Source organism: Arvicola amphibius, chromosome 3 (genome assembly GCF_903992535.2).
Source record: "Arvicola amphibius chromosome 3, mArvAmp1.2, whole genome shotgun sequence".
NCBI classification, from domain to species: Eukaryota; Metazoa; Chordata; class Mammalia; order Rodentia; family Cricetidae; genus Arvicola; species Arvicola amphibius.
Window position 1 is genome coordinate 133,865,173 of NC_052049.1, and position 69,227 is coordinate 133,934,399.

Genomic DNA, 69,227 nt, shown 5'->3' on the forward strand with positions numbered 1-69,227 from the left:
CTTACAGAGGCCAAAAGTTAGAATCCAAACCCCACATCACACATTCATGCAACACACATTAAAAAATAAAAGCACCAGCCTTGGGGACATTGCTCAGTATTTCACTTTGAATGGGGTGTTTGCTGGGGATGGTTAAGGATATTCTTCACTAGGCTAGGAAGTTGCTTTTTAGTTCTGAGCTGCTATGACTTATGGAGTTTTGTTTTGTGTGGGTTTTGTCTTTGTTTGGGGGTTTGTTTTTATTGCTCTAAGTAAGAAGACCAAAGCCTCATGCAGAGCAGGCAAATATCCTCCCACTGAATTGTATCCCCAGCTCCATGTTTCTTAAAAATAATAGAGAGGGGGTTAGAGTTGTAGCTCAGAGGTGGAGTGCTTGTCTAACAAAGCAAAGCTCTGGGTTTGGGCCTCCACTCCATAAAAAAAAATAGCAGGGAGATGGCTCAGTGGTAAGAACGCTTCCTGCTTTAAGGGGACCAGAGTTCAGTTCCTAGCTCCCATGTCAGGAACTTTATGGTCAAACCACTTATAACTCCAGGTCCGGGGCATCCTGAGTCTACATAGATGTGCAGTTATATAATTTTCCACTTTATTTTGTTTTTTTTTTAATTTTTGTTACATTTATTTATTTATTTATTTAGTGTGTGTGTGTGTGTGTGTGTGTGTGTGTGTATGCAGCGCAGTGCATGTGTGGAGGTCAGAGGGCAACTTGCAGGAGAATGCACAGGTTTGGATTACCAAACCAGGAAAGTAATTGAAAAACAAATCTTGTAATATTTTAGTAAGTTTATAGTTTTGTATTGTGCTCTATTCATAGCTATTTTGGTGTGCATGCAGCCTGTGGGCGCAGCTGGGACATGCCTGGTAATGCATGCCATGGACGTGAAACAGTCAGTACGGATGCTCTGGGTTTTCCTTTCTTCCCCATACAGCACTGGCCACTTCTTCTTTCCCTTCCAGCTGTGGGGCCTCCACGCAGAAGAGCGTAGCCTGAGCCTGGTTCTGAGGACTCTATGCCCTCTCGCTACCACCAGGCCACTTGCTCAGTTCTTCTGAGACAGCTTCACCGTCTCTGGCAGAATGAATGTCCTTGATGGTGTCCCCTTTAAGGTACCCAACGGCCTTGTGGTGGACACAGAGCCCCACCCTGCTCCAGAGATCAGTGTCCAGTACTGTAGAGAGCTCCTGCTGGGCTCGATGGTAAGTGAGTCTGTGTCTAGCAGTCCTTGGATCTGACGCCTGAGGCTGAGCCCCTGGGGCCTGCCTCATGATTGTACAGGGAAGCTTGGCTTTCCAATAGGTCTAGGGAGTCTGAAAATAAGTCAGTAGGCTCCATGGAAAAGGCTGGTGTCTGGGTGGTGAAGTTGTTTCCTAGGTCACCTGAGAGCCTGCCTGTGTGAGCAGCCTCTGTGAATTGCTTGTCACTGCCAGTGTGCTCCACCTCATCCCCTCTTCCCTCTCAGCTGTTAGAATCACTCGTGGTGAGAAGACTCCATTTCCAGAATCTTCTGTTAAAAAGTATAGGTAATGCCAGGCGTGGTGGCACATGCCTTTAATTCCAGCACTCGGGAGGCAGAGGCAGGTGGATCTCTGTGAGTTCAAGACCAGCCTGGTCTATAGAGATAATTTCAGGACAGCCAGGGCTACACAGAGAAACCCTGTCTCACAAAAAGAAAGAAAGCAGCACTCTGTGTGCACATTAGGGGGGAATAGTTGTCCACAGCCCAGCACACTGGCTGGGGCCTGAAAGGACCTCCAGCCTCTCCCGCTGTCCTGCAGTGGTGGTGCATGCAACCTTGGGGTAAAAGTGAATTAACTTTCTACATAATCAAATTTACTTAATGACTTTAGGGGAGAGATATGCAGCATTTGCATTTATACTGAAATATGAGGCTGTAGCTGTAGCTTGGGGTAGAGGAAATGCCTATATCATAGCATACATGTATCATAAGGTAGACACAAATCCATATAACTTAAAATTTAAAATTGCCAAGAACCTTGAAGCTGATCTGGGGCTCCCATGTATGGTAGCACTTACTATATAATCCAAGCACTTTAGAGGCTGAGGCATGAAGATCCTGCAGAGTGAGACCTGTAGAAACAACAACAAAAAGGATCTGATTCAGCTTTACTTAGTTTGCACATGAGAAATCCAAGGTGCAGAGAACAAAGATGATTTATTCAGTAACTGCCCGAGGCAAGACTGACATCTAGTCCTGCTCTCCAGATCATTCTGTGGTAGCTAAGCGTAGGACCTAACACATGAGAGATAGTGTAAAAAACAGGTTAGGTTAGTAGGAAAAAGTAATTTTAAAGTCACAGGAGGGCCAGTCGGTGGCGGTGCATGCCTTTAATCCCAGCACTCAGGAGGCAGAGGCAGGTAGATCTCTGTGAGTTCAAGGCCATTCTGGTCTACAAAGTGAGTTCCAGGACGGCTAGGACTGTAACACATACAAACTTTATCTCAAAGAACCAAAAACCAACCAACCAACCAATCAATCAAACAAACAAACAAAACCCACAGGAGTGAGAAGGGGAGTATTCCTGGAATTCAGAGCAGAGAGCACAGAGCACAGTCTAGGAAGGAGAGACCTGGGGCGGGTGGAGTGGAGAGGCTCCAGTGGCCTCCGGAGCACACAGCAGGATACCAGGTCCTGGTCTTTGTGCACAGCTCTGACTGTCCCTGTAGCCTGCACTGTGGCCTCTCTTACTCTGACACAGGCCTGTGATGCAACCGTGGCTGGCCTGTATCTTACTATGTAGACAAGGCTGGTCTGGAACTCATAGAGCTCTGCCTGCCTCTGCCTCTCAAGCTAGGATCAATACACCTGGCTCTGTTCTGCTCTATTTTTCAGGAGGAGGGCCAGTTGGTTTTTCAAAATAGGATTTCTCTGTGTAACAGCCCTGACTGTCCTGGAATTAACTCTGTAGATCAGGCTGGCCTCCACCTCATGGAGATCCACTTGCCTCTGCCTCTGAAGTGCTACGCTCACAGATGTACATGACCATGCCCTGTTTATGTGGTGCTGGGGTTGGAACCCGGAGATTTGTGTGTGCTGCAACCACAAAAGTGGTTTTTATAGAGAGTCTTGAGGTAACTGTTACTCAGTGACATACTGAATGGTGAAGGGTGTTTAAATATTGAAGTTTTACCATGGTCATTGTATTAACTCATTACTTGATTTGACCTTCATGTCAGGGTTTGCCATTAAACTGTTATGATGTCTGTTGGCCCCAGAAACATCTGTAAAGGAGGATGGGAGTGGGCTGTGAGGATATCCAGAGCTTAGAGCCAGGAGCTTTCCCCAGCTGACAAATTTGAACAGGGTTCTCAAGGCAGCACTGAGGGTTGTGTCTCCACCGGCCCTGGCTTGCCACAGCTGAGCCTCACATCAGCTTTCTCTCTGCAGTATGACTTCAGCCTGGAAAGGGAGGCTCTCTTCTGGGTGGAAGCAGCCGTCCGCGGACCTTGTCCCCAACAATGCAAGGACTTGGGGATGGCATCAGCTCCTCCAGCCTGGTTCTTACTGGTCAGTCCAAAACACAGTCTGATGCCTGCACCTGCTGAAGTCAGAGGCCCAGAGGCTGGATTACAGGAACCTGCTGAGGAGGAAGAGGAGGTGGAGGAAGAAGAAATAGGGGAGAAGAGGGATGAGGACGATGCTTCCTCTGCCAGCGAGGAGGAGATGGGCTCCAGCAGCCCTCAGCCCGGCTCCCCTACAGGCCGTCGCCGCTACTCGCTGGATGTGCTGCAAAACATAAGGTCTGAGTTGGTTGGTGCCCGGCGACGGCTCTCGGAGAGCAGACTAGCCTCGCGTCCTCGAGCCCTTCTGCACCGCTTCCGAGGCCACCGCACTCTGAGCCTGAGTGCCAGCCTGGCGCCAGCCCCTGGCCCAGCACCGCAGCCCCCCAGTGAACCCGTGCTGCCTCCACGACCCTCTACCGCCGGCGCTATGCCTCCACTGCGGAGCCACAAGCCCACTGTCGCTGTAAGAACTTTGTGTTCTCCACGGCCACAGGCCCTAAGCCAAGACCTCCAAGTTGAGGGTCCCCAGCCTGGGTTCCTTCCTCCCTGCACTGCTCTCTGCTCAACTGCTCCCACCTGGCCCTGTGGTCCTATCCTTCCTACAGCCTAGTATATTCTGCTTGGAGGCTTGTCCTTCTCTCGATTTCCCACATGGTGTATGTCACAATGATTAACAGTCGCAGTTTCTAGTCGCGTCCTTATCTTGCAGTGGAATATGAATTCTTTTAGGGGTGGAATGGGATAATCATTTTTGCTTCTTGGGCACCTAGCAGTAGACCCTACCGACAGGGGGAGCTCAATGAATGCCTGCTGGAGACTCAGCTGTGGGGCTTCACACTGAGCAGGCCTGAGAAGCTGGCAGCTCAATCAGGAAATACGGAACAGTTGCTTCCACCAGATACCCACAGGACAAAGGATCAAGAGGATGTGGGGAGAAGCCCAGACTCGGTTATGGGATTGGCTTTGACAGACAGGGCTTATGCAGCTGGCAAGACGGGGCGGGGGAGGGGTAGAGGAAGTGCACAGATAGTTCCTAGAGCAGAAAGTGAGCCTACAGTCCAGAGAAGCTTACCATCCAGGCAGCTCACGTGTGCCAAGTTTTGTATTTATATCTTTTTCTATTAAGAAATGAGTAAATTTCAGAGTCCACAAGTCCTGGGTCCGGGGAAGACTGAGGCAGATCCAGCCTGATAGCAGAATGTGGGGCTTGGACACAGTGATCTGTCCCACAGTCTGACACTGAAGTGCTACAGAATAAGGCCAAGGAGAAATTGAATCCAAAAGACAGAGTCCGGAAGTCTGGCCGGGTTGCTGGACCTGCCTCCCTCTACTTATAAAGTAGATCAGCACGACAGGAGGGGCTTTGGGAGCTGGACAGATTCCAGGTATTGATGCCAGTCGGCTCTTCCCAGGTCAAGATCAATGCACACCACGGTGGAGCACGCTTGTAATCTCAGCAACTCAGGAGACTGAAGCAGGAGAATTGTCACTGTGGGGCCACCCTTGGCTACATGGCTACTTTGCCTTAAAGTTATGAAACAAGGCAGCTGGGCAGGAGGATGCGGCATAGGGAAACTGAGGCAGACAGTAGCTAAGAGTCTTTTTCAAAGACAAAAGTAACACCACTGCTCAGATCTTGACGGTCTTCAGCTCAGGGTCAGAGGAGTCAAAGCAGAGTCCCAAGGAAGTGGCGAGAGGTGGGAACTCACACGGCCATATTTGCACCTAGGCCCAGGAACAGGGAGCACCTGGATTTCCCTCAGGAGAGGGCAGATCTCGCCTGGTGGTGTGCCAAAGCCTTGCTAGTTTGATTCCCAGCTGGGCATCCTTCCTCGTGATACCAGCCAGCCACAGGGATAGCCTCTGTAGTGCAGCATTTACCTGAGTAGTGCTGAATTCCGTCCTGCTGGGGCCACCTCTGCCAAACTCCAGGAGGCTGTGGCTGGGAAGACGTTCCCTCTCACTAAGTCGTGGGGTACAGCATCCCCAAGTCAGGGTTCACATCTCAAATATGCCAAATGTGTATTGTGCATCAGGTCACTGACGTCTCTGAACCTGGATTTCAATCTGTGATATGAATTAATAGGGTGATTCTCTCTCTGTCTCTGTCTCTCTCTCTGTCTCTCTCTCTGTCTCTCTCTCTCTCTCTCTCTCTCTCTCTCTCTCTCTCTCCTCTCTCTGAGACAGAATCTCATGTAGCCCAGGTTGACCTCAAACTTGCTATGTAACGGTAGCTGAGACAACCTTGAGCTTTATATCCTCTTGCATCTAGGATTACAAGCATACACCACTAAGCTCTGTGTATGAGATGCTAAGGACTGAACCCAGAACCTTTTGCATTTCAATCAGGCATGCTACCAACTAAGCTATATACCTTGTCTGTCTGTCTTTTGCTATTTCTTCCTGACAGAACCTTTTACTGTGATGCCCAGGCTCACCTTGAGTCTCTGGGGTCAAGCAATCCTCCTGCCTCAGCTCCCAAATAGATTCCAGGTGTGTACCGCCACACTTGGACTCTCTCTCATGTTTCATTTTCAGTGTTGTGAGCGCTAAGTGAAACATTAGCCTTTGCTGACAACTTTTACGTGCCAGGCCCTTCGCTAATGAGTCACTTTGCTCATGCTCTGATTTATGCCTCCTAACAGCCTGATGAGGTGGGTTTAACGTGGCCTCTGTTGACATCTTGGTGAAGTGAATAGAAAATGAGTTGGGCCTTGCAGAACCTAAAGTTCTCCACTGTGTACAGTGACACACAAAGCCGCCTCTTAAGACGTCCAGCCCAGCTGACTGCGACCTCCTTTGGTTACTGACATGCCATCCTGTCTCTGTTTCAGTCCCTTAGCCCGTACACCTGCTTACCACCTCTTAGTGGGACACCCCAGCCCCTCAACTCCTATAGATTGCATCCTGATTCAGCAACTGACCTACTGTCTGCCCTGACCAAAGAGGAGCAAGACCTCATCTGGCCAGTGGTCGCTTTGGGCTATCCCCTTGGAAGGGCCATTGTGGCTCTGCAGAAGACAGGAAGGCAGAGCCTAAGCCAGGTGAGTGGGCCCAGGGCTGGGGGGCTGCCTTGCTGGAGCTAGGTAAGGCCAAACGGCTTTTTACCTTTGACTTGAAAGAAGTGTTGCTCCCTCTCTCTCCCTCTCTTGTCTCCTCTCTTGCAGTGCTGGGGCTCGACAGGCCTTGTACACAGTAGGCAGTGTCTCTACCATTGGGCTAGAGCCCCAGCCCTTGCTTCCATCTCTTTACAGGTAGAACTCACCTTAGCACAGATTACCAAGTTTTTGATTAAGTTTCTAGGTCTTACTATTATCCCCTCCACAGGTCTTCAACAGGAATCCCTATGGTCATTTAGGGGATCTCCATATTTGAACCCATGCCCCAAACACAGGAGGCTGGAGCTTTTACCAATGAAGATCCTCTCTAGAACTGTCTGATAGGGCAATCTCCACTGAGAGATATCTGTATGTGTATATTTACTCATGCGTGTGCTGGTGGGGGTGTGGGTGGGTGTCTGCACACGTGTGCAAATGCATACACAAATATGCGTAAAGACCATAGGTCAGCCTTGGGTGTCTTCCTCAAATACTACTATATCTGTTTAGACAGTCTCTTACTTCTAAGTGATGTTTGCTGCCTGAGCTAGGGTGGCTGCCTCGGTCCAGTGATTGGCGATACTTGCCAACTAGGCCACATTTCTTCAGAAAACTAGCTCCGGTGATTCTAATTGGTTCTAAGAGTTTGAGAGAAAAGCTTCAAGGTCACTTGAGCCTAGCCTCAGACCGTGCATACGTAGTCACTTCCACCTCCTGTGTTAGAGATGTCTTAGAGCAGTCCAGATCTGAAGAGTGGAGAAGTAGATTGGACCTCTCGATTGGAGGGACTACAGAGAAATCCCATCCATTGCCAACCTTCCACAAAGAGCTTCCAGAGCTCAGGAAAGGCTTCAGGGGAGTCCCCCACACTGAGTGGGGCTTCAAGGAGAGAAGAGCTCTGTCTCTGAGATAGGAAGGGCTGCGGTGACAGGGACAGTGTCTTCGGGAGATGCTACTAGCCAGTCTAGCTGTGGGAGGTGTGAGAGGCAGGTCCTGGGACTTAGATAAGGAAGGAAAGTTGGGGCTAGTTGAGGGCAAATGACCCAATAGACAAAAGGGACATACAGGACTGTGAGCAGGGATGGTAGGTGGTACTGAGTGCCATTGCCTTCACCCACACCCGTCCCAATGTGCCATCCCTGCTTTGCACCATTTTCTAAACATCAGGATTCTTTGTGGTTGGAAAGCTGACTTCATGGCAACTGGCACTTAGTTCCTTTGGGATCACTCCCCTCTTGAAAGACATTTTAGTTCAGTAAGTCCCTTTGGCCTCGATAAATGACAGATGACCCAGGAGAAAGGACATTGGGTTATGGAGACAGGGCACTTAGAAAAATATGGAAAAAAGCTTTGGTTCACCCCTCCCTCCCTCCCTCCCTCCTTCCCTTCCTCCCTCTTTCCCTTCCCATGCTTTATGTGTTCACTGCAGCCAGCGACACAGGCATGAGTAGCACAGGAGAAGGTTCATGGGCTAAATGCATCAGTTGAGGGACACTTGTTATAACAGGTTCCCTTTGAGGGTTTCTTTTGAGGAATATATGTTTAGAACCAGCGACTTCTTTTTTTTTTTTTTTTTTTGGTTTTTCGAGACAGGGTTTCCCTGTAGTTTCTAGAGCCTGTCCTGGAACTAGCTCTTGTAGACCAGGCTGGCCTAGAACTCAGAGATCCGCCTGCCTCTGCCTCCCGAGTGCTGGGATTAAAGGCGTGCGCCACCACTGCCCGGCCAGAACCAGCGACTTCTGAGGCTTTATTTTGGTGTCTGAAGGTGACATCCTTACCTACCCTGAGCCTGCAGCAAACCTGGTAGCTTTTACAGTTCCATAGGCCCAAAAACTGACCAAGCAGTAGAATCTCCAAATGCAGATCTCCAGGCCTGGTCCCCAAGGGCCCTTCAATGGATCTGGGGCCTGCTATGTAGTTTGGCACGGTACACAGGCAGTCAGCTTTTCAGGGAGCCTGTGATTTGAAGATGTGAATGCACGTCAGAGTCACCTGGAGGAGCAGTGACAGGACCTGGCCGGCAGAAGAGCAAGCCCGAGGTCCTGCGTTAGTAGAGGCGGAAGGAGAATTGACTCAGAAGTTGCCCTATGATGTTCATACATAGCATGCTTGTGTTGTTCCTGCTCCACACACACATCATACACACACAATAAAATAAAGCATTTTTGAGACACACTCTCCAGGCTGTCATGGAACTTGCAGTGTTGACTAGACTGGCCTGGAACTCAGAGATCCTCCTGCCTCTGCCTCCCAGTGCTGGGATTAAAGACATATGCTACTAAACACAGCTATAAGTAAATATTTAAGTAAAATCATCTGGAGAGCCTGGTGATGACACATGCCTTTAATCCCAATAGAGGCAGACGGATCTCTGAGTTTGAGAACAGCATGGTCTACAGAGTGAGCTCCGGGACAGCCACGGCTACACAGAGAAATCCTGTCTCAAAAGACAAACAAATACAACAACAACAACAAAATCAACATGGAGAGCCACAAGGTTGCCCCAGAGTCCAGACTCTGTCCCAAACCAGTTATATGAGGCCCTATTAGTAGCCTTTAAAGCTGCCAGGATGGTTGTAACAAGCACCAAGGTTAAGAGCATTGCTGTGAGGGAGCGTCCACCCTCTGCCCCTGTCCACTCTCCCTTTCTCTGGAAGTGACAGTTTCTCCAGAGCCCCAATCCACTGTCATGTCAGTTCAGAGCACCTCCTGCCATTCCTGATCAGAGTGACTGAGAGGCACTGAGAGGTCAGGTGATGCAGACGCCATTCTGGGACTCCGGCAAACCATCAGCCCTACCAGGCCCTCCATTTCCTCTACTGTGGAAGGGGTTGGGGTGAATGCCTTTCAAAATGTGCAGAGCCAGGTCTACATGTCCCGTGGCTCCTCCCACAGGAGCTCTGAACTCTGCTCCTGCAGCCCCAGGCCTCCAGCTCCAGGCAGCCTGCTCTCAGCTGCTTCTTGTGGAAGCTTCCTGTGCTGGGACAAGCAGACCAAGAGCTCCAAGCATTTGAAAACCACAGGGCTAGACTCTCTGTGCTTCCACAGGCTCTGAAGGTCAGCAGAAACTTGACCTAATCCTTCCTAGCTCCACACGTGGTTCTCACAGCCTAGAGCTTTCATCTGGCACCTGTTGGCTGTAAATCCTGCTTTGATTTGTCCAGCACTGGCATAGTCCCCCATGTCTGGTTTATCTCCTCTGCTAAGCTGTGTGTTCCTTGAAGGAAGTTCTTAATTGGTTTTATGAACATGGCACGTGTTTATTGTTCTGGTGATCGGGATGCCTGGGTGACAGACTAACCTCCCACTGTGTGCCAAAAGTGAGTGGACCCAAATATAACGAGAAGCAGTATGCATTGCAGAGGGTGGGTCTGGCCAAGAGCCCCAAGGATGGATGGCCCAGTAAAGACAGTGTGCAGAGAAGAGGCCTCCTGGGAGGAGAAGGAGGCTGGTCTAGGATGGGGCACTGGAGGAGGAAGCTGAGGTAGTGAGCAGGCTAGAATATGGTGAAGAGGCAGTGTATTTGTTTTGGAGACAGGGTTCCCTGTGCTGGGCTGACCGCAAACTCACTTTGTAGCTGAGAGGGATCTTATATTATGTGTGTGTGTGTGTGTGTGTGTGTGTGTGTGTGTGTGCGTGTGTGTGTGCATACGCATACGTGCATGTGGCGTAGTGTGTTTATGTGTGTGCAGGTGAAGACACTCATGAGTGCAGGAGAGCCCAGAGAAAATATCCTGGTCTCTGCTTTATTCCCTTGAGATAAGGTGTCTCACTGAATGCACAGCTAGGCTGGCAGGCAGTAAGCCCCAGGAATTCTGCTTCTACCTCCCACAGTGCTGGGGTTACAGGTTGGCATGTGGCAATGTCCAGATTCTTCTGTGGGTGCTGGGCACTTGAATTCAGGTCCTCACGTTCAAACACTCTTATCCACTGGGCCATCTCCTCAGCCTTGACCTTGAACTTCTGATCCTCCAGCTTCCATCTCCCCAGAGCACCGTGTGCCCAGATTTAGGGTGCTGGAGATGGAACCTCATACATGCTAGGCAAGCACTCTACCAGCTTAGCTATCTTAAGGCAGCACTTACTTTGGTGTTTGTTGTTTGTTTTTTGAGACTGGTCTTTCTATGTTACTGGCTAGCCTCTAGCTCGCTGTGTCACCAGGCCAGCCTTGAAGTAACATCCTCTGGTGCAGCTATTTACCCTGAAGGCAAAACAAGCCTTTGATGGCATAATGGGGGGGGGGGCAGTGGTTAGAACAAGTTTTCAGCCCCTGGAGAACTTCCTCCGCTGCCACTTCCCCTCCTTCCCTCCCCCAGCTCTGGGGCAGACTGTTGTCTACTAGTCATTCTAGGTGACAGGTGTGTCTGGGGATAGGGACGGGGGCATGGGGATGGGTGGCTGAGGAGGCGCCTTTTATATGTGGGTGCTGCTCTGAGAAGGATGGGTAGTCGGGTGGTAGGACATGCGGTGACTGTGGGGGTTGACTTTTTTGTTTAGAGCTTGTCCTGCACCCCACTTAGGCTCCATGAACGTTTGAAGAGCCCTTCTCTTGGATTCTGTCCCTCAGCCTGGGAGGTGTATTGAGGGTCTGTTGTCACTCACCTGCTGGTTCCCAGAGGAAGCCTGTCCCTCTTCTGTTGGTTTCCTGTTACTTGTGATAGGTTGTCAAGTCTCTGTGACCTTGGGGAGAACCTTGGGTGACTCCCTAGCACGTCCCTGCCACCCCTCTTACTATCTTTTCCCCGTGCCCTCTTTGACCCAGTTTCTCGGCTACCTCGGTGCCTGTGAGAGGCTGCTGCGGCAGGGCTACGATGAGGCCCTGGTGGATGAGGCCATGGAGATGTTCCAGTTCTCCGAGCACCAGGTCAGCTGGGCCCCCTGCTTGGACCCTAGGGAGTTGCAGGGGTGCAATGGCTCCAGAGCAGCCTGTGGACTGGCCAGGAGAGAACTGGCCTGCTCACACTGGGGAGAAAGTAGTGACCTAGAGAGTGGAGTGCAGCCAAAGGAGGAGGCAGAATGAAGTGGAGAGGGCACCTGGAGGCTGGTGGAGCCAGGGCTTTTCTGCAGGTGACCAAATCAACACAACACATATTATTGGATTCCCGATGTTTTTGAGACTCCCATACCGGAGCAGACCGAAGATGCTTGAACTCTGGGAGATTGCTGCCCTCACAGCATGCAGGGAGCTACAGAAAGAAACAAGTGTCCATGATAGCCCCTGCCTCAGTAATAGGGCAGCAATTCACAGGGCTGAGAGTTGCAGGAAGGGTACCAAAGAGGAGAGGAACACGTGGGGGGTGGGGGTCTTCAACAAAGGCTGAGCTTGGTAAAACCCAGCAGTACCGGCACACAGGCAGTACTCCCAGCTGGGCCTGTATGTCCTGCGGGACCTGCTATGCACTCCCTCATCCTGCCCTAATGCACATCACAGAGAGTCAGAGTGGGCCAGATGATGGAGCCTCAGCAAGACTGGAGCCTCCTTTCCTTGGTGGAGGAAGAAAGCATAGAGTTTGCGTCCCCAGAGGAAGAGGAAAATGAGAGTCACAGCCCAGAGTCAGGCTTCTCTACTGAAGGGAACACAGCTTTCTGGGACGGTTTGAGGTGTAGTGGGCACCAGGGAGGGGTACACCCAAGACTGGGGCAGCCTTGCAGTGATGACATACCCTGTCTTCCTCCTCTTCAGGCAGGGGAGTTCCTGCGACTCTGGCAGCAGTTCAGTGACATGGGCTTCCAGCAAGACCGGATCAAGGAGGTGCTGTTGGTCCACGGCAATCAGCGCGAACAAGCCCTGGAAGAGCTGGTAGCCTGTGCCCAGTGACAAGCCAGGATACTCTGTGATGCGTGGCAGACCGGTGAAGTACCAGACTCACCACCCATCTGAAATCTATTATTAAAACCTAATAAGACAAATCAGGTGGTGGTGGTGGCGCACGCCTTTAATCCCAGCTGGTGGGAAGCAGAGACAAGTGGATTTCTGTGAGTTTGAGGCCAACCTGGTCTATATAGCAGGTTCCAGGACAGCCTGAGCTACATAGGAAGACCCTATCTCATACAAAAAAAAAAAAAAAAAAAAAAAAAAAACAAAGGAATCTGACAAGGTCTACATTTTCAGGACCTGGCTCCTCTTCCATGAGAATCCTTAGGGAATCCTTGGGCCCTGCACTTTATATTCTGACTCAGAAAGCACAGATGGGCAGCCTCCAGGAACGTGGTTGACTAGAATTATATTGTTTTGTTTTCTCCATGTCACTTGGCTGGCCTTGAACTTGTGAGCTCAAGTGATCCTCCTGTGACCTCAGTCTCCCTGGTAGCTGTCTAAGCTTGTTTTGTTTTATATCCGAGGCTCTCTGGCGGTCTTTGCAATGCAGCAAGCCCATGACCCTTGTGCGTGATCCTCTAGACCTCCAATCCGTGCCTCTTTCTGCTCTGATAATCTGGGTTCTTTACCAGCCTGTTATCTTTGGGTTGGGGTGGGGTGGGGCGACAGTCGTCTCTAGCCACCCCAAGCCTATATTTAAGAGGCCTCCAGAGATTGAGAGGCCCAGTTGCTGGAGTGGTCCGTGACTCAGGCAAGAGGTCACAGGTCAAAGCAGCCCACCCGAAGTCCTCTGACAGTTACCAGGATTCAGCAAAACCTGTGGGGGAAAAAAACCCCAAGGAAATCGCCTGTGTCTCCTGGCCCTTCACTTCCTTGCTCAGTTGTATATGAGACTTCTGCGGCTGAAACAGCAACCTCAGGACTGTGACCCAGGTCTCCTGAGGCCTACCTAGCTCCCTGTGCTCTCCACTAAGTCTCAGTGCCAGCCAGCTTGAAGTCACATTGAAAATACTCCCTGGTCTTCTAACTTGCTTTGAGTAGGTTGAAGGTAACGCAGAGAGAAGTATTTGGGAAAGTCGGCTAGAGAGCATAAAGTTGGTCAGGAGTCTGTTGCTAAAATCAAACTGACTTGGAAAAGAGTAAGCATCTGAATGCTGAGAAGCCGTGATGGACCTGGCGCTTCATATTCCATTCAGTTAATCTGGCTCTGAATGCCATTTTTATTAAGTCCATTGAATTAGAAGTGACCAGCTGGCAGGCCCACAAGCCACTCGCCATTCCTATCCTTCCTTCTATCCAATCCTTCCATTTCCATCCCTGGGAAACTATTGATTACAAATGAGACAATAGAAAAGTTGTTAGTTTACAATTTGTTTAATTTTTTATTTCATTCATTTATATAGTAGTTTATAAGTTAAATTAGGGTTGTTTACAGGAGCATGCGTAATTTACCAGTAGCTACACCACTGAAGAAAATGTCTCCCTTCCCTCATACTCACTACCTGCCTGTGGGATCTATAGTATAGCTCCTCAGGGAGGGGTGGTGTCTCATAAGCCACATCCCCTTAACTCTTCTTTTAGGAGGTGGGAAAATAGAGTTTGAGGCATAGACTCTGAAATCAGATGGGGCTACAAGTTCAGCATTATTTCTAGCTAGCCGTGCGATCTTTTGAAAGTTGCTCACCTTCTCTGTGCCTCAGTTTCTCATTCATAAAATAGATGCTGAAGCTTTTCAATGATGTGTTGTGTGACGGGGCATCGGATGCTTGTGGCGCTGTACCTACCAGTTCATTCACATCTGTGTCCTCCCTTTCCTTGTCCTGTAGCCTCCACCCTTCCCTGCTCATCTTCCCTGTCATTAACAAACACCAGCTGCTATGGTTTGCGTAAGTGGTCCTGAGGTTTAAGACTTAGTCCCTGGCTGATGGTGCTGGTGGGGAACGGCGGACGGAAGTTCCACCACGTCCTTGGAGAGGACGCTGGCCCTTTCTCTCTTCTCCACTTCTCAGCCACTGTTATGTGAGCAGCTTTGCTCCATCATGGACTCTCACCATGATGCCCTGCCTCACCACAGGCCCCCCGAACAACACAACAGAGCACCCATCGGCTGGAACCTCTGAAACTGTGAGTCAGAAATGCCCTTAGTTTTCTCATTCATTTCCCTGGCAACAGAAAACTAACACAGCCGCTTTCCATAACTAAATTCAAAACACCTGAGCAAACCTGTCTCCAGGAACCCAACCTCTGCTCAGCAGAGGGGAAGAAAGCAGCCAGAAAGGAGGGTTGTGGAAGGCCACCTGGGAAAATGGCGGCTCTGCAACTAAGGGTCAGGAGGCTCCTGAGTATCACAGGTGACACACAGGCTGCCTGTAGTTGGGTTCTGGATACAATGACCCCCAGCAGGGGAGGCCTGGCCCAAATCCAGCCTCGCTTCTGGTCATCTCACTGCCCTCTCAGATGCTGTCCCCTCCTTCTGGTCCCCACTAAGTCCCTGAGAGACACATGCCAGTGGGGTGAAGAAGGAAGGCCCCTGATCTGACAGGACAGCTGTCCTAGGAGCCACTGCAGGCTCAGCTCTCAAACTCATTGTGTCCCCAGGGAACTGTGCAAAATGTCCTCTGTCTCATTCACCCTTGGCCACTTCCTCTGAAGCACCCTGGTGATTACTGTGGGCCCACCGGACTAATCTAGGATGATCTGCCTTCTCACTGGGCCTACCCTAATCCATCAGCAAAGACCTTTTCACGTGGAAATGATAGCTCACAGGTTCTAGGAGTTTGGTTAGATTATTGGGGATCATTATTCGGCCTGCTTCACGGGGGCAGCGCTTTCCCCACATAATGTGTGGTTAATGGTAACAGCCTGTGCATATGTCATATACAGGACATTTCTAGTGCATATATCATACATGGGACATTCCTAGTGCATATATCATACATGGGACATTCCTATTTTAGAATGGGATGAGAGCAAGGCAGGCTGTCTGTGTGGTCCTGAGTTCCCAGTTCCCCTGACTGATGTGCAGATAGGTCAGGCCTTCCCAAAGGCCATTGCCTTCAGCAAGCCTGGGTCTTGCTGGTACAGCTCTATCTGAAGGTACCTTGCTGCTCTGGCTTCAGTATGAGTCCATCTCTTGCAGCTGTCCTGGAAGGAGTGCTGGCCAAGATGCTGCCATAGCCTCCTCTCATCCCTGACCTTTCCAGGCAGGGGGCGGTGGAGGGAGACACACCCCTAGGTCTTGGTTGGTTGGAGCGGGAGAACTCAGGAGTCCCGAATCTCTTCCAGGGCCCTCCCCATCTGTCAGCCCTTTCCTTCCATACTCCCTAAGCCCAAGTCTGTCCTGTGGCCCCTGCCCTCCCATCTGCCTGCTGTCTCCACAGAGGGCACATGGCCCTTTGCCGTGGTGGGGTCTTAGGCACAGTGTGAGAACTGGTCAGAGGAAGGGGCAAATCCCAGCTCTTCAACCTTGACCATGAGACCTTCCAAGAAAGATCTGGGCCTCAGGGGTCTCAAGGAAGTCTTTCCTAATGAAGGCTAGGGAGGATCTCAGAGCTTCACCCTGGGTACCTGGATGCCTCTGGGGCACTCTCCTCTCCTTCAGACCCTAGGGGCCAGACCTTTGCTCTTACATATACTAATGCCACAGGAAGACAGGCAGCCAGGAGTCTCTCAGAGCATAGTCTCTCAGTCTCTACCTACCTACTACCCACCCCCACTACATGTCTCTCTCTCTCTCCCTCTATGTCTTCCTCCCTTCCACCTCAGGAAATGAAATTCTGCTATATGCACTACCTGAAGGAAGTTTGAGATACATGTGCTTTTTTATTCTGGGGACAGGGTGGTTCGCACAAGGCAAGAACTGGTGGCTCAGTCCTTTTCTCTAGCGGGTCCCTCTCCAGGTGCCCTGTGTTGCTTTTTCTCAGCTCCACATTGGTGCCTGTGAGGGGGCTCTGCCTTGCGTCCCAGGAACTGCTGCCCAGGTCACGAGCCAAATCTGCCACCAAAGAACAGCTAATTTGGTTCTGGGGATATGGCTAGGGTGTGACTCAGTCAGTTGAGTGCCTGCCTATCATACACAAGACCTTGGGTCTGAACACCAGCACCACATAAACCAGGAGTGGGGGTGCATACTGGCAATGCCAGCACTTAGGAGGTAAAGGCAGAAGAATCAGAAGTTCAGGGTCACTTATTCTCAGTCACATCTAGAGTTTGAGGCCAGACTAGACTATAGAAGACCCTAGTGTTTTTTGTTTGTTTGCTTGCTTTTATTTTTTTAATACATTCACCAGCTCTCCCGCCATGCATATCTTTATTGATTAGCATACCAGTTGGGCACAGGTCAGGGCAAAAGTACTTGAAAAAACAGGAAGTCCTTCAGTGAGCTGCCAGAGTTGGGCCAGCTTGTGCGGCAGGCACGACAGGTCCCTGCCTGGGCTGAGGATGGCAGCAATAAAGGGGTCCAGCAGGGGTTCCTGGGGCTTTATTGGGCCAGCTCCTCCTGCAAAACTGGGTCCTGGCCAAGAATGCCTGCTGGTTCGGTAGCCTGCCCCGTCGGGGCACCCACTCCAGCCTCCAGGGCTCCTGCCACTGCTGGTGGCCCTCCCTCTGCCCACTCTCCTCCTAAACCTGCCCTTATAAGGCCACCCACTCAGGAGATGCAAGTTCTGTGTCCCCTGGGCAACTGCCCACACCGCGTCATCTGCTGTTCTCTGCCCAAGATTTTAAACCTATGATTTGATTTATTTTGTCGTTAAGAAAATGTTTCCAGATTGAACAGGGACATTAACTGGTTTCCAGATGAGGATACAAAGTTAGAAGCCAGGGTGCTAGGGTGCTGAGGAACTGGGGCCCAGGTCAGTCCCCGGATGCTTAGCCAGTTTCCACATTCCCTCAGTAGCCAGGCAGTTCCAAGAACTTAAGCAAGCTCTGTGCTTAGGTAACTCCCAAGTACTTGAGGGGGAGCCCCTCCCCCCGCTGTGAGACATCTTAGTGTATTGTCAAGGTGCCCTGTCCTCCCTTGACCAGGAGTAGACACATGTCCTTGCTCGGGGCCAACTGCCTCTGGCATGTACCATTGGATCCTTGAGAGCCCCCCTTATTGGCCGTGGCCTTAGAGAAGTGAGATCGGCTCCTGCTGCGGAGCCTGTGCCCCTGAGTGCCTGCCCTTCCCTGTCCCAGGGAGCTCTGAGGAACCTGGAAGCCTTCGCCTTCTGGCTTGATCTTGTGTTCCTTAAGTAGCCACGGTGCTTCTGCTGCTCACAGCCACGCCCCCTGACGGATGTAGTGAGGAAACACACATAGCCGGAGGACTTCCTGCCTCCTGGAGGCCTAGAGACAGGCCTGACTGAAAAGCCAAGAGAGAGGGAGAGCCGGGTGAGACTATGGGCCACCAGGAGGCCTGGTTCCAGTGGAGGCAGTGTCTTCACCAGGGAACTGACCCCCAAGGTTCTGTGATCACTAAGTAGCTGCCTCCTCCATCCCACTGCAAGGCCTCAGGGACAGAAACCAAACCTGGCTTTCTCTGTCCTTCACTGTGGCATAGCTTATGTTGGAGGGGACACACTAAAGTATTTTCTGGATGGAGAAAAAATAAGGCGAGAAGAAAGGAAAGGAAGGAGGGATGGAAAAGACAAACTCAAGAAAGCCACCCCTGCAAGAAGTGGCCCATACTGAAGGGAACTGGCTTCCCTTAAAGGCAAAGGGAAACCAGGGATTTAGGATGCTACTCTCAGTTAGGCAACTTAGGGAACAAGGCAGACATGTTTGGTCCTTGTGGCCATCCCTCAGAGCCTGGAGGACCCCGATGCACAGGACTGGGATAAAGAAGAGATCTTGGTGGCTTCTGGTAGGGCCCCAGCATCTATCTTCAGAAGGCCCTATGAGAGCAGAGCTGACTGACAGCCCCAGCGCCACACCGTGCCTTTTGGAAGCTTCTCAGTGGCCTTAGGGCTAAGCACAGTGAAGTCCGGGCCTGAGCAGTCAGAAACATAGCACACAGCTCTGTGGCTCAGTAGGCTAAGCTCTGCCTAGAGAGGTAGGTGCTGCTGGTCTCGGAAGCTTCCACTTTTTCTCTTTGCTATGTCACCCTAATTCCTACTGTACAGGAACAAGTAACTGAGGAGGCAGCCTGGGGACAGTTCAGGGTTGTTGTTTACACACACACACACACACACACACGAGTTGTTTTTGAGTAGGGATGGGGAGGTAAGGGGAGGTTCCTGGGTAAGAGGCTGAGCTCCTCAGGGGTACAGCGCCCTCACGGACAGGTCATAGGGACGGTGTATTTCTTAGTATCTGGATCTTTGTTAGACCTGTAGCAAGGAAAACCATCTGCACAACCCAGTGACGGGGCCTCCTGCCTGTCCCAGGTCCCTGTAATGGAAAGGGATCTGGGTGTGTGTTCTGGAGACAATGGTCCAGAAGGAGGAATGGTGACAGATGCTTCCCAGGTCAAGAGCCCCTCCTCGTGCCTCCCACTCTTGCCACAGTCAATGAATGACTGTCTTCCTCCCTTGCAGCCAGATCAGCTGCTCCTGGGAGACAATCCCACAGCCCTCCCTGGAGGTAGAGAGCCTTCTAGTTCATTGATAGAAGCCAGCCACTGCTTGTTTGAAGTTGTTTCTGTGTTTCTTTCAGCCCTTTGAGTTTAGGCATTGCTGTTGTGCCCACTACCAGATGCCCACCTGATGGTCAGAAGCTAAACAGCTGTCCAGTCACACAATCAGAAGGCCCTAGAGATGGATTTGAATCTGAAAATCGGAGCCAGCAGCTGGACCATTCCTCCCACTCTGCTTGCCCTCCTCCCTGGGGGCCTGCACTCAGCTCCCTCCCTGACCCCATTGCAAATATGCACACAAAATGCCTCCCATGGGTGGCACTTCCTAGCCTATGACAAGGGCCTCCAGAGCTCTCTCCCTGTTGGTGCTGATGAACTCCTTAGTTAAGACTCCTTTGGCTACCTTCAAACCTAGCCAGGAGGAGAGAGCCAAGCTCAGCCTAGACTCTGGAGCTATGGGTCTGCTGGATCTCTTACCCAGAAGGCATGGCCAGGAACTCTCACGTCTGCTTGTTTCTATGGCCTTCCTAAAAGGGGTTTGATAGGTCAGTTTTTATCCCTCAAAGTGATTTGGGGAGGCAAGACTCCAGCTTCCGGTCGTGGAGACACCACCTCTACCCGGAAGGCATGTCTCTGGTTCCCATCACTGTGTGATCAGTCCAAGGTTGAGATGGACAGTTGCCAATATGCTTTACTGTGCCCAAGCTCAACGGCTGGGTGACTGGTGCCCAGACTGCTGAGGGCCAGAGGTCACAGGCGCACAGCCAGCAGGCTCTTGCCAGGAAAGATGGCACACTCAAACTAGGTCATTAGAGGAAACCTGAGGACAGAGGCTGCTTACAAAGGGTGAGGGGCCACTCCAGGGGCAGCGTGAGGCAGACAGGGCACTCTCTCCACCCCTACACCTGCAGGTGGGTGCCCCAACCTGAGGCCTGGAAATAGCAGTGGGGGAAAAGTCAGTACAAAACTGCTGGAGGAGGGAACTAGGACCAAATCCGTGACTCGTGCTCTCTTTCTGGCTCCCTCTGCCAAAGCCCCTGAGTCTCAGAAGCCCAGTGATGTGACCCAGAGGCCTCAAGGGCTGTCAAACATCTCTGCTTGTCACCTTTGCTGCCTTAACAACAAACTGCAGCTCCCATTTCCTGCAAAATAGAAGCCACATTCTCCAGCCTGAATGCTCGGGCTTCACCCCCATCTCTAGCCTCACAGCCCAGGGGCTCAACAGCCTTCAGTGTTATCCACATCTCCATCCCTCTTTTATACAGAAACCAGGTTTAGAGCTGGGGTGGGGGTGCATGCCTATAGTTTCAGCACTTGGGAGGCTGAGCCTGGAAGATTCCCTGAGTTTGGAAGTCCAAGGCCAGCCAGCCTGGACAACATAGGATCGCATCTCAGTAAGTAAGGAGTTGGAGACACCTGCACTCTCCATTCTGGTGGGAGTGGACAATGAGAAATTCAAAAATTCAGTGTCAGCCTTGGTTACCTAGTAAATCCAAGGGCAGCCTGGGCTACATGAGACCCTGATTTTAAAAAAATTAAAAAACATAGTTGGAAGGGCATATCTACACAAAACACATGCACATTCTCTCTCTCTCATAAATAAAAATAAATCTTAAAAAAAAATCAAGCCAGGGCTGGAGAGATGGCTCCTTAGTTAAGAGCACTGGCTGCTCTCCCAGAGGACCTGGTCCAATTCCCAGCAACCACATGGTTACAGTCATCTGTAGCTCTAGTTCCAGGGCATCTGATACCCTCTTCTGGTCTCTCTAAGCACAAGGCACACACGTGATGTACAAGCATACAAGGAGGCAAAACACTTACACAAATAAAATAAGAATTAAAAAGCTATGCATGGCAGCACACACATCTTTAATCCCAGCACTCTGGAGGCAGATACATGTAGATATATTGAGTTCAAGGCCAGACTGGTCCATATAGTGAGGTCTAGGCCAGTTAGGACTACATAGCGAGACCCTGTCTTTCAAAAAGAAACAAACAGCCAGGTGGTGGTGGCGCACGCCTTTAATCCCAGCACTCGGGAGGCAGAGGCAAGTGGATTTCTGTGAGTTCGAGGCCAGCCTGGTCTACAAGAGCTAGTTCCAGGACAGGCACCAAAAGTACAGAGAAACCTTGTCTCAAAAAACAAAACAAAACAAAACAAAAAAAGAAACAACAACAGAACAGGCCAGACAGTGGTGGCACAAGTCTTTAATCCCAGTACTCAGAAGGCAGAAGCAGGCGGTACTCCGAGTTTGAGGCCAGCCTGGTCTATAGAGTGAGTTCCAAGACAGCCAGAGCTGTTACACAGAGAAACCCTGTTTCAAAAAACCAACCAAACAAACAACAAGATAGTTGGAGTCAACATTTAACACTAAAACCAGATGGCTGGCAGGCAAGCAAGGTTGTCCTTCCCCAGACTGAGGCCCATGAGACCCACCGGCCCACAGTGCCTCATTTCTGCAAGCCTACAAAAAAACACATTTACCTATGTGTGCACGTGCACGCGTGTGTGTGTGCGCGTGCACGCGTGTGCATGCATATGTGCGTGTGTATGCCAGAGGTCAACCATGGGTATAATTCTTTTTAAACCATCTACTTTGTTTTTTGAGACAAGGTTTCTCACAGGGACCTGGGCTTGCCAGTTAAGTGAGGCTGGCTGACCAGGAGTCCCAGAGTCTTGACTGCCTCTCCCTCCTCAGCACTTGGATCACAAGCTCAGCTTTTATTGTTTGATTTTCAGTAGCCCAGGATGCCTCAAAGCCACTATGTAGTGGAGGCTGGTTTTGAACTCCTGACCCACTTGCCCTAGCTTTCCATGTACTGGGATTACAGGTAGGCTCAGCAGCTTTTTAATGTGGTTACCAGGAATGGAACTCAGGTCCTTGTGCTGACCGGGCAAACACTAATGACTGAGCTTCTCCTCAGCTCCCCCATTATCCTTTTAAGCTACTGAGATGTGAAGAGAGAAGGCTGTGTGTTTTCAAGCTTTCTGACAGCCGAGGCTGCAGCGGACAGTACTGAGATGAAACTCTCCACTGTGGTCCTGTGTCCATGATCCCCATACCCAGAGAGACCTTGTCCCCTGACAGCTAGATCTCATGCCGGCACAGTTAATCTGCTGCTGTTTCTGAGGAGTGACAGCAACTTGAACACAGCAATTAGGATGAAAAAGAGGCCCAGCTGCTTGGGGCCAGAGGAAAATAAACAGACTGGTCCTGTGTGTACTCCATGGCCAAGAGGAGCAATCCTTCACAGGGTGATTAGCTTTTCCAACCACAGCCTCTTCCCAGCCATGGAAGGAAGGCAGGGTGGCTGCGATTCCCGGATCCTGCTCTTCCCAGGGTGTCCAGGTCATTCTTTCTTCATGAAGTCTTCTCTACCCTTACCTCCACCCTTATTGCCTGAACAGAAACTTTTCCCACCCTTCTGAAGTCTGAGGCTTGCTGTGCACCTCCCCCGGGAGCTTTGGTCCTAATCGATCTATTGACTCATCTGTTCATTCTTTCTGTCTGGACATCCGTTAAACAGTACTCATTCATCTAACAGATGGTGTACTTCCTTGCTATATTGTTAACACCGTTTCTGGTACTAGTGACGCAGCAGTGAACAACACAAACAAAAGTCTCTGCCCTTGGGCTGGGAACATAGCCCAGGGGTAAGGTGCCTGCCCAGCATGTTGGAAGCCCTGGGCTCAATCCCCAGCACCATGAGTTGGGAGGTCACTGCTCTCATGGAGTTCAAATTTTAGCAGGGAGAAAAAGACAAGAGACAGGTGAAAATATAGCAGGGAGCATGATGCTAAATGCTGTGGAGGAAAACAGGGCTGGAGAGAGAGTTCACCAGTTAAGAGGGCCTCTTGCAGAGGACTGCAATTTGGGGTGTGTGTGTGTGTGTGTGTGTGTGTGTGTGTGAGAGAGTGTGTGTATGTGTGTGTGTGTCTTAGTCAGTGTTCTACTGCTGTGAAGAGACACATGACCAAGGCAGCTCTTACCAAAGAAAGCATTTAATTGGAGCTTGCTTACAGTTTAAGATGCTTAATCCATTATCATCATGACAGGAACATGGTATCATATCATAGATAGACATACTGGAGAAGTAGCTGAAAGTTTTACACCTGGATCCACAGGCAGCAGGAAGAGAGAGAGAGAGAGAGCCTCTGGGCCTGGCTTAGGCATTTGAAACCTCAAAGTCAACCCCAAGCTATGCATCCCTCCAACAAGGCCACACTTCCTAATTCTTCTCAGGTGGTGCCTGCCACTCCCTGATGATTAAGCATTCAAATATATGAGCCTATGGGGGCCTTTGTTAGTCAAACCCCCACAGTGTGTCTGTATGCACATGTGTGTATGTGTGCTTGCCTGCATGTGTTGGCACACATGCATTTGCCTGTAAGCCAGAAGACAGTTGTTATTCCTCAGATGCCATCCACATCCATTTTCCTTTTTTTTTCCTTCCTGAGAAAGGGTCTCTCACTGGCCAGGGAGCTTCAGGGACTGTGCCTTGCCAGTGCTGGGATTGCAAGCCTATGCCTCTACTCCCAGCCTTTTAAGGATGCTGGAGATCAAACTCAAGTCCTTGTGCTTCCAAGGCAACATTTTACCAACTGAGCTGTCTCTGCAGTCCCCCTCATTACCTTTCTTCATTGAGGCTGGATTCTTTATTTTTATTTTTTTATTTTATATACATAGGTCTTGAGATTAAACTCATGTCCTACCACCTGGAAGGTAAGTACTTTGCCAAGTGGGCTATCTCCTTAGTTTTGCTTTAAAAAATTTTTTTTTGAGGCAGTGTCTCTCTATGTAGTCCTAGCTGTCTGGGAACTTGCTACATAAACCAGTTTGGCCTTGAAATCAGAGATCCACCTGCCTCTGCCTCTCTAGTGCCGGGATCAAAGGCATGTGCCACCAGGCACGGTTATTGCTTAAAATTCTCAAATGCTTAAAAAAGTGAACTTTGGGAAAACTGTATGAACATTCTAAGCTCATTACTATGCACAAAAGACATCTCTGAAAGAAGGTGCCGCTCTGAGTGAGAAGAGTGTCAAGAGCCAGCCTGTCAGAGCCAAACCTAGAGCCCATGAGCTGACAGACCTTAACGGCACAAAAGGCAGTGCTCTGGCTGCCAGGAAGAATGCTCATCACCTGAAATTAGAGGCAAAGGAGGAGCATGGGTCCCTACAGCATCACTGGACCGTGGGTCCTTACAGGTCACTCTCAGGGGCACCGTGGGTCCTACAGCATCACTGGACTGTGGGTCCTACAGCGTCACTCTCAGGGGCACCGTGGGTCCCTACAGTATCACTGGACTGTGGGTCCTACAGCATCACTCTTAGGGAGACCGTGGGTCCCTACAGCATCATTGGACTGTGGGTCCTACAGCGTCACTCTCAGGGGGACCGTGGGTCCTACAGCGTCACTCTTAGGGAGACCGTGGGTCCTACAGCTTCACTCTCAGGGGACCATGGGTCCTACAGTGTTACTCTTAGGGAGACCATGGGTCCTACAGCGTCATTCTCAGGACTGAGCACTGGGCCGACTTGATTTTGAAGGGCGATGCCCTTCTATTTCAATGACTCACTATGGCGTGGCCCAGACATCACTAAGTCCTGTGCCAGCCTGTGGGTGTACACAAGTCTGTGCATGTGCACATGTGAAGATGCAAAGATTCTTTTCCAGGATAAAACTATTAAAATGAAGGTTTTATTGCCCTCCCCAGACAAAAACCTAGCAAACTTACTGCCTGGCATCTTTGCCAATTCAGTATACAAATCTCTGTCTCTAGATGATCTTTCTAAGCAGCTTCCCATTCTTCTAGTACCCCCATTAATGAGCTGAGTAAGTCATTGCCTGGTGATAAGTGTGCGTGCGTGTGTGTGTGTGTGCGTGTGTGTGTGTGTGTGCGCGCGCGTACTTTTATAGAACCACAAGTGAGGGACTGTAGAAGAAGTGAAAGGACACAAATGTCAGAGTTTATTGCTGTGACTCATCAGATTAGACTATCACAAAGGCTAGAAGATTTCACACTCCTGAAGGCAGCTTATTTAGGTGTAGGACACAACTCAGGAGAAGAGGTAGCAAGTGACAGCCCGCCCCAGGCTCCATGCCCAGGAAGTACCATGCCAATGCTGTGTTCTCTACTTCTGAAGCTGGGGTTTTGTATGGTGTGGGTTTGGAAGGATAGAGACAATACGGGACCATGAAAGAAGTCTGTTGCCGACATGGCCATGGTGGAGGGCTGAAGCAGGCATCTGTAGCAGAAGCTAGGTCTGGGTACTGTGTTTGTTTGAGATGGAATTTCTCTGTGTAGCTCTTGCTGTCCTGGTACTTGCTCTGTAGACCAGTCTAGCCTAGAACTCAGAGATCCTCCAGCCTTTGCCTCCTAGGTGCTAGGATTAAAGGCGTGCGTCACCACCACCCAGCTCTGTGTATTGCTTTTAAGACAAGAGTTGTTTAACAACATATCAGTGGCAGACCCCTAACTAGTGATTCTTGTAAGACATCATTTTATTCTGCAGGCAAGAAAGTGCCAGGCTCAGTTAACAGCGTGGGACCTCTACTCTTATCATCGGCATACAGGTACGGCTGCACAGATGACACAGTATCACAGAGATCAAGGAGCAAGGCAGCAGCCAGGTCAGGGAAACGGGAGCTGGATCAACCAATCCTGCTGGGAGGGAGTGGGAATGGAGCCCACAAAGAGGAAGAAGAAAGGCATTACCGGCCCAGGGAATGGGTACAGAGGAGATTAGGAGAAAGGTGGAGCCTGTGGCTTATCTAGGAAGGAATGTAGGAGATCACAAGACTAGGCTCCTTACACCTTAAGGTCGACAATCTACTGTCCTATAGTGTTAACAAAAAAGATAGGTAAAGGAATTACACCCTGGTGCTTGCTTTCCATTCCAGTCCCCAAAGCTACTGTAAGGAGCCTTTGCTCCCACCCATGATCTCACCCCAGGCTCTACTGAGTTTACAGAGACCCTGTCTGGTCCAGTCTTGCCCCTCTTTTCTCTTGGAGAGCTCAGACTCTGTGGTCTGACTCGGCTCCTGCAGATTGTCTCCGGTTTCCTCTATGCCATTTAAATATGTGCCTACTTCCTGATTTACATTCTTTATCTTCCCCTCTCCTTGCTGACTGCTTAGTATTCTTTTTTATTGTATCATTTGTTTTTAATTTTTTTCAATCGCCATGTTGCTGTCAGTTTGAGAAGGGAAGCAAATTATGTGTAGAACTTTTTTTTTTTTTTTTTTGTCATCCTGACACTTCTATTAAGACCGAGTTTCCTAGGCTAGTCTCCAAGCTCTTAGTACCCCGACCAACAGCTACAGCTCACCGAAGGCCCAGTATTGTGTTGCCCCTTCATGCCTGCTGATTAGCTTTTGGTTAGCACATCATTCAATCGCTTCTAGCCACAGCTCAAATGTTGGCTATTCGCCTACAAGCCCGGTTATTGTCCAATAACCCCACCCCTTTTCCTGAGATTGTAACCCACCAGCTCTCAGCAGAGCCTAAGGGATGTGAGGACCCAGGAATCTGCGTTGCTCAGGGCTTCTTGGATCCACACCACCAGAAAGCAGAGATCAGAGTGTCCCAATAGGGAAAAGGAACTCCAAAGAGCTCCTCAATCCAGGGTCACATAGCCAGGGCTCATGAAGACTCTCAAGTCTTCTGACGTCATTCCGAGCTCACAACTCTGGCAATGCGGTGGCCACAGGCCCAGTAGTGCCCGGCGGCAGCCGCAGAAGAAAGGTCTGCAAAGAGCCAGGCCGAGGAAACCCAGCCTTCTCCCTGAGCAGCCTCCAGGTGCCATCTTCAATGGCATACACCAACGTGGATACACGGTTGACAGTATAGACGGTGTCCCCACGCACCACGGACGTGAAGAGTGCTCCCTTGCTGTTGACAAACTGGCCAGGAAGCGATGTCCACTGGCCTGTGACCAGGTTGAGGCAATCGATGGCACAGTGCAGGAAGTCATCAGAAGGTCCATTACGCACCACATAGAGACTGTCACGATGGGCCACCATAAAGTGGCCGTAGCTCTGCGAATGACATAGTTCAGCCACCGGCAGCCACTTGTCCATCTGCACCACGTACTCAACGACGGCAGTGATATCTGCCGGCCTCCACAGGCACACAAAAAGGCGGCCACGCGCGTGGGCACAGGGAACCCCTGTAGCTGGCTGTGGCAAGTCCGCCACAAAGCTCCAGCAGCCTGTGGTGGGATCGTAGCACTCCACGGAGCTCATGGGCGTCCTCTGGAATTCGCCACCAATGGCATAGAGGCGGCCTTCAAAGCCGGCCAACGCCAAATCATAGCGCGGCTGGTGCGGGCTGGGGAACTCGCACCAGGTGCCACCTTCTGGGTCATAACAGAAACTCAGCTCCACAACCTCCTTGCTGGCGCCACATACACCACCCACGATGTAGAGCTTGTTGCCCAGAGTGGCTACGCCTGCCAGCAGCGTGCTGGCCTCCAAGGGCAGTGCAGCTAGCGTGCGCCAGGCGTCCTCTTCCTCGTCCAGGTAGCACATGGTGCGCGACGCATCCTCTAGAAAACCAGGTGTGGGTGTGTGCGTGCTCACGGCCACGTAGGTGCTGGGTCGCAGCCCCGCCACGTAGGCACGGGCCTCGGGCAGCTCCAATTCCGCCACCAGCTCGTGCGCGCCGTCGCGGATGAAGAGCGCAGCGCTGTGGAGCACGTCGTGCAGACCGAAGGCGGCGGCTGCGTCGCACAGCAGCGAGCAGTTGTCCGACGTGACGCTGTGCTCCAGGAAGCGCGCAAGCGCGGGCGCCTGCAGGAACGCGGCGCACTCCACCGCCTGCAGCAACTCGTCGTCGGCCACCAGCGCCGGCCGCTCTCCGCGCAGCACCCGTAACGCCGTGCCGAAGCCCGCCGCGCTCAGCGCAGCCAGGCGCACCTCGGACGCGCGCGCCTCCCGCATGCCAGAGCGGAAGAGCCCACGGAAGAAGCCGCAGTGCTCCACCAGCAGCGACTGCTCGGCCTGGAAGAGTTGGCCGTCTACCCACACCTGCACAGGGACCTCGGGACCCGGGGACATGATGAGCCAGAAGGGCGGAGGCTGTTGCCGCTGGGGGGCCTAGATTTGCCTGGGGCCACTGACTCTGGGGCTACCCCGGGGCGGGGAGGAAAAAAAAAACTTCCCTGGGGGTTATAAATACCTTCCTGACTAAAGATAGGATGGCTCATGTGATGTAGCCCGCAGGCTTGGATGGCCGCCTGGCCCAGAGGACATCTGGACACCTGTGTGGTCACTCTGTTGAGAGACTAGTGACAAGGGCCAGTGAAATGGCCCAGCAGGTTCTTTCCTACAAGCCTGTTTGACCTGGGTTCAACCTGGAACCTACATAAAGCTGGAAGGAGAAAACCTGCTTCACAAAGTTGCCCTTTGACTTCTGGATTAGCACTGTGGCATGCATCCCACCACCACAGAGACTCAGTTACTTTTTTTTTTTTTCTTTTTTTAAAGAAATAGTAACAATACTAACCATATACTGAATAGTCACTGCATGCTGGGCCCTGTCAGGCCTTCTTGTAAAGATAATTTATTTAACTGGCACCATCCCAAGCTGTTATCCTCACATACAAAGCATGTAGTCGGCTCTGTTCATCTTTCAATAGAGGGGCTGGAGAGATGGCTCAGTGGTTGAGAGCACTTCAAGAGGATCTGGGTTCAATTTCCAGCAGTATGTAACTCCAGTTCTGGGTATCCACCACCCTCACACAGACCTACATGCAGGCAGAAACACTGATTCATATAAAATAAATAAAATTTTAAAAATTGGGATCAATAGAAACATCTATGGACAGTATTGGGACAAAGTCCATAAGGTGTTCTGAATGAAGTCTGGAGACTTTGCGTGACTTGTTCAAGGTCATTCAGCTGGGGACAAGAGTTCATCAGCTCAAAATGGTGGGACAGGCAGAATGAAGAGAGACTAAAGTGGAGCATCAGGCCAGGATTCTGAAGTGTACCTTTGCCCAAGCTTACAGTGTAGCCTAGTCAATCCCCCCACTCAGGTTTTGCCTGCTTGTATGTAGGTGTATCACATACATCCAATGCCCTTGGATGCCGGAAGAGGACCTCAAATGGCGTGGAACTGGGGACCAGGATCACAGAGAGTTGAGAGTCACCATGTAGATGTGAGTATCAAGCCCCCATCCTCTGGACGAGGAGCAAGTGCTGGATTTCTGAATCTCTTTTCGAGCCCATTTCCTTCCAAGTAAGAGAGCGTCCAGTGACCCCTACAGGCCCAAGTCACCCCTCACTTAGAAATGCGGAGCTGGTGTTTGGTCCTCACTTGTCTGACCCTCTATGGTGCTGTCATCTTGGGTGAAGAAAAGTATAGGTGCTGGGAAGATGGTATACCCATGGATGAGAACGTCTTCTTCATACGATAATGTAATTTTTTTTCAAGATTGGGTTTTTCTGTGTAACAGCCCAAGCTGCTCTAGGACTAGCTCTTGTAGACCAGGCTGGTCTTGAACTCACAGAGATTGGCCTGCCTCTGCCTCCCGAGTGCTGGGATTAAAGGCGTGCGCCACCACCACCCGGCTACAATAACTTAAATTTAAGCTGCACTTAAACAGCTTTGTGATAAACACTTTGACTCCTTGCAACACTCATGAGTGGTTACTATGACCCTAACCCCCAAACCGTGCCAAATACACAATATCCATTACTTTTTACAGCAATGCTATGAACTGGATATCTTAGGGTCTGATGTATCTTAGGCTGGTTTCATACTTGCCGTGCAGTGAGGGTGACCCTGAATTTCTGACCCTCTGACTTCTACCTCCCGAGGGCTGGGATTACAGGCATGTACCTAGTTTACGTAGTGCTGTGCTGGGGGCTGAACCCAGAGCTTTGTCCCTGCTGGGCAAGGACTCTGCTTACTGAGGTGTACACCAGCCCAGAACTAGATTCTACAGATGGCCCCATTTGATAGATAAGGAGACCAAAAGCAGAGGCTTAGCCCAGAAGCAACAAGTGACAGATTTAGGGCCAGAATGCAACCAGTTTGACCCTAGTGTCTGTGCCCTTAATCTTGCTGCTCTGTTGCCTCCTGAGCTAATGAGAGGCAGTGGAAGGAACTTCCAACTCACTAATTCCCATGAGGACCTGGTACAAAGTGAGAGAGAGCCCTGGCCAGGATCTTGCAGCTCAGGACGGTCAGCCCCAGGCCCCCTGCAGCCCAGCCTGTGGCAATTTTCCAGCTGTACACGACTTTCCTAGTTGATCATCTAACACTAGGTCCCAAAATGTCAGATGAAAAGGAGTTTGATGATTGCCTTCTCTTACCACTACATTTTGTAGGCCAGGAAACTGAGGCCCAGACTTTGAGAGGATGGTCTATGCCCTTTTGATGTTCGGCCTTGGGCCTCCCTTGGGAAGACAGAACAGCTATCCCTTACCAGAAAGGAAGTAGGAGGGCAGGAAATGTCCCCTCCCCTTTAGGACACAGACACAGAACATGTAGATGAATCTGCAGACCCAAAGAAAATGTGCCTCCCTTAAGGCACTCTCTAGTTCACCCCATCAAAACAGCCCTGGGGTGGGCGGACCACTTGTGTGAGCCTGGGAAGCCAGAGGCCTCGAAGACATGGCCAGAAATATCTCAGATGCTCTGCCCCAGGGACTAGGAAGGAAGAGGGGAAGAAGATGGGGGTGGGGTGGGCAGAAGTCCCATGAGAACTGTCCTAGGCCTTCTGCCAGTATCTCTCCTCTGAGACCAGACATTGGCTAGAAGGGCCTAGAATGCTTCCAGCAGTAGGCATGACATCCCCTTCTTGGAGACAAGTGAATGCTGTAGGGGCAGATCTTTGCTCATATTCTTGTGAGGCCTTAGTGTCAGGGAGAGATTGTCTGGGAGCTTGCAGATGGGGGGGGCTGCTTTTCCTCAGTTGTGAATGACAGTATAGGACTGGACAGACTCTATGGGTCTGATAGCCTACTTGCCACCTAGCCTGGGTCTGTCTCTTCACCCACAGTGCCTCAGAAAGGATGAAGCTAGAGAAGGCAGGCTGTCAGGAGCCCAGGTCTGCTGCAGAGTTGCCCTCAGCCAGTCTGGTCCAGACATCTGGTAAAAGCCAGGCAGAGCCAAACAGAACCATCACAGGCCTCTCCTAAAATGCAGTAGGCAAAAATTACAAAACTCTGAATAAAGCTTATCCTCCAACCCATTTTATCCCAAGTTAAGACCTCTTGAGTGGTGGTGGGGGGGGTGTCATACACACCCCCTGTTTCCACCTTCCAAAGCCTGATGATGGGGAGGGGTCCAACTAAGGTGGAGATTGTGGTTCTGATTCTGAGCTGAGGCTCTGCCCTTTGGTCCTACCCTCGGGGCCCCAGCTGGTGTTATGTGCAGCTGGGAGTTTCCTCCTCCCAGATCCTGAGTGGCCCTCTGGGAGATGGAGAGGACAAGGAACTGTCTTGGCTATGGGCAGCCCACAGAGTTCCCAGGCCCTGCCTGACCCCTGCCCGACCTCTAACAAACCCCCCTCCACTTTGCAATCCCCACACTAAGGGAGGTGGGGGTGGGGAGGAAAGGCAGGCATCGGGCTCTGAGCCTTGAAGCAGCACAGACCCAAACCTTGGTCGTATCTGCAGCTGCACAGTCAGCATCCAGTAGAGTCTCTCTTTTTATTTAATTAAAACTTTTAAAAGATTTATTTATTTAATTGTTATGTATGAGAGTCTTGCCTGCGTGTATGTATGTGCACCACATGAGTGCCTGGTGCCAGAAGGTATCAAATCCCCTGGGATTTGGTGTTAGAAATGGTTGTGAGCCACCAGGTGGGTGATGGGAACCAAATCTGGGGCCTGTGCAAGAACGATAGGTGTTCTTAATTGCCGAGTCATCTCTCCAGCAGGGTCTATTCAGTGGAATCCTGAGCTCCAACCTACTGGAATTCCAAGCAGGCTTAGGGAAATCCAGTTCCTGTTCCAGAAGAGCTTTATCTGATGAAGGAGACGTAACTTTTGTCCTTGAAGAAAACAACCCCTGCCCCCCTCCCAACACCCGATTTGATGGTGGAGCCTTTTTTTCAGTCATGGTGAAGACAGTCCATAGGGCAGGGAGTACCTTGCAGCTCCTGGGCTTGGGAAAAGGATGAACACGGTACTAGGAGTCAGGATCCTTGCCTGGCATCTGTGTGACCACAAACTTGCCAAAGCTACTGAGCCTCTCCAGGCCTCAATTCCATGCCTGCAAGGTGGGATTGCAACTGACTTCCAAGGTTCTGCTCAGTTTTGATACTGTGATATATCATAGAACAACCATAGAAAGCATGTGTTGTGGCCCTGGAAAAGCAGTGACATCATAGAGCTCCCCGAAGCTTAGCTTTATGTGCAATTGCTCATGGGTATCCTGGTATCAGGAAAGATAAGTCCTCTTTCTCACCTGTTCATCCCCTACCTGTTTTGTGCATCTATTGAGCACTGACTGCATGCCCATCGCTGGGCCCACATTTGGGTATCTGAAGTCCTCTATAACAATTTTGATTGAGAGGACTAGACAAGGAGATGAGCTACTTGACCAAACAGTATAACCTCGCTCTTGAGTAAAGAGTCCTTGCCGGGCGGTGGTGGTGCACGCCTTTAATCCCAGCACTCGGGAGGCAGAGGCAGGCGGATCTCTGTGAGTTCGAGGCCAGCCTGGTCTACAAGAGCTAGGTCCAGGACAGGCTCTAAAAAAGCTGCAGAGAAACCCTGTCTTGAAAAACCAAAAAAAAAAAAAAAAAAAAAAAAAAAAAAAAAAAAAAGAGTCCTTGACCTCTTGGTAGGTGGTTAAGAGGTATGTGCTGTTAATGGAGAGTAGAAGGAATTATTGATAGTCTTATGGGTCATGGGCCAAGTTCTAGGTTCTATTTATTTTCATGTTATCTCATCTAATCTTTAATATTATAGCAGTTTTAAAGATGAGGAACTGGGATCAGGGAGATTAAAGTAGCCTATTGTAGAGTCTGGCAGCATGTGGCGAACTCCCAAGGCCTTTGCAGGCTGGGTCAGCGTGTCAGCATGCTAGACAAGCAACTATCAGAGCAGGGGACAGAGGCCAGGCAAAAGAACTGGCCAAAGAGGTCCTGTTTCCTTCCTAAGCCTTGGACTTTAAACTTTAAACAGGACCTTTTGTTAGTCCCAGTTTTAAAGATGAGGAAACTGGGCCGACAAGAGAGTGAAGGTGCTTGCTGCCAGGTCTGATGACTTGAGCCTGACCCCCAGAACCCACACGATGGAAGGAGAGAACTGACTCCCTCGAGTAATCTTCTAACCGCCACACACATGCTCAATAAATAAACAACAAGCAAGCAAATAAACAAATGAAAAAATTAATTTTTAAAAGGTAAAAAAAACTGATGCCAGGTTCTGTTTATTTATTTGGTGTGTGTGTGTGTGTGTGCGTGTATGTGCGTGTGCGTGTGTGTGTATGTATGTGCGTGTGTGTGTGTGCGTGTATGTGCGTGTGTGTGTGTGTGTGTGTGTGTGTGTATGTGTGTGTAATGGAGGTCAGGGAACAGATTGCGGAAGTCACCCATCTCCTTGGACCACATGAGCACATGGGTCCCAGGGATTGAAGTCAGATCGTCAAGCTTGTGGTCAGTGCCTTGACCCACTGAGCCATCCTGCTGGCAGCACCAGGGCATACTCCCAAGGCCGGGTCAGCGTGTCAGAATGCTAGACAACTCTTTCCTTTTGTTTTTGAGACGTGGTCTGATGTAACCTAGGCTCCTCTTGTACCCCTGACCTTGTAGTGGAAAATGATCTCGTACTTCTGGTCCTCTTGCCTCCAACTCAGAACAGCTGGGATTATAGGCATGTACCATCCGTCATCAATGGAGTTTGCTCGGTGCTGGGGATTGAACCCAGGGCTTTGTGTGAACTGAGCCCTAGCCTAAGAAAGATTTGAAGCAACTCCCCCCACCTTACACAAACTGGGAAGTGGCAAAGGTATCATCTGTAGGACCTGGGCAGGCTCCACCTTGCCTCCTCCAGCAGTGAGACGAGCTTTCTCCCCCTGGACACCGTCCAGAAGTCTGCACAGGACTGTAACCAGCTGGGGATGTGGCTGGAACCAGGCACCCAATTTTCAACTCCCACAACTCAGAGGAAAACTTTTATCCATTAGCTGTTCAAGCAAGTCTGGTCTGAGGGTGTAATCTAAACAAATCCCTGTGGTACCTTGTAATCTTTTTAACAGCTGGGCCACTGTGATTACCCTCAACAGCTAGACCAAGTCAGGATTCACATCCTGTCCAGAAAAAAAAATTTTTTTTCCTTCTTGGTTAGGAGGGACACTGCCACCCTGCTTGACCCTGGACCCTCTGCCTGCTGGCCGGGTTTCAATGTTTTTCTTTTTTTCTGGTGGGTGTAGCAGGCTCCCAGACCTTAGCACAACTGATGCCATGATGGAAGTGCCATTCAGACTCTAACACTCAGCATGTAGAGAGCACCACCTGCCAAAACTAAAGCAAAGACCCAGTCCATCCAAGTTCATAGTTCTGGGAATGTCTCTAAATGTACAAACCTTGCTCTTTGTTGTTTTAAGTTTTAATGGCATGTTATCAATTATGCACATTAATGGGTTTTGTTGTGACATTTTCACACATGCATATAATGTATTTTGATCATATTCTCTTCCCCACTCCCTCTCTCAGGCCCCTACCACTCACTTGTCCCCCTCTTCTTCCCAATTAGCCTCCTTCCTATTTTCATGCCTTTTAGTTAATTTTGGCCACCCAATGAGTTCAGTTAGGATTACTTACAGGAGCATGGGTAAAGCGTTTCGTTTGTTTTTGCGATGGTCTCACAAGTAACTCGAGCTACCCTGGAATTCACTCTTATAGCTCAGGCTGGCTTCCAATTGACCACAAGGCTTCCTTAGCGTCCCAAATGCTTGGCCATGATGTCTTAGCCAGAGGCACAAACCTTTTGTTCCAGGAGCCTGAGTTGTGCAGCGATGCTACTTAGAGTCCCCAGTGCAAAATACAGAAGTAGAGTTGCTGAGGTTGAGCTGGCTGTGGTCTAAAGCAAAAAAATGGCACCAGCAGGGCGCTCTGAGTGGAGCTCAACTGCTGTTAAAAGGTGTTTGGAGCGTGAAGGCCACGCCCCATCCACGCCCCTCCTCCAGCAGGCGGACACCGACGGGCGGGCCCGAGGGTGACTGAGGCCGCGCAGCTCGCAGCCCATCAGCCCCTGAGACCATCTGCAGCGTCGCCATGTCGTCGGTGTTCGGCAAGCCCCGAGCGGGCAGCGGGCCGCACAACGTGCCCCTCGAGGTCAACCTGGCCATCCTGGGGCGCCGCGGGGCGGGCAAGTCTGGTGAGTGGCGCGGAGCGCGGAGGATGGGGGCAACTTCATCCCACGGCTCCCAGAGACTTGCTTCCCCGGGTGGTTGGGTGAGTTCCTGTGACTTTGATTTTTGCCTCAGTTTCTCTGATGCTGGCTCCCACTCCGTTTGCTACTTTGTTCTCGATTTCCCTATCTCTTTTATCTGCCTTCAGCCGCCTGCTTGGTTCTTCCCCTGACACTCTGCTCAGTACCTGTGACTCCTGCTGTCCCCAACAAAATTGTCTCTATTTGTGTTTCTCTTAGGTCCTCCACTCGTCTTCATCCCTGGGACCAGCAGCCAAGTCTTGTCAACTAACACTAAAGAGACCTGTTGGCACTGGTCTCCAGCCCTGGGTCCCCTTAGAACTTAGTGGCATCCTTGCTACCCCTTGATCTGGACTGTCCCACCCCCTCACCACCTCCTCCAAGAGACTTGGTAGAAGTCAGTAGAGATTAGAATTTCTCAGGCTCACTCCCCCACTGCCAACCCTTGGAACTCTGAAACAGATTATTTTCTTATCAAATGTATTTGTTTCAAGCCAGACCCCTCTTGACTTTCTGGAAATGTGAGCATATGGTCCCAGGTGCCAGGGAGTTGTCCTTGAGGAACCTGGATCTTGGGCTTCCCACCACTGAGACAATGTCTGTCAAACCTGAGCTTCACTACTTCTTAGAGCTATCACAGAGACCTCCAAAAGGAGGGTTTGCCCTGCCACCTGCCACTGAAAGACCCATACAGCTGAAGATGGGGGACAGAAGGGGCTCCCCTAGCTGTTCAGTTGCAGCTGGCAGTGAATGGCCACCATGACCCATTAGCTGTGGCTTTCCTTCTCTTTGTCTCTCTGAGATCCCCAGGGAAACTGTTCTGAGTTTGAAGCCAGCCCCCCAGGCTCAGAGGGGAGACCCAGAACACGGATTTCCTTTGAAAACCAACCTGTCCCCAGTAACTCAGTCAATACCATAGGTCAACTAGTGACTAAACGAATGAAGGAATCATTTTTTTTAAATATTTATTTCTTTATTTATTTTGTATATAATATTCTGTCTGTGTGTATGCCTCCGGGCCAGAAGAGGGCACCAGACCCCATTACAGATGGATGTGAGCCACCATGTAGTTGCTGGGAATTGAACTCAGGACCTTTGGAAGACCAGGCAATGCTCTTAACCTCTGAGCCATTTCTCCAGCCCGAAGGAATTATTTTTTATTTTGGTGCAGAGTCTCATGTAGCCTAGGCTGGCCTGGAACTAGTTAGGAAGCCACGAATGACCTCGTAGTCCTAATTCTACGCCTCCACCTTCCAAGTGCTGGACTTAACTGCACTATCATTCCTGGTTTATGTAATGCTGGGGAATGTAACCCAGGGCTTCATGCCTGGTAGGCAAGCGCTCTACCAGCGCGGCTACAGCACCAGAAAGTTAAAGGATGTATTCCCTGTTTATTAGTTTGCAAATTGGCAGTGTTAGGAATCCTTCAAAAGAATTTTATTTTTAATCCTATCAAGAGCCCAGCATAATACTCTTGGCTGACCCTTGCCTTTACGTGGCACGCTCTGAACAGAAGCCATCCTGCTAGTGCACTCTACTCGGGAGAGAGAACTACTTTTTCAAGGCTTCCGTTCTCAAGAGCTACCCCAGAGGGTCTGGAAATCCCACCGAGAGCAAAAGCCCTAGGTGAAGAGGACTCCACCTGGAGTGTGTTTACTTGGGACTTAATCTGTCCTGGACCTTGTCTGGAAAACTCATACCCTCGGGTTCAGATCTTCCTAGCAATAGTCAGTCAATTCTTCACTTGCTGTCTTTGGTCTGTTACCCCATGCTACAGAATCAGTGTGACATGTCCCCAGTGGGAGAGAGACATGTCCCTTCAGCTGGGGGTCTTGCCAGTCCTCAGGAGAGCTAGATGTAGGGTCTTGACCCTGGATTTGGTTGTTCACAGACACACCTCAGTGAGACATGCCTTTTGCTGCCTTTCTTCCTCTTAATAACTTTTAGAAAATAATCCCAGGGTGCATGCAATTAGTGGGGCTTGGCACTTTGTTTCTACACCTTCTGAGCCAATTCCTCTGCTCTGCAGCCTGAGGCCCTTGGAAAGCCAAGCTTGGGGTCAGCCAGAGACCACAGAGGTCTAAAGTGAGAGGGCCGGTGTCCTGGGCGCTAGCCGGAGGCGCAGCAGGAGTCTGAGACCACCTCTTTCCTCTTTCTGCAGCCCTGACTGTGAAGTTTCTCACCAAGAGATTTATCAGCGAATATGACCCCAATTTGGGTAAGATGGCATTCCTCTCTGAGCCTCCAGCTGCCTGAGCCCCACCTGGATGTTCCCCTGGGGCCTCCCCATGGGTGGGCCCTGGCTAGCACTGTGTATCTCAGGGTGGAAGGGTGGGATCACTGGGATGATTCAATGCACACCAGACAACTGGGGGGCCGGTCCAGTTCAAGGGCCTGAGACCGTTTGCCCTAAACTATGCAAAGCAACGAGACTGTAGAAGAATGTTTTCTCTTAAATAGCAGGGTGTCCACATCCAAACAGGCACAGTCCTTCAAAATGTTCACTCCGTGTTCTCCCGAGGGCAGCCAGACAAGCTATTTAAGGTATTCTCTACCGCTGCTGGACATCCTTTGAACCAGGGAACATTCATTTTGGTTTAGATTTAAGAATTTATTTTATTTTATGTTGATGAATGTTCTGCCTGCATGTGTACCTGTGTCCCATGTGTGTGCCTGATGCCCGTGGAGGTCAGAGGAGGGCATCGGATCCCCTGGAACTGGAGTGACAGATGACTGTGAACCACCGTGTGGGTGCTGGGGATGGAGCTGGGTCCTCTGCAAGAGTAACAACTGTTCTTAACTCTGAGCCGTCCCCTCCCCGCTAAAATTCATTGTGAAAAGCTGGGTTTGAGTGCTGGCTCTGACATTTATTGTCTGGGTAACTTTGAGACAGTCACTTAATCTCTCCGAGCTACCATTTCCTCATCTGCTGAAGGAGTAGAGGCATAGCTGTATCAGAGACTCACTGTGAGGATTGGGAACATAGTACACACTAGGCAGTGCTTGACCCCAATAGACTCTTGGTGCATATTTACTTTTTTCTTCCTCCTTAAATGGCTTCCCGTGCGTGCTGCTGAGAGTCCCCCACATTCGTGAGATCTATGTTGTAAAACTTGTTTTTAACAGAACCATCCCCTAAAATAAACTCTTACATGGAACCCTAATCCCCAAGACAAACAAAATTAGAATCTGCTTGGCATCAAAGTCACTTCTAGCTCTCGTTCATAATATCCTTATTTATAAACTGTCCATTGAGGACAATGAGGTGTCTGAATGAGCATAGCCTTTTGAAAATGGTGTCACATTGTTTCCCCATTCAAAAATATCAAATAAAGTATTGGTGGGACCAAAAGGGGAGGGCACGTCTCAGCTAAAACAGCTCTTTATAAGAAAGCACCTGAGGCAGAGAGAACTCAGTGACTCACCTGACATCACAGAACCCTTTCAGGTTCAAAGGAAGGAGAAGGTCCCCTCACTTCCTGTCTGTGGACTCAGAAGTAGGGGTGCACAGGGCCCTAGGCTCTCTGAGCCTCAGTTTCCCCATATGGAGGGTGGGACTGAGTTGTGTGTGCTGGAGCTGTGTCTTCTTCTGGGCTGTGACTGAAGCTGCTGGGAGCTAGAGACTGCATAGAAGGGCTCTGCCTATGTTCTGCCCTGGGTGGGCAAGGGGTGCTAGAATGTTCTTGCCTGGCTCCACTGGGAACAACAGGTTCTTACGTCATTTGCTTCCATCCTGTGCCTGCAAGGACATGGATGCTCACTGTGTCTGAGGTGCCACCTTATCTGACAGAACTTCTTTGGTGCCTTTTATAAAAATACTATTTTAGGGACATCAAAGTGCCCAGAGTCAAGGTAGGCTTGACTACTATACCACTATGCCTGGGTGAGAAGCTGCCATTCAAGCTCCTGAGGTCAGTCACCTGACGACTTGAGACTTCATGCAACTTTTCATATCTGTGCTAGAATTCCTACAGAATAGGATACTTCAGGTCAGACATAGCTGGAGGACCAGCAGACTCATCATTAGCCAGGAGTGAGGGAGTCACAGAGGGGAGGCATCTCAGAAGGCCCAAGTTCATTTCCACCCCATTACTGGGGACTAAAAGAACACCGTGTATCATGCATGCATGCTAGACACACTCTGCCTTTGATTTGTAGTCCCCCCCCCATACACACACACTTTTTTTTCCTCCCAGTTTTAGGATAAGGCCTCACTATATCACACAGGCTTGCTTGAACTCATTCTGTAGCCCAGGCAGGGACTGACCTTGCAATCCTTCTGCCTCAGCCTCCTAAAACAACCTTGTCATCTTTCTACAATGGAGACAACAGGAGATCAGGAGGCTCACCAGGAGGGCTACGGTCACCAGGCGAGGCAGGACTTTGCTTGGAGGGAATGCCTGAAGGGCGACTTTGGCTGAAAAATAAAATGTATGAACACAGTGCAGGCACCCAGCGACAGCTCTTCGTGGGCCAAATATAGTTGCACATTTGGGGCATATTTTCCATTAGTTTTTTTTCCTCTTTGGATAAGAGCAGCTATTTATCCAAGTCCCCAAAGCAGGCTGGGGACGAAGAGCTGTCTGTGACTCATGTTGGATGTTAGTGTGCCTGGCATGTGTCCAGGTCTGCTTGAGTGCCAGCGGCCCTCAGGGAGGAGTGTGTGACTACATTCAGCCAGGGCTAGGGGTGCTGTTCTCACAGTGACCACGGCCAGGAAGACAAAGGACACCTCAGATCTGCCTAGAGGGGTCACCCAGGGAAAGGTGGGGACCGAAAGTGTACTCATACTCACGTACACGTGCCAGGGAAGACTGTAAGTAAGAGAAGCAACTGTTAGCATGCCAGTGACATTTCTGTACGCCTGGCCGCATTCTGATTTCTTGGGTTTAAAGTCATAAGACCAAAAAAAGAAAAAAACTGGTGGAATCCAAATAAGGTCAGTAATTTAGCTCATAGTAAGGAACCAGCATCAGTTTCCTGGTTTGGCGATTGAGCTGTGGTTATTTAAGGTGTGGTGCTAACACTGAGGGAAGCAGGGTGAAGAGCAGGTAGGAGTTCCGTTAGTTTGTAACTTCTATTTGAGTTTAAAATTATTTCTCTGTAAAATAAGTCAGCATGAGGGTTAAGTATATAACCCTGTCAGTAAAGGGCCTGCCGTATCAGCATGAGAACCTGAGTTCAGAGCCCCAGCACCCATGCGAAAAGCTGGGTGTGGTGGCATGCATCTGTTATTCCACCACTGCGGGATGCAGAGACAGGTGAGTCCCTAGAGTGGAATGACACCTATCTGGTCACTTCTGGTTCAGAGGTGGAGGACTGGGGCTGGAGATGGCTCAGTGGTCATCGGCAGTTGCTGCTCTTTCAGGGGACCCAAGTCCTGTATCTAGCACTGTGTCGGATGCTCATAACTGTCTATAACTCTAGTTTCGGAGAATTCAATGCTCTCTTCTGGCCTCTGTGGGCACCAGCACACACACACACACACACACACACACACACACACGTAAAAATAAATGTAGAACCTCTTTAAAAAATAATAAAGTGAAAAGAGGTTGAAAAAGACACCAGATATCAAACTCTGACCTCTACACACACACACACACACACACACACACACACACACACACGCACATGAATATGCACACACACACACACACACACACACGCACATGAATATGCACATATACATGCATACTCCATATACTTACCCACATAAATAAAAACAAAAGGAGAAAAAAATTACCTGGGAACGTGGACCTGCCCTGTTAACCTTGGAGGTCCTACTCATTTCTCACTGCCATTTTCAGGTATTTCTTATGGGCCAGGCCCCAAGCCTGGAGAACTAAGCAGTCCTCCCACAGTCCTGGAAGATAGGACTGTTAAATGTGCTAGCTCATGGGCAAGCCAAGCAGAGTGAAGGCTTGAAAACTGTTCACTCTGGCCGGGCAGTAGGACACGCCTTTAATCCAAGCGCTTGGGAGGCAGACGCAGGCAGGTCTCTGAGTCTGATGCCAGCCTGGTCTACAGAGTGAGTTCCAGGACAGCCAGGGCTACACAGAGAAACTCTGTCTCAAAAAGAAAGTAAGAAAGAAAACGGGGGAAAAGTGAAAGAAAAAAAAGAAAAGGAAGTTGGGGAGGAGTGCAGTGTATGCGTGTGCTGTGTTCTTGCAGAAGTACGTGCAAGTTTGCATATCTGTATGCACACAGAGGCCAGAGAGGCATTAAAGCATCTTGCTTTTTGCTTTATTCCTTGGAGACTGGGGTCTCCATGAGCCCAGGATGATGCTGACAGTCAACGATCTCCAGCGATCCTCCTGTCTCAGCCTCACCGGGCGGGGATTACAGGCACTCACACACCAATGACTGACTTTTTACATGGGTGCTCAGGACTTGAACTCAGGTCTTCATGCTTGTATAACAACCACTTTACCTCACTGAGCTTTCTCCCCGTTTCCCTGAAGTTGGCTTGGATTCAACATTACTTTGTTGATTTGCTAAGGATGATTTATAAACCAGTGGAACTTGTATGTGAGGTCTGACAGCTCTCGCTCTGTCATAAGATTCTCTTTCCATTCTCTCCTCTCCTACTGTGGAAAGAAGTCTTCTTTGGGGACTCCCTGTGGACCAGGTACTATGATGAAAGGGACAGAGAGTGGAGAAAACTGGGGTTCTTAGAGGAAGCACCAAGCCTTTGCTACTGAGCCAGTGGGCTGCGCACTCCACACCACAGGTTTTGTGTATGGATTCAGAAATAGCCTGCCCCAGGGGATGGTATATAGGGGTCTCTGATGCTTCAAGCCTGACAAATGAAGAGGGACAGTGGCCTGGTAGCAGCTCCCGAGGGCCAGTCAAGGCAACACTGGAGTCCAGCACAGAAGGGAGCTGGGACACTGACCCTGTCTATTATTTGAGTGGGCTGCCACGCCTCTGACCTGGCTGACCATCTGTGTTGCAGAGGACACCTACAGCTCTGAGGAGACTGTGGACCACCAACCTGTCCACCTGAGGGTCATGGACACTGCAGACCAGGTAACATTATCCCCATTCCCTCAACCTCCCAGAGAGGGCAGTGAATCCGTGCAGCCTCCCAAGTTCTGACCTCACATGGGAATCTGGATCCCGTTAGGCTCCAGGTTGCTGTGTGGCCCTGAATGGGGCTCTGACATTTCTGGACCTGAGTATTTCATTTGCCGTATGAAAAGGGTGATTGCTGACATCAGCCCAGATACCCTATGCTGTAAAGCTAAACACATACATGTGCATGCCTATTTACACAGACACTCCAACTGGAGTGTGCCAGCCTGTCTCCCCAGCATATCTCTCCAAGTCCTCTCTACCCCCTGCCATGGCTGGAGTCAGTTCTCAGAGGCCAAAGGGGCAGTCTGGACCTGACCCAAAACCAGCAGTACTCAGGGACAGCAGGTCCTTGGAGGGCCATGCCAAAATCTTTGACTCAGTGCCCAAGGGGCCAAGGTCTCCAGGTCTCTGGCTGAGTGGTGGGAGGAGGTTCATGAGACAATGTCTCTTTTCACACTGAGCCAAATCAACACTGAAGTGCCCCTGTGCAAAGAGATCTGCTGGGGAACAATATACACAGACTCGGGAGGTGGAGAGGACAGCCCAGGTGAAGGCCTTTCCCCCCACATTCTCCTGCCTCTAAGTTTGGTTCCTCGCCTTCAATCCAGGACACCCCCAGGAACTGCGAGCGCTATCTGAACTGGGCCCATGCCTTCCTGGTGGTCTATAGTGTCGATAGTCGCCAGAGTTTTGAGGGCAGCAGCAACTACCTGGAGTTGCTGGCCTTGCATGCCAAGGAGACACAGCGCGTCTACCCTGCTCTGCTGCTGGGCAACAAGCTGGACATGGCCCAGTACAGGTGAGTGCAGGTGTCTTAGCTTTCTTCTCTAAAGCTCGCTTGCATATGGATGCAGAATGATATACCTAGGGACCACTGATGCCAAGAAGGGCGGTGCTGTCAACTTTAGGTAATGGGATTATGCTGGGAGTTTGTCTCCTAGGCGACCAATGACAGGAAGGGAAAGACACTTGGGTCACTTAGGAGTGGGATGGACTCTAATAGGCAAAAGAGAGAAGGCACCCCTTCGTTTCAGGAGTCTCAGTGGTCTCTTACATCAGCCTTGCCTGAGGCTATGTGACATTCTGCGCACACCTCCCCCCAGCAGCTGACTCATCATTTGGTGCCCAACTCCAGTCCCAAGGAGAGGGTCTAATTTGCTCTTTGGATCAGGTGTTTGCTGTGGTCCAACCAGCCAGCCCTTGCCTCTTCCAGGCATGGCACCCCAGGTTTATTGCCACAGTATGCTGCTGAGGGCAGGCCTCTCTTAGAAAGGCTTAGACTTGAACCAGAGGTCATAGACTGGGCCAGAGGGCAGTTCACCGCAGAATACTGCAGCCAGGTTTTGCTTGGCTGGCACAATGTTTTCAATGACTTGGAATTGGAATGCTTTGAGGTGGAGCCTGCTTCCTTCAACTGACCACAGACCCTGCCCCTCCCTGTGTTTTCTACCTCCACCCTCCCCACGCATCCAAGTCACCCGCCTGGCCCTGAGGCCCTTGACACCGAGGCCTACAATTGAGCAGTGGAGCTGAGACTCTCCGATGTGGACATTGTTCCACGTGGCCAGTACACCTGCTGGGCGTGGTGCCTTCTGCTAGTCCCGGTCTGCTCTTAGTTTGCTCTTGCTCTCCCAGACCCCAGAGGCCCAGTGACTGAGGTTGGGATTTGTTCAGATCACGTCACTCAGGCAGAGGGAGAAGAGAGTTGTGGTTTTCCTGAAAGGGAACTGTGATGGTGTGGGGCCTTCTTCATGGGAGGTCCAACCTTCAAGAAAAGTTGCATCTTGGGAAATAAGGAATGTTGTACATTGGGTACATTGCTGAAGGTGGAAGAGCGAGCAGAAGACTGGACAGTAGAATATGAGGGAGAACATTCAATAGGACACGGAGCGGGGGAGGGTGACTACAGAATGTTGTTTTAACCCCATTGTCTACCAAAGAGATTGTTGAAAAATGGCTTGCAAGCGAATGAGCAGGAATCCAGGGTTTGAATGAAGCAGCCCTGGTTTCCTGGATACAAGACGTGATGGTTTACCCCACTTCCTTTTCCGCTGAATGCAACACTAATAGGTTAGGGCTCAGCGGCACACTGGGTCTCAGGTCCCCTTGCTCTTACTAAATCGACCTTGGTCCAGAAACTTTCCCCATTTCCTGGTATCTCCTCCCTTCTTAGGCTGTGCGGTGGTTGGGGCAGCTCATCAATGGGTGGCGGTGAGCAGGAGTCTTGGCCTCAAGTCTTGAGGAGTCCCTGTCTGGATGTACGAGCTTCCCAAGAGCCAGTCTTTATATTTTCTCCACCTCCATTCCCATGGGACCTTCCACTTGCAAATGTCTATCCTGTCCTCACAGGAGGTGGAAAGGACCAAACAGGAGCGCAGGCAGCACCCCTGCCCCATTTCTCTGCTCTCCCAACATGGCTGCTCTCTACTTGCCCTCAGCAGGACAAGCAGACAAAACATCCACGAGCCCCAAGAGTCTGCCAATAACAGACTTCCTGAGTAATCTGAGGGGTACAGCCCCCTTCAGTGCAAACCACTGTTCCTTCCTAATGCCAGTCCCTCAGGCTAGGGCTAAGGGTGGCCATTTCCTGAGGAGACAGGCACAGTCCAGCATGGGAGAATTTGGCTTCTTCTTTTCCCTTTTCTTCATATTCATTCCTAAATTCCAGCAACATCAGCTCCCATTTATTCTGTGCTGAGTCTGTGCCAGGTATTACTCTAAGCATGCCATGTAAATTGCCTTTCGTAGTCCTAACAGCTCCCAGAGGTTCCCCTGTTGTCAGAAGGTGGAGATGGGCCCAGACAGCTGGGCGGGGAGATGGGTATGGGGTGACCCTCCCTCCCTGACTCTGAGGGTCACGCTCCTGACTGCCTCACCCTGCTTCCTCGCCAGGCAGGTCACCAAGGCTGAGGGAGCGGCTTTGGCAGGCAGATTCGGGTGCCTGTTTTTTGAGGTCTCTGCCTGCCTGGACTTTGAACACGTGCGTCACGTCTTCCATGAGGCGGTGCGGGAGGTACGGCGGGAGCTAGAGAAGAACCCCATGGCCCGGCCCCTCTTCATCTCTGAGGAGAAAGCCCTGTCTCACCAGACCCCGCTCACAGCCCGCCATGGGCTGGCCAGCTGTACTTTCAACACACTCTCCACTATCAGCCTGAAGGAGATGCCCACGGTGGCCCAGGCCAAGCTGGTCACTGTGAAGTCATCCCGTGCCCAGAGCAAGCGCAAGGCACCCACCCTGACCCTACTGAAGGGCTTCAAGATCTTCTGAGGACCCTTCTACGGAAATTTAGGCTTCACTGATGCTCGGGGCTGCAGGGCAGGAGCTGGCTCGCCCTCGGCTGAACCAAAGGCCCTTATGCTCTGGTAGATAGCAGACTCCACCTCCAGCACCAAGCAGTCTCTACATGCTCACTGTGTGAGCCAGGGGACAGGCAGGGATGCTGCACTGAGTGCCCCCAGGCCTTGGGCTCCATGGTAACCTTTGCATCCACTACCCTGGAGAGAAACTGCCCCCGTTACAAGTCAGAGATCTGGAATCGGCTGCAAGCAGAAAGAACTGCCATGCATATCCTGTGCCGTGACTTCTGCCTGCTTCAGCCCCTGATACGTCAGCTGCAGCCCCTGTTCAAAGCTTTGTCTGTGAAGGCGGCTAACAGTTTACAGGATGGCTGGCCCTGAGGTCCTACTGTCTCCTAGTGGTAGAAAGAGGTAGGGCAGTTGTTCAGAGGCCCAGAGCTGGTGCCTCCCGTGTCTTCTGACCTCTCAGAACTCCAGGCTACAAACCTTAGAGCTTATCTAAGAAAAATCCAGTTAAAATATCCTATGGGAATGCCTGGACAGGGCCCTGAACGGGATGGGAGCATTCAACTCTTGCTCTCAGTGAAGGTGCAGAAGCGGCTGTGGGTTGTCCAGACTAGGGAGCCTCTAGCATTTTTTTCCCCACCAGCATTTGGGGGACTCTTGTGGCCACTTTATTAGCAGACCCCCAGGACCACCCTTCTTGAGCTTAATGACTAAGGCTGCAGAAAGTCATCCTGCCCAGTGATGGTCCTCAGGGAGTCCACAGCTGGCGAGAACAGACACCCTCTGGTGGGCACCATTGGCCTGCTCAATGCTAGGTAGGTGCAGTCTGGTCTGGTTGGACCTAGGACTCTCAGCAATGGAGCTGAGTGTTCAAAGCCCACTTTGGGGAGCGAGATCCCTAAGTGTTTGGGATTAATAAGGTGGACTTTTGCACCAACCATTTGGTGTTCTGCCAAGTCCCAGATGTGAGAAAGCCGTCATGGGCAGGCCTACATCTGTTTCACTGTTTACCACAAACTAAATGAGCTGGTTCAGGAGGAGGCATTAGAAGGGCTGAGCCGGGCATCCTCACCTAGGAAGCCTGTTCCTTCGTCTCCCAGCCAACAGGCCAACAGACCCAGGAGCTTGGACTGAAATATCTCTAACCCAGTCTTCAGCTCTGTTCTATTGTTGGAGATGCTGAGGTCATGGGGAGCACAAGTTCTGGTCCTGTGACCTGACCAACAGGCCAACTCTGAACTTTGTACTTTCTTATTTTTTTAGTACAGGGTCTCTCTAATATGTAGCTCTGGCTATCCTGGAGCTCACTATGCAAACGAGGCTTGAGTTGAACTCACAGAGATCCACCTGCCTCAGCCCTCCTAGTGCTGGAATTAAGGCTTCCACTACACACACGACTGAACTTTGTACATTTGATCCAAGCCGCTAGTGTGTGCTTTGTGGACCACCAGCATTTGAACTGCCCACCTGGAGAAGCATGTGAATAAAAGACTTTTCTTAAATAACGAATTTTTGTCTGGTTGTAGTTTGTTTATTGTGTCTGTTAAAAATAAGTTAGGCTGACTGGACGTTCCCGTCCAACCCGAGGGGTTTGAGGCCACAGAGCTGGGCTCAGGCCACAGTCACGTTCTGGCTGGGGTAGTGTGTTTTCTCAGCGCCCCCTAGCTCTCAGTTTCCCGTGGGTCGGGTAGAAAGAAGACCTGCGCTGCATCTTTCTCATTCAGCTCAGTTTCCCCCAGGTGCGGCAAGTCTGGCTTCTCTGAGATCAGTGTCTCTTTTAGACGGCTCAGGCTGCTGTTTTCTTTCATTCTGGAATCGTCCAGGTGCAGTGTTTCTGGTGTTTCTTTGTCTTGTGACTGCTTCTTGCGGTTTCTGGGGGAGAGGAAATAGTGTTGATCAGGGATGCGGAGTGGCTGGGTCAGGACCGAGCAGTTAGAGAGCTTGAGGGGAGATCCTCTGTACAGAAGTGGAGGTGGCCGAGTGGCTCCCACTTTTATATCTAACATCTCTCTGCAAGGCTACCCGGGAGCTAAGTGTTGATTGACAGCCCTTCCCCCTTAGAGATGAGGAAGTGTGTCATACATGCATGTACATTTAAATCTACCTATTCTGTAGCTTTTCTCCAAACCACGCTATCCTGATCCCAGGGCTGTCATCTTACTTAGTACAGGTTCTACAGATTCTTAGTTCATGCTCTATTCCTAAGATGCTGCAAGAAACCCTAACTAACCTTCGATCTCCCACTCTCCTTGTTTCTCCAAACAGGCTTGCCCACGCTGTTAGTCATGCATGTGAGACCCAACTCTGCACACAGCTCCTGCTACCTGCTTCCTCAGCCTGACAGTCTTTCTGCTAATTCTTGACCAGCTCTCCTTTCTCCAAGCTGGTTTACTTTAGGAACTCCTAGACTTCCTGAAGGCCACGGTGGAAGGACCTGAGCACCAGAGAATCTGCCTGGCCCACAAGGGAGCAGCTTTCCTCTTCCCCCTGTGGACAGCCACCGTGTCCCTCAGTTGAGTTTGCTGAGAGAAATCCTTCCTGACAGGGTAAGAGGGGCTGGGACCACTTAAAGGGTGACACCTTCTGAGTCATTCCAAATTGCTGGCCAGGGCTAGGGGATTGTAACCAGAGGCAGCTGTGGGTTGTTTGTTTAATAGCTTTGGTCCCTGGCAGCTACCACCAAAGAGTGAAGAGCCAGTTTCCTTAAGTGACTCCTTCTTAGATTGTCATCTAGGAAGGAAGCCCCACCCCTCCCTCTGGAGACCCACTGCAGACCAACCCCTCACCTGTTTGCCAGGATGCTCCGTCTCAGGAGGAACATGCTTATCGCTGCCACCAGGATTGCCAGAACCAGGATGGAATAATTCCAAGGAGCCGCTGAGGAGGGACACACAGACATAAACCCTCAGGCCAGGTGCCACTCAGACCCACTCACTGCTGGGGCTTGGACTCGGGCACCTCTCTGATCATTCTTTGTCTCCTGCTATGGAGACCCCATCAAGACCCCTTGCTCTGAGGGAACTCCCAGACTGCCCAGTTGGTGAATGGTGGGGTGGAGATAGGGTCTCTGCTCTGGACCAGCCCTGATCCTATGGGGGAGACAACATTGCGTTTGGGTACTTGCTGGGTAAAGGGGGTGGGAGTGGCAAGAAGGAGGAAGTGGGTCAGCTTGAACTTCGGTCTTCACCTTCACTACCTTTATGAGAAGGAGGAAGAGAGAGGAGAGAGGGAGAGGGAAGTGGTACGACATCTAACTGGGTGCAGTGACTGCCCGCCAAGGGCAGCTGGTAAAGCGGCAGGCTGGGCTGTGGGAGCTCAGGACATGTCAGACTGTCTCCAAGTGAGGCGGGCTTCAGGCTCACAGCTTTTACTTCCCCTTGGCAGGAAGAGTCCTCCACCAAGGGATCTGACAGTGAATTCCTTCCCTTCCTGCAAGGGTTTTTCCCACAGCGAGCCTTCATCAGAATGAGGCTTTCCTTGATTACATTATCTACCTTGCTGTGTAATCCACTCCCTCACCTCTCACCCCCATCCCCCCTCCCGCTCCTCCCACCTCCCACCCCCACCACACACATTGTATTGAGGTTTGAATTTAGGGATTCCTCGTGTGCTAGACAGTCGCTTCGCCATTGAGTGCCAAACCCTTCTTAAGTTCTGAGACAGGATTTCACTAAGCTGCCCAGGCTGGACTTCAACTCTGTGGCTCAAGCAGACCTCGAACTTGTGATCACCATGGCTGAGCCTCTTAAGTAGCTAGGATTACAGAACCTGGGCTACTGGGCCCAGCTTGCTTCTGTTTTTTACTATGCACTGGGAACATGTCATACTTTTGGTTGTTGGTTTATTTTCTATGTCCTCTACTAGAATGGACAATCTGTGTGGGTAGACTGTGTGGGTTCACTGCTGTAACTAACCCCAGTGCTAGGGACCATGCCTAGCACACAGTACAATTTAATGATAGCTGAGTAAGTGGCCCATACCCTGAGAAAGGGCAAATGGGCTCAGCTCAACCCCCTGTGATGAGATGCTTAGCCTCATTCCCTTTGAAGAAAATGCGCCACTTGGTGGAGTAGAGGGGACAGTGCCGAATTGCTCCACCTCCCCTAGTCTCCCATCACTTACCATCTTCTACACGAAAAACCCAAATCATTTCTTCCAGAAGTTCCTGGGGCACCTCAGGACTGACTGCAGCTCCCTCCACACTGTGGTCCATGTCCCTGCTCCTGGTTGAGATGTTTCTGGGCTGTGAACAGATAAGTCTTAGAGTCCCAGCTGCCCTCCTGGCCTCTCCGGTTCTGGCCTCTGAGCAGACAGCTCTGGCAACAGCAGACAGCTCATCTTGCGCCTGGTCCACCTTCCCTCCTTGTCCAAATGGCCGTCCTATAGCCCACAGTTCTAGGGCTGCAAGAGGCTGAACTGACACTGACTGTGGCGGTGAACACAGTGGCGACGTTCAGGAGACCGAGTCGGGAGGACTGATAGCTAGTTCATGGCCCGGGTCATGGGAAGCGTTCCAGATCTGCATACGCTACGTAGGGACTTCCAGTTAGCTGAATGACTGACAGGCAGGTAGAATGAAGTACCTTGAAAGAAGCTTGTCTTACAGAGCTGATCACCGATTAGAATCTCAACGTTCAAAGGTTGGAATGTTACAAGTCCAGAGCCAGGTTGTCTTGGGCCATCTTTAGCCCCCTCAATGGCTGTATAGCACCTGTCTCTCTGGGCATTACCTGTCTCTGGGCATGACCTAGCATCTCTGTGACTAGCAGGTAAATCCTTTGGAATGGGCATACAGACCCCTAGCTCCCACCACCCAGAAGGCTACAAATGTGGTTCCACAGCAAAGACTTCCTGATTACCTGATATTTACAATGACACATTTATAAAGTGTCTTGACTTGTGATTTTCTTTGCCCTGTTACTATAAAACTTCATGAGGCCCTTGGGAGGCAGAGGCAGGAGGATCTCTGTGAGTTCAAGGCCGGCCAGGACTTCATACTGAGACACCCCACCCCCTGACTCCATCCCCAACTCCCCTACCCCTGCCCACTACAACCCTTCCTGAAACTGCTACCATTTGGAGCGTGGAATTTAGGGTCACTGAGGTCTGTGTTTCTGGGCCTTGGTTACTTATATTTGGCTCTAGGATAAACCATTTCTTATCTCCTTTGAAGTGAGATTTATGGGTTTTTGTTCATGATAGCTAGATGGTAGATAGATATATGGATAAAATAAGAATGTGATCCCAGGAGCAGGTGGGACCTGGTCAGGAACCACAGAGGAGAAAGTGGCTCAAATCTTCATGAAAATGCTTAGTGTGCATGGGAAGGGACAAAGATGCATAGCCAGTGTGAGCTGTGCCACTGGCGGACCCAGGGGGCCTTGCATAGCCAGTGTGAACTGTGCCACTGGAGGACCAAGGGGCCCTTGCAGAGGACTTGAATCACGTCCCCTTAGTTTGAGCTTGTTTCTGTCCCTGGGAAATAAAGCAGGTAGCTGTAATAGACCAAGCCTTAGATCCCTCAAAACAGATATGCATGTTCACACATACACACCGCCTTATTGCTACTTCACCCGAGATTTTCTGTTCCTGTATTTAAAGGAACAGTGAGGCTAATTTTGACAGCGTATTTCAGCAGACAATACACTTAAAGTATTATTTCCATGTGATTGATGTAAAAATTGTTTGGGTGTTTTACATTTTTTGATACTAGGCCTTTGAAAAATGGGTGTAAAATTTATGCTTGTAGCAAGCTGATCTTGAAGCCCATTAGCCATGTTTTAGTGCTCAGTAATGCATGGCTGGTGGCTATTGTACTGAGCAGTTCAGGCCTTGACCAGCAGCTGTTCCTCCTGACTGCTCTACAGGTTCTTGTCATCTACAAAAGCTTGGAATCGTAAAAACCTCGTGTTTTAAGAAAGCTTACAAGTTAGTGTGATGCCACACCCATAGCTCCTCTCAGCTGCGTGTGGCCTGTGTGCTGAGAGTTGAACACTCCTGGCAGATTAGCTTAACCAAGGAGACAAAACCTAAGGAGACAAAATTCTAAGTCTGGAGGGATAAACTGGCTCAGTTGGTACAGGTGGTTGCCACGAAGCCTGACAGCTAAACAGAGTTCAACCCCCAGGCCCTGCATGGTGGAAGAAGAGAACCAACTCTCGTAAGTTGTCCTTTGACCTCTACATGTGTGGCATGGCATGGGAGCACACCCCCATCTCAAACAAATGTAATAACAACTGTCCTCAAGGGGGACATGCCATACCACTTATCAAAACTGAAAACGTATTTTCCTAGAACAACTTTTAAGGGATATGTTAAACACAATAGGATAGTTGCCTCTGAGAAAGGAAGAAAGGGGGAATAGAAATCAAACAATATTAAAAGTAAATAATGGAAGACATAAAACAGAAGAAGGGTATGGAATAGCTCTGTCACGAAAGCATGTCCTGGGCACTCATGAGAGCCACCAAAGGCAATGAGTTCACATGGTCTCAAGGGCAGGGGTTCTACAGCTCAGCCTGGGACAGCTGTTGTATGTGCAGCCTGGAACTTTCTCAAACAACCGGATGGCAGACAGCCAAAGGGAAACAAAAGGACCAGACTGACACCAGAGTTTTCTCTGGCACTAAGTCCTCTTTATAAAAAAAAAACAAAAAAACAAAAAAACAAAAAAAAAAAAAACAAAAAAAAACATAAAAACACCGACAGACTGGGAGAAAATATTTTGACATGAATATAAGAGTTAAGCTCTCTCAGCTAAGTTTAGGCACTCAGTCATGTGCGTAAGTAGGGACGAACTGTTGGGGGGAAAGATCCTTTGGGAGCTGGACAGATGACTCGGGGATTAAAAGCAAGTCCTGTTCTTGTAAAACATCGGTTCTCAACCTATAAGCCTCAACCCCTTTGGGGGTTGCATATCAGATATTTACATTACCATTCATAGCAGAAGCACAATTATATTTCTGAAGTAGCAGCAAAATAATCTTATGGTTGGAGGTCACCACAACATGAGGAACTGTATTAAAGGGTTGCAGCAATAGGAAGGTTGAGAACCACTCTTGTAAAGGGACTGGGTTCAATTCTCAGCATTTAGGTCAGTGTGACTTACCTGGTACTATAGTTCCAGAGGATCTAACACCCTCTCCTGACCTCTACAAGTGTGTACACACACATGCACATGTGCATACACACACACAATTAAAAATAAAATAAATCTTTAAGAAAAAGTAAAGATTTAAGACATTTTAGGACTCGGATGCCTACTTCCCACTTCCTTTGATTAAGGATGTGATAGAAAAGACAAAGTCAAGAAGATGGCTAATCAATGAGATCTGGCTCCCTTTGGCTGTTCAGAATGCCACACTGGGGAGAATGAGGCAGTCCAGCAAGTTGCAGTGCCTTATTAATAATATCAGATTAACCCCGCTCCTCACACCCATAGAAAAGAACAGGGACATCTAGGTAGCAAATACTGTCTTCTTCTGGGGACTGTGATAAAGCCTAGAGACGTGCATGTGACATTGACTTGGAAAACTTCTGTGCATATTAGATTTCTTTTGAGTATGCCACTCATTCATAAAACACAAAGTGTGTAATTCCTGTGTGTGTTGCTGGAGATCAAGCCAAGGGCCTTACACACGCTAGGTGAGTAAGAACTCTACCACTGACCTACTATACCTATATTTTTTCCAGTTTTATTGATTTTATGTATATGGGTGTTTTGCCTGCATGTGTGTATGTACTGCTTTCATGCCTGGTACCCACAGAGGTCAGAAGAATGCTGGATCCCTTGGAACTGGAGTTACAGGCAGTTGTGAGCTACCACATGGGGCTGGGAATCAAACTCCTGTCCTTTGGAAGGGCAGTCAAGATTCTTAGCCAATGAACCATCTCAACTCCTACATTTTTATGTGTGTATATTCTCTACACTTATATGCATGCTTCAGTGTGATCACAAACCTTTCTGAAAGAGCAATTCTGACTTGGGATATTTAATTCATGGACTAAGCGTGTGAAGATGCGTGCTTGAGCTGTAGCTGGCCTAGCACAAATGAGTTCCTGAGCCAAATTCCCAGGAGACATTGGGATAGCGACAGAGATGGAGGAAGAGGGATCCTGAAAGGGATGGAGATGGGAAGCGGTGAGACGGCTCCAAACCCAAGCCCTCCCACTCTGAGATAGCACAGCAGCAAGAGACTTTCTGTCATGCCCTGACCCCCATCCGCATCTATTAGCATCTAAAGGGTGTTATCTATTAGCTTCTGTGATCAAATCCGTGTATGAAGGCTGTGCGTATTTAATATAGTGTCTTATCCTCTCTAGGTGGGAAGGGGACTAAGTTTAATGTTTGTAGACTGTTGCGGCTGTCACTTTCTGTACACTGTCAACTCAGCATAGTAAACCAAGGTCCTTTGCTTCCGTCGTTGACAACACAACCAAAGTTTCAAAAGCTGAAAATGGTGTGTTTGTGGGTGAGTGGGTGGAGAGAGCAGTAATAGTAACATGGGATGTATCAACGGCAGCAACAGCTTTTCCAGGTTCCACAGCCATCTGAGCCAAATTGTGGAGCTATCCCATCTGAGCAAAACTGTGAAGCTATCCCATCTGAGCAAAACTGTGAAGCTGTCCCATCTGAGCAAAACTGTGAAGCTGTCCCATCTGAGCAAAACTGTGAAGCTATCCCATCTGAGCGAAATTGTGAAGCTATCCAGCACAATCCATTAAAAGTCGAGGGGGAGGGAGCTGAAGCAACGGTTCAGCAGTTAAGAGCACGTGTTGTTCTTGCAGAGGACCGGGGTTGGATTTCCAGGACCTACAGGACAGCCCACAACCGTCTGTAACTCCAGTTCCAGGACTGAAAACTGGCTTCTGGCTTCTGAGGACACTGTACATGCATGCTGCACAGACATATGTGTAGGCAAAATACTCATAAACATAAAATAGTGTTTTAAAAAGTAAAACTCGGCCGGGTGGTGGTAGAGCACACCTTTAGTCCCAGCACTCAGAAGGCAGAGACAGGCAGATCTCTGTGAGCTCGAGGCCAGCCTGGTCTACATAGAGCTAGTTCCAGGACAGATTCCAAAGCTACAGATACCCTGTCTCGAAACACCAAAAAAAAAAAAAAAGGTAAAACTCAAATTTCTCAGAAACAGCAAAGTTCAGTTACTCTCATGATACCTGGCACAGACTACATCATTATTAAATTAATCTCCATGCTTCCTGTGGATGTCACTTCACTTAGTTTTCCCAATGTCCTTGTCCTGTTCACGATCCTGTCCAGGACATCACCTTGCAGTGAGGTACCACGTTCCTTTGGTTCTCCTATCACATCCTTTTATTTTAAACAGAGCTTACCCATTGCTGTGATTCCTGCCACAGAGCTTGGGCCACCCATCCCCGCAGCAGACTGAGATAACTTACCCTGGATCTGGAATTCTTGGGACCTCAGGCTGGGTGGTGGTGGCCTTAGTTTCTGGGTTTTCCTCTTCTTCCTCTCAGGAACCTGGGGCAGTCTTTGCACAGGAACTCTCCCCGGGAATGTCCAGTTGTAGTGAGGTGATTCACCTCCAGAGCTCACAGCAGCGGGGGGCCCATTTGGTAGCTCTGCCCTTAGCACACGCCCAGGCCTGATGCCTTTGCTGCCATTCCAGGGTGAATGACCTCTTGAATGCATGACCTCCAGTGACAAACTGCCTCCACTCGGCTCACAAGCACCAGGAGCCCAGTATGAGCTGTCATCTGGAGTGCCCACTCCAGTCCTCTGACTCTTAATTATTATCAATCGTTAACCACAGAAGAAGGAGTCAAGGCTCCTTCGTTTTATAGCCAGGGCTTTCTCAAAGCAAAGGTCATCATATGAACCGAAAGTCAGACCCTGGAAGCCAGGGCTTGGGAGACTGTGTGGTCAGAGATCCACAGAGGAGGAAGCAGGCCAGGAGTGAGGTGCTCCCCACATTAGGCCAGACCTAGTCAATTCTGACAGTTGCCAGTGTGGGCATGTGGAAGCAGGCTGAGTATGGTGAGTGCTAAGTTCAGGATCCTCTCTGACTTAAGTAGTGGGAAGCATGTGGACAGCAGTGTGGTATAGAGGAAGCAACCCAGCAGATCTTTGAGCTGTATCGACTGCCACACCCTGTGTTTTATGATGCATTCATTCAGTAACTGATTACTGGCTGTGTGGATAGACCATGGCAGGGGAACAATGCTGTCGGCGTAGGGCACAAACTGCCCAGGGAGATGAACAGGCACAGCCATGATGATCCAAGTGCTGTCCTCAGAACCAACACGGGGGAAGAGAGAACCAACTCCTAAAAGCTGTCTCCTGGCTCTACATGTGTTTTGTGTCACCGATGTTCCCACACTCGCAAATGTCATAATAATTGCAAACGCACATAATAATTAAAACCAAATAAAAAGATAGGCTGGTGCGATAGCTCAGTAGGTAAAAGGTGCTTTGCTGCCAAGACTGACAATATGAATTTGATCTCTAAGACATACATGGTGAAGGTGAGAACCAATCCTACAAACTGTCCTCTCACCAATACACTAGTGCTATGACATGCATGTACACACACACACACACACTCACACATGCACACACATACACACACACACTCTCTCTCAATAAATAAATAAATAAAGTATAGAGATTAAAGTAATAAGCAAGAATAAAGAGATCGGGTGTGGGGAGCCACGGTTATGTCACCATGTTAAAGAAAATGAGCTAATCACGCAAATTCCTGAGAAAGTAGATTCCAGGACAGTGAGGAAACCAGGAGCTTAAGGAGTTTGAGAAACAAGAAGGTAGCCAGAGAGGAGGAGCCTATGATGAGGAGAAATGGTGAGAAGTCCAGTCAGAGGACCACACGGGACATTTCAGGCAGAGAAGTCACGCGATCTGTTGGCATTTGTCTAAGACAGTTTATCCTGCTGAGTGGACAACGGGAGACAGGAAGCAGAAGGGGGTCAGGAGACCACTGGTGACAGAGGAGTCAGTGAGAAGTAGAGGGGTTTCGGGCTTGTTACAGAAAGGAAGGTCTCTGAGAGCAGAGCTCTGAGAAGGAGGCGCTCAGCACTGAACAATGAATTTATTGGCTCATATTACTAGGGAAGGCAGGGTGGAGCTGGACCCAGGAATGGCTGGAAGCAAGGTTCAAAGATCCTTAGCCATTTCCTTCTGTCCTCTCCCTGCTTCTCTCCAGAGAGCCTCATTACCTCAGGTTGGCCATCACCAGGAAGTTGGGCCAGGCTATGGGAGACCCATAGCCTTCCTCTTAGGGGAAGGAGTCCTACTGCTTAGTTGGTGTGAACATTCCTAGGCCTGTGAATTCTATGTGTTTTGTACCAATTGTTCCAGCTAAGAGGTTAGCTCAGATAGCCAGCTCCAGGACTGAGAGGCTGTGTGCTGGCCGATGCTCCCATATGACCCCACAGCCCCCCCACACCTGCTCTGTCTTGCAGGGTACCGCAAGGCTCTGGCAGGTGTGCCCTTGAAGCACAGCCTGCCTGCCCTGCAGCAGATCTGCCCCTTCTGCTGGATTCCTTTTCTTTCTAACCCTAGTTGTTATAGAATAATCTTTGTGTACACTGTGGAAATGTGTTGGTCTCAGCTGGGCGGTGGTGGCGCATGCCTTTAATCCCAGCACTCCGGAGGCAGAGGGAAGTGGATCTCTGCCAGTTCAAGGCCAACCTGGTCTACAAGAGCCAGTTCCAGGACAGCTAGGACTGCTACAGAGAAACCCTGTCTTGGAAGAAAAAAAGAAAGAAAGGAGGGAGAGAGGGAGGGACGGAGGGAGGGAGGGAGGGAGGGAGGGAGAAAAAGAGAGAAAATGTGTTAGTCTCATTGTTAATAAAAAGCTGATTGACCAATAGCGAGGCAGGATTTTTGGGGCAGAGAGAATGCTGGGAAGAAGAAGGATGGAGTCTAGGGAGTCAGAAGCTAGATTCCAAAGAAGCAACATGGGAAGTTCATAGATGAGGTAAAGGAGCCTCAGGGCGGCACATAGATTAATAGAAATGGATTAATTTAAGTTATAAGAACTGACTGAAGACAAGCCTAAGCTATCGGCCTAGCGGTTATTTGGGAATGACTGCCAGGACACAGAGAAACCGTGCCCACATCTACACCCAGCTCTTCCTGCTGTGCCTTTCCTGAGACTGCCATCCCATGTGGCTCCGGGACTTGTTGCACGCTAGTCTATGATTCTCCCAGAGTTTACAAACCATTGATGTTTGTTTTGTTTTGGGGGGGGGAGGTAGAGTAGTTGTTTGTTGTTTGAAGACAAGGTCTCATGTAGTTCAGGCTGGTCTCAAACTCACAACATATCTGAGGCTGACTGTCCTGATCCCCCTTGCCTCCGCCTCCCAAGTGCCAAGATTACAGACAGGGCTGCCATGCCCAGTTTAGGAAATGCTGGGGATTGAGCCTAGGGCTCTGCATGCCAGGAAAACACTTCACTGACAGAGCCACATTCCCAGCTGTGAATCATGTTTTTGTAAGAAAATGTCAAGCTCTCAGCTTTTTAGAAAACTACATTTATTTATTGTGTGCATGCGTGTGTGTGTATGTGTGCATGCGTGTGTGTATGTGTGCATGCATGTGTGTATGCATGTGTGTATGCGTGTGTGTGTGTGCATGCGTGTGTGTGTGCATGTGGGCCCATGCATGGCGGTGTCCACGTGAAGGTCAGAAGACCTTCATGGTGGTTAGAGAACCTGTAGGAATTGTTCTTCACCTTCTCTCATGCAGGACCAGGGATCAGACTTGGGATGTCCACCCTCACTTACCACCCATCCTCACCCCCCCCCCCCCGAGCTCTCTCTCTCCTCCTTGTCTCTTTCTAGAATATATATTTTAATAGTAAAAAGGATGTCTTAGGACAGTGACCAAAGAATAACAATCCGCAGATCAAATCCAACCTGCAGATTGTTAGGTATGTGAAGTTTTGTCAGAACATGCCAGACTTACTTGATTATGTAATGTCTGTGGCTGCCTCAGGCTAGGCTCACAGAACTAAGCAGTGTTGATAGTCAGCTTTTGGTTGTTTCGAGACAGGACCTCTGTGTGTAGACCAGGCTGGCCTTGAACTCACAGAGATCTGCCTGTCTCTGCCTCCCAAAACAATAATTGACTTTTTAAAATTTATTATGTTGTGTATGGGAGTTTTGCTGCATGTAAGCTACAGAGAAACTCTCTCTTGAAAAAAAAAAAAACAAAAACCAAACAACCCCAAAAAAAACCCAAAAATGTACACCCTGCCATACTTCTTAGGGGGACTAAATTTCGTGTTTAAGCCAGAGCGGGGAAAAAGAAACGTGGGAATTTGTGAGATTTTGGGGAGGAGGAGGGTAACTGAATCTATAGGCATTGGTTGGAGGCCCTGACTTGATCTCTACACACGAAGGGCAGTGGAGGACTGTCAGGTGTCCCCAGGCAGAAGTAAAATGATCTTGGTGAATGGATGCTTTTCCAGGAGATGCCAGTTTCGCTGGGGATATTTCAGACTGTCTTCAGCGTGGGAAGTTTGGGCTGTAAGTGTATGAGATAATGCAACAAAGTAACTACTTTCCAACAAAAGACCTTCTGCTCTTATGTTTATCTAAAGTGCCGGGGACTTTCTGTGTCATTGACCTCAGTTTGTCATCCTCATTTATTTTTTTGCTGTGGCTCCTTGGTGCTGGTTATAGTGTAACTAAATAGCTTCTTCAGCTCCTGGAAGAATCAGAGTCCAAAAGTAAAATAAACTCAAAGTCTAATAGCCTTCTGTGTAGCCCTCTACTGTCCTGGAAGTTTAATCATTGCAAGACAGCACACTCTGTGTTATCATTTATTTAAAACAGCCCATGAGAGGGTCAAGACATACAACAGGGCTCACGTGGGAGGTTTATTGGGAGAGGAGAGAGAAGGGGCAGAAAAGGGAAAAGGGGCAGAGGGGGACAGAGACCGGTCCCTAGGGACAAGAATGGTGAAAGAAAGAGAAAGTGAGAGATGGAGAGACAGGAGGTAGATAAGGCCCACCTTTATAAGGGAAGTAGCAAATGTGTGTGCGTGTGTGGGGTGCCACTTTAGTGGCTACAGTTGAGGATGTGTCCTGTCAGGACCTCAAGGTCAGGCCAGAGCAGATGCCTGAGTACTAACATTCCTTCCTTTTGCTTATTAGAAAAAGCTGAAGAGTTAGGAAGAGACAGCAAGTGAGGTGGGGATGAGGACACCGTGCTCTTGAGACTGCTTCCTGCTGACCTGGGGGCATCGTGCTTCTTTGGGGGACCTGAAAAAGTTGGGGTGCTGGCCACATCCTGGGGTATCTGGCTGTTTCACTTCACTGTCCAGGCCCTGTGGAACCTTACCAGGCGCGGCTTGTACCTGGCAAAATGTTGTTTGAGGTGGAGCCAAGTCGCCTCCCTGGAGCTCACAAGAATTCTTTGGGTCTGTGGAAAGATAAGTTTTAGCCACATTAGCATTCCCACTGTTTGTAATCTGTACCGAAATCCACATTGCAGAAAAGGTAGAGGGCACACATAGTGGTGGCGGTACTCTGCCAGACTGCTAACTCACTAGAATTCCACTGATTAATGTTAAGACTATGAACTTCAAGTAGACGTAAAGCAAAGGATAGCCAGACTACAATCCACAGCTCCAGAGAAGCTAGGTAGCAAGGAAGATCCTAAAAGGGACACATGGGTTGCCCTTGGAAGGGGAATTAGATGAGATCTCCTGGGTAAACCGGGGCCAAGTGGGGGTGGCAAAGGGGAAGGGAAGGAGATGAGAGCATGAAGGAATGGGATGGTCGAGGAGGGGAGAGGAGCGGAGTGAGAGAGCAATGAAAAAGAAATCTTGATAGAGGGAGCCACTGTGGAGTTAGGGAGAAACCTGATGCTAGAGAAATTCACAAGAACCTACAAGGATGACCCCAACAGTGGAGAGGGTTCCAAATTGGCCTTCCCCTGTAGTCAGATTGGTGAATACTCCAACTATCATCATAGAGCCTTCATACAGTAACAGATGGAACCAGATGTGAGATCCACAGCCAAGCATCAGGCCAAGCTCTGGGAATCCTGTCATTGTAAAGTTAGTCCCTTTTAAATAAAGGACTAGCAAAGGATCTGTTCTGAGTCTCTTTTCTGAATCTGGGGGACATGGATACCTCTGGGGTGCCATTGGTTCTCACCACCTGGACATGTTTGGTAGTCTTGCACCTCTGGCTCTGTGGCTAACAGTTGCTAGTCCTGTAACAATAGCTGATTAGTTGTTTGATCAGAAATTTTTGAGTGTAACATTGAAGATACATAGAGAAGAAATTGATGAAGCGGGGTGTGGTTGTTAAGCAGGATTTAGAACAATGAAAAAGAAAGAAAATGGAAAAGTCTCTCTTGGTTCCCCGACTATCTGGTCCAAGGAATACCGAGGGGCCTGATTTGATTTGAAAGGAGTGGTCAAAAGACATCCAGATGGGAGCAAGGAGGTGTATGACAGTTCCCAAGGATGAGGTAGATCCAGGGATCTAGGGAGGATCAGATTAAGTGGGCACAAGTTGTTCAATACATGGTCACATAAGAGCAGAAGCCAAGACCTCTGAGCCTGAGAGAGTCAGCAGTCGCCTGATACCAGGACTTTGAGAAAAACCAGAAGGCAAAGAGAGCATTGTACTCAAGAAAGGAAGCCTCACATCCAGGGAATGTGAGGTCAGAGGCAGGTAAGCCCACCAGAGACCTGATTGCCAGTAATGAATGGAAGGCAAAGCCACCAGTGAACAAGAAAGCAGAATTTTTGCAGGTGGAAGAAAAAGGTTCTGTTGAGGTTGGAGCAGGTGGGTGGGTCCCAGCATAAAGTGATTACCTTTCAATGGATTCTGCCACTTAGCAAACATGCCACATGCAACAGAGTTAGTGTAAGAGGTTTTGGGGGAGAGAGGGGAAGCAAAAGAATGAAAGGATGAGGGTAACGCCTCCTTCCATCTGTCGGACGGTTGGCAGAAGGTCCCATAAATAGAGTGCTAGGAAACAGCATCTGGATTGACATCTAAGGGGCATTTGGGTCAGTTCAGATTGCAAAGATAGACAGATTTAGAAGCCCTTAAACCAGGCACTGAATGCAGATGTTGGCGGTATAGATGACGCTGAAGCTCCTATGAGTGAGGCAGGTAGGTGAGACACTAAAGCCTGTAATCCCTAGCAGCCCAGGATTCAGAAACAGTTGTTTTTGAGAAGGTACAACCTGGCCAGCGGGTCATCACCCAAAGAATAGGGGCAAGGACTCCAGGCCCTAGAGAGCTGTGGTTTCGTGGTACCAGAGCTTAATGGGGCCAAATAACAAGAAACCATGCTCAAGATAGGAGTCCTCACTCGTGGGAAATGGCCAGAGGTGGAGAAGATGGCTCACCAATCATGCCAGTGTTGGATAGAGGGGCCCAGTGATCTGTTAGTTGGAGAAGTGAGGCTGTTGTATGTGGACCGGGTTCCAGGGTTCCAGAGTCCCAGCATAACTCAGTGGGCAGGAGAAAGTGCCAGGAGAGCCTGCTGAGTCTTGGGGTACTAATGTTATAGTTTATTTAAAAACCTGCAGGAAGGGAGTCAAGTCATACAGCAGGGTTCTCATGGGAGGTTTATTGGAAGAAGAGAGAGAAGGGGCAGAGATGGGAGCAGAGACCAGTCCCTAGGGACAAGAGTGTTGGAAGAGAAAGAGAGAGGGACAGAGAGGAAGAGGGAGAGAGGGTGAGATGGGAGGTGGGCAAGGCACACCTTTTATAAACATGGGGAACACAGGGAGCATGCACAGGGGGTGTTCTTCGTGGCTGTAGCTGAGGATGTATCCTGTCAAGCCCCTAGGGCAGGCCAGTGCAGATGCCTGAATACTACCACTCTGACTAGTTTAATTTTAAGATGACGTGCACAATGTCATATTTGAACACCAAATATCTGAGGACGTGCTCTGTCAGTTAAGCCGTGTGTATATTCTTCAAGGGGCCCTATGTAGTATGCAGTTGACCTCAGCATGAACACTTGATGCTGGGCACAGTGGTGTGTGTGTGTGTGTGTGTGTGTCTGTAATCCAAGCATGCAGGAGATGGAATCAGGAGGAGACGGGGTTTAACCCTCAAAGGTTATCAGAAAATGTGTAAGCACTTTTATCAGGCATCATAATTTCTCTCCAGACGAGAAATGTGTACTAAATCATACCAAAAAAAAAAAAAGCAGTAAAGTTCTGTCCTGGTTTGGCAAGCTTGCTCAGCTGGTAAAATAACCATCACACAAACATGGTCCTCCAGAACCCAGGTAAAAAGGAGTTTGGTTTGGGAAGAGTCAGGCATGGTAGCGCATGCCTTTAATTCCTGGGCTAGGGATGTGGAGACAGGCAGGTCACTGGGACTGATGGCCACCTCAGGCTGCTTGATGAACTGCAGGCCAGGGAGAGACTCAGAAAACAAGGTGAACCCGTGCAGCCATGACCTTTGACCGTCACGCAAGGAATCAAAGATCTGCTTTGGGTCTCTTACCTAGTTTATCACTTTTTACACACACACACACACACACACACACACACACACACACACACAAACAGAAGCCAAAAGCCAAAGGGAAGCCAGAGGTGGGCAAAGCTCGTGCCTGCGGGAGCCTGGCACCACACTGGTGTTATTCCTTCAGCTCAGCTTTCATTTTAGGAAGAGTTTCTAAATGGATCCAAGATGCCTGGGCCTGGGGTTACTCTTTCACGCAGTTTGTGAGTCTGAATGTAAATGATCTCTGTTTACCTCGGAAGCACTCACGGCGACTTCTGTAATGGGCGGGCCTACTTCTCACAAGACTGCAGACTTCTTCTATGCATTTGTGAAGCCCCCGGTGCTTCAGCCAGCAGTTCACATTTCTGGAATTATCCACCACTAAATAAGAACTCGGGGGATCCTGAGACCCAAGTGCTCCAGCATAGTCGGCCAGGGGGACACGTGTGATGTCGTTAGTTCCACTGAGAGGCCTGAGGTTTTTGTTTTCCTTGAAGTATTGATAGATAAGATTCCTAGTGCTCTGCGGGCAGGAGGACAAAAGGGTGTGGGCTGTTCGAAAAACAGCCTCCAGCGTGGCCAAGTGTTTTACTTAACATTTAATCTCTTAGAACTTTTAAGGTAGAAGGCTTTTCTTTTAAAATTCCATTTATTTATTTGTGTATGTGTGTGTCTCAGTCACCTGTGGGGGTGAGTCCGCCATGCTGTGGGTTCTGGAGCTCGGATCCTCAGGCTTGGCAACAAGAACCTTTACCTGCAGAACCATCTCAAGGCCCCAAGCTTTTTGACATTACAAGATGAGGTTATCTAATGGTGTTCTGGGCCACACTTAGCTATTGTGGGGCACTAGGGGATCCATGGGCCACAGGTTGGACACACCTGGTAGCAGTTCCACCTTGGGGAGTCCACCCAAAAGACGGGAAAGCATTTCCACCTAAAACATGTACACGAATGTTCCTAGCAGTATTATCCATAATTACTAATGTGACCTATAAGATAGGCATAGAGGATTTTAAAAATTCTAGTTGATTATAATCATCAGAATATAATCTGAGTCTTACATTTGATAAAATCAGACATTTGACATTTTCCTCCCTCTCTCTGCCTTTCTTTCTGACTCTCTTTCTCTCTCTCTCCCTTTCTTTCTTTCTTTCTTTCTTTCTTTCTTTCTTTCTTTCTTTCTTTCTTTCTTAAGACAAAATCTTTCTCTTGTAGTTCAGGATGACCCCAAACAAACCTGTATGTAGCCCAGGCTGGGTTTGAACTCTTTGTAGTCCTTCTGCCTCAGCCTTCCAAGTGCTAGGATTACAAACATGAGCCACTATAGCCAACTTAACCATTTTCCCTTTTATCAAAGTGTACTGCTCCACACAGAATCCCTCAGTCATAGAGTGATAGGGTAGAATCGCCTGAAATGAGAGGGTGTGATGAAGGTGGTCAACTGACACAGACACACACACACACACACACACACACACACACAGACACACACACACAGAGGCACACACACACACACACACGGACACACACAGACACAAGCAGACACAAGCAGACACACACAGAGACACACACACAGAGACATACACACAGACACACACACACTCAGCTCTGATTTGTTGCTGCTTTATTTGAACACACTTTTAATTTTTTTCTTTTTTCTTTTTTAAACTTTATTTTATGTGCATTGGTGTGAAGGTGTCATATCCCCTGGAACTGGATTTTTCAGACAGTTGTGAGCTGCCATGTGGGTGCTGGGAATTGAACCCGGGTCCTCTGGAAGAGCAGTCAATTCTCTTAACCTCTGAGCCATCTCTCCAGCCCCCACACTTTTAATTTTTTGCTTCATTTTCTTTTCTCAAGAACTGATTTTTGTTTGGTTTTCAAGACAGAGTTTGGCTAAGTACTCCAGCCTGTCTTTGAACTTGTGGCAATCCTCCTGCCTTAGCTGGCATTGCAGGTACAAGCAGCCATGCCTGGCTTTCCCAAGTGGTTTTACTTATTATAAATTAATCTAAGTGTTTGGCATTCTCTAGGCCAGTCAAAATATGAGCTTCTGGAATCTGCAACCTCCTTAATTCTCTGTGAAGGTGAACAGCTCTCTCCTGTTTTAGCGATAGACAGTTGTTAGCATAGTAAAACCTTTTCTCAGAGTGGAGTTGGGAAACAAATCAATTCCTTTCAAGAATGTGATGCTACTTGTCATTTGTGACCCACTTACTAAGAAAGTGAGCAGACAGACAGAGTAGAGTCACATCTGCTGAGGATCCACAGGCAGTAAGGACATAGTAGACTCACTGTCAGTACTGAGAGCCAGTGAATTGTCCTCCCGAATCAACAAGGGAAAAGGTTGGTGAGCAGCGCCCCCTTATGGAATTGTGGTGCAACAACAATCTAGAAGGGATGGTAACAGCACAAGAAGTGCCTCCCAAAAGGTTCATTGGACAACACGGGTTCAGTTTGTGCCCTTGACGCTGGACTGGTGCTTGTGTATAGAAGGCATTTCCTCTGGTCCTGGGAGCATTGCTTCCCCTGATGAAGGTAAAAGATCTTGTTCCTGCTTCCTGTTTCAGGGCTCTGACGGCTCCTCTATTTGACCCATCACCGGATGGTTGATTATATGTTATTGTATGCAAGCACGAGTGTACACATTTATCCTATGGCAGGTCTCCTTGTCCCACCAAAATCGGACACAGCAGCACGGTAAGATGGTGGGAACAGGGAAGGATGCTGTAGAGGGAGGCTGAGCCACGTCCACATTCCAGTTCTCTACCCTGAGCTTACAACAGGCCAGTTACGTCTGTGTCAGAGGCACTGCTGGCGTTTGTCATCCGGACAGATCCGGGATAGCTCACTGATTCACCCTGACACAGGCACCAAAGAAGTTTCCAGAAGAAACTTCTTAAAACTAGAGCATTGACCGGAAGCCCACGGTCTAGCTTCCAGTTATACTTTATAGATATCTTAATGCTGTGTGATTTTTTTTCCCAGGGGAGACAAATGTCTATTTATCTCAGATAGGGCACCAACCACAGACCAAAGAAATCATTCCATCCCAGTCTAGCACATGGACCGGTGACTTTACTTAGGTGACTTACAGGAGCACGGACAATTTATGGGCCATTATACCACAAGGAAGAGTCCCTCACCAGCCACTGTTGACCACCACTTTGTATCCTCAGATGGGGTGGGGGTCCCCCTGGTTCCTCAGGGGATGTTTCAGGTGAAGGTCTCCAGTGGGCAATCAGAGCTGCTCTGATCTCACAGTCAGCGATGCCCAGAGGACACATAAGCACAATTTATCATACAAACCTCCCTGCCCTTCACCGCTAGAGACCTCGTATCTGCGCTTCAGGTAAGTTCAGTGGAGGATTAATCTGCATGTGAAAGGGCCGAGCTGCTATGCTTCTAACTCACTATGAAGAATCTCATTAAAACTTTTACTTTTGAACGTGGCAGGGGTGGTGCACACCTTTCATCCAAGCACCTAGGAGGCAGAGGCAGGTGGGTCTCTGATTCAAAGCCAACCTGCTCTACAGAGTGAGTTCTGGGACAGCCAGGGTTACTCAGAGAAACCCTGTCTACCCCCCACTCCCAATAAAAACCCCAAAACAAAACAAGATTTCATTTTTGTTTTCAGGAGAAACTTCCAGTCTTTTTATGGAACTAGCTCTTGTAGACCAGGCTGGCCTCGAACTCAGAGATCTGCCTGCCTCTGCCTCCCAGAGTGCTGGGATTAAAGGCGTGCGCCACCACCGCCCAGCTGAAACTTCCAGTCTTTACACTCATATCATGCTTTTTTATTTTTGAAAGACGTTTACTATGGGAGGATCCCAAGGTCTTGGCCAGCATGGAAGACTTAGCAGGACCCTGCTTCAAGCAAGCAAGCAAAGATAGAAAGATGCCGCTAGCAGGAGGCTGGGAAGGAAAGATTAGTGCAATCCCATGCACCGAACAGCTAGGATGTGTGGTGGGCAGAGGGTGCTGAGTGGCTAGGGACAGCATTAGGGGCACAGCCACATTGAAGAACTTGAGCTGCTGAAAATTAAATGTCCCGTAAGTCGGGCTTGCACCTATCTCTGTGTACCTCGTGCTTTTAATGCCCCTGAGGCCAGAAGAGGACATCCTGGGACTGGAGTTACGGGCGATTGTGAGTTGCCATGTGGGTGTGAAGATTTGAACATGAGTCCTTTGAAAGAGCACCCAGTGCTCTTAACTGCTGACCCATCTCTCCAGCCCCGTACCTGAAGGATTTATTTTTTAGTGGTGTGTGTGTGTGTGTGTGTGTGTGTGTGTGTGCATGTGAATGCAGTGCCAGAAGAGGCCAGAAGAGGGCAGTTGATCTCCTAGAGCAGGAGATAGCTTTGCTGGGAAACAAACTCAGGTTCTCTAGCAAGAGCTGCAAGGATCTTAACCACTGAGCCATCTCTCCTGTCTCAGAAGGACAGATGTTACTAACTTTAGTTAGTATTCAGAAGGCAGTACCTTGAGTGTTAAAATCTACTCCACTTCCCCTAAGTTAGGATTCTGAAACTAACTTGGTTAGGGGAATATTGGGCTTGGGATCTCATCTTATTTTTCTCATAGGATCAGACGATCAGGCTAGCAGGATCATAATCTTTGCCTGTCTTTTCTGGTTAGCCCAAGGTGAATTTTCTGCTCTCAAAGCACACATTAGACAACTTTCCTGATGCCAAATGAAGTCCCTCACAGTTTCGAGGGGCACATGGAGAAAAACATTGAATCTATGAGATTTTGAAATCTCAAGGGAAGTCTCAGCTTGGCTCTGAGAAAATGGACGCCATTAAGAGAGGAAGACACGTAAGAGGGTGATGTAAGATGGATGGCTTGTTCCAAGGCACAGAAGCAGGGTTGTTCAAAGAAATGGACTTGTCCAGGGTCACAGGCTTTCAGGCTGTGTGATGGGAACAAGCCGAGGCAGAGCCTGGTGGTGCCACCCTGTCATCAGAGCTGGTTCCGAGGTGTGCGTGCCCCATACTGAGGAGCTCACTGTTATCTAAACACTAACAGTTTTCAAAAGTCTGCGGACAACATCCACTGCTCATTTTCCCTCGAATCTGCCTTACAGCATCTCACTGTAAATGAGGGTACCCCTGTGCAAGGTATGCGACTCTCTAAGGAGCCTTAGATTCTTGGAGTGACTTTGGACAAGCAGCTAAGCCTCGGTTCCCTTGGGTCTAAGTGAGAGTCCTGAGTTGTTTAATACTTAAGATTTTGTTCATGTCAAATGATTAGGATCACGGCTTTGGAGCTATAGGGACCCCACTCCCACTCTGCCATCTCCCAGCTCTGTGGACCTTACTGGTAAGTCCTTAACTTCACCGGGTGTCGGAGGCTCTTCAGGTACAAAGGGCAAATTAATAGTCTCCTTGGATGGTTCATGTCAGGATTCGCTGAAATAATGGACTTAAAATATGTAAAGTAGATCATCATAACTGTTCGTGTGGTGGCTGAGAAGATGACGGTGTGTTCATCGTCTAACAACACGTGTGATTTGTTCTCAGATGAGCGCTTCCCGGCGGCGGCGGCGGCGGCGGCGGCGGCGGCGGTGGTGGTGGAGAGAGGGGAAGGGTAGGGGCCTGGAGAGATGGCTCAATGGTTAAAACCACTTACTGTGAGCTAGAGACCACCTCCTTGGTTAAGAGCACTTGTTCCTAACTGGACCTGGATTCGAATCCCAGATCCCACATGGTGGCTCAAAACCGTCTGATCCAACAAGCACATGTGTGGTGCACATACATACATGCAGACAGAACATTCACATGCACATATTTTTAAAGCACTTGCTGCTCTTACAAAAGTTTAGTTCCCAGAATGCACACGGGACACACACACAGAATTCAATTTCCAGTACCCGCATGGGACAGATAGATACACGCATGCACAGAATTAAAAATAAAATTGTAAAGTTTTTTAAAGATTTAAGTTTCTTTTAAAGGTTT

The 69,227-nt window shown here is 49.6% G+C and overlaps 4 protein-coding genes across 4 annotated transcripts; 2 read left to right on the plus strand and 2 right to left on the minus strand.

Moving 5' to 3' along the window:
- Window positions 1-1,064: 1,064 nt before the first annotated feature.
- On the plus strand, window positions 1,065-12,473 carry Ubap1l (ubiquitin associated protein 1 like). Its single transcript, XM_038323991.1, has 5 exons — window positions 1,065-1,197; window positions 3,408-3,986; window positions 6,358-6,567; window positions 11,384-11,485; window positions 12,305-12,473. Exons 1-5 carry the CDS (start codon window positions 1,078-1,080, stop codon window positions 12,437-12,439), a joined length of 1,146 nt encoding a protein of 381 aa, XP_038179919.1. The 5' UTR covers window positions 1,065-1,077; the 3' UTR covers window positions 12,440-12,473.
- Window positions 12,474-26,677: 14,204 nt separating this feature from the next.
- Window positions 26,678-28,054, minus strand: Kbtbd13 (kelch repeat and BTB domain containing 13). Its single transcript, XM_038321323.1, has one exon. It carries the CDS (start codon window positions 28,052-28,054, stop codon window positions 26,678-26,680), a length of 1,377 nt encoding a protein of 458 aa, XP_038177251.1.
- Window positions 28,055-35,181: 7,127 nt separating this feature from the next.
- Rasl12 (RAS like family 12) lies at window positions 35,182-47,281 on the plus strand. The gene is made up of 5 exons (XM_038323020.1): window positions 35,182-35,335; window positions 37,551-37,607; window positions 42,348-42,421; window positions 43,078-43,268; window positions 45,362-47,281. The coding sequence occupies exons 1-5, from the start codon at window positions 35,233-35,235 to the stop codon at window positions 45,735-45,737; spliced, it is 801 nt and encodes a 266-aa protein (XP_038178948.1). The 5' UTR covers window positions 35,182-35,232; the 3' UTR covers window positions 45,738-47,281.
- A 118-nt stretch (window positions 47,282-47,399) lies between these two features.
- Window positions 47,400-55,339, minus strand: Slc51b (solute carrier family 51 subunit beta). The gene is made up of 4 exons (XM_038323021.1): window positions 55,193-55,339; window positions 49,895-50,015; window positions 48,559-48,649; window positions 47,400-47,644 (listed from the first exon to the last, which is right to left on the minus strand). The coding sequence occupies exons 2-4, from the start codon at window positions 49,983-49,985 to the stop codon at window positions 47,434-47,436; spliced, it is 393 nt and encodes a 130-aa protein (XP_038178949.1). The 5' UTR covers window positions 49,986-50,015; window positions 55,193-55,339; the 3' UTR covers window positions 47,400-47,433.
- Between the last annotated feature and the right edge of the window lie 13,888 nt (window positions 55,340-69,227).

Excerpts from the sequence above, each read along its gene's own strand:
- Ubap1l (XM_038323991.1), top strand. The coding sequence starts at position 1,078 with ATGAATGTCCTTGATGGTGTCCCCTTTAAGGTACCCAACGGCCTTGTG. Across the intron at positions 1,198-3,407 it reads AGCTCCTGCTGGGCTCGATG|TATGACTTCAGCCTGGAAAG; the intron begins GTAAGTGAGTCT and ends TTCTCTCTGCAG. Across the intron at positions 3,987-6,357 it reads GCCACAAGCCCACTGTCGCT|TCCCTTAGCCCGTACACCTG; the intron begins GTAAGAACTTTG and ends TCTCTGTTTCAG.
- Kbtbd13 (XM_038321323.1), bottom strand. The coding sequence starts at position 28,054 with ATGTCCCCGGGTCCCGAGGTCCCTGTGCAGGTGTGGGTAGACGGCCAA.
- Rasl12 (XM_038323020.1), top strand. The coding sequence starts at position 35,233 with ATGTCGTCGGTGTTCGGCAAGCCCCGAGCGGGCAGCGGGCCGCACAAC. Across the intron at positions 42,422-43,077 it reads TCATGGACACTGCAGACCAG|GACACCCCCAGGAACTGCGA; the intron begins GTAACATTATCC and ends CCTTCAATCCAG. Across the intron at positions 43,269-45,361 it reads CTGGACATGGCCCAGTACAG|GCAGGTCACCAAGGCTGAGG; the intron begins GTGAGTGCAGGT and ends CTTCCTCGCCAG.
- Slc51b (XM_038323021.1), bottom strand. The coding sequence starts at position 49,985 with ATGGACCACAGTGTGGAGGGAGCTGCAGTCAGTCCTGAGGTGCCCCAG. Across the intron at positions 48,650-49,894 it reads GGTTTTTCGTGTAGAAGATG|CGGCTCCTTGGAATTATTCC; the intron begins GTAAGTGATGGG and ends GTCCCTCCTCAG. Across the intron at positions 47,645-48,558 it reads CGGAGCATCCTGGCAAACAG|AAACCGCAAGAAGCAGTCAC; the intron begins GTGAGGGGTTGG and ends CCTCTCCCCCAG.